The 72089-nt window shown below is 45.2% G+C and overlaps 2 protein-coding genes across 6 annotated transcripts in view; both read right to left on the reverse strand.

Moving 5' to 3' along the window:
• Positions 1-4876: 4876 nt before the first annotated feature.
• LOC135513761 (SEC14-like protein 2) lies at positions 4877-28014 on the reverse strand. Of its 2 annotated transcripts, XM_064936670.1 has the most exons (12): positions 27826-28014; positions 25824-25899; positions 19309-19352; positions 18238-18300; positions 16583-16771; positions 16047-16142; positions 15849-15909; positions 15023-15106; positions 14640-14746; positions 8978-9117; positions 8662-8831; positions 4877-8257 (listed from the first exon to the last, which is right to left on the reverse strand). In XM_064936670.1, the coding sequence occupies exons 1-12, from the start codon at positions 27877-27879 to the stop codon at positions 7914-7916; spliced, it is 1428 nt and encodes a 475-aa protein (XP_064792742.1). In that variant the 5' UTR covers positions 27880-28014; the 3' UTR covers positions 4877-7913. The 2 variants fall into 2 exon arrangements, with proteins under 2 accessions (XP_064792742.1, XP_064792743.1); XM_064936671.1 differs by lacking the exon at positions 25824-25899.
• Positions 28015-52125: 24111 nt separating this feature from the next.
• Positions 52126-72089, reverse strand: part of slc39a14 (solute carrier family 39 member 14) — a 63431-nt gene continuing 43467 nt past the window's right edge. For all 4 annotated transcript variants that reach the window (XM_064936672.1, XM_064936673.1, XM_064936674.1 and 1 more), the window contains 3 exons: positions 62086-62308; positions 60182-60366; positions 52126-56434 (listed from right to left, as the gene is read on the reverse strand). In XM_064936672.1, the coding sequence (XP_064792744.1) occupies positions 56282-56434; positions 60182-60366; positions 62086-62308 (561 nt within the window). In that variant the 3' untranslated portion in view covers positions 52126-56281. The remainder of the gene's footprint in view (positions 56435-60181; positions 60367-62085; positions 62309-72089) is intronic.

Below are 72089 nucleotides of genomic sequence, written 5' to 3' on the forward strand. Positions count from 1 at the left end.
TTGATCAATTCCAAAATGCCAAATTAAAAGTTTTAGCTTCATTCATAAATATTTAAGGGAGTATATTTGTACTTGGTGGGCATGGTCCCTGACAAATAAAATACTAATTAACTACATATTAAATGTTTTAATTGTATCTGTACCTAATAAATGCATAGAAAACTATTTGACAATAAATACAGACACACCTTTGGTAAACTCCAGTACTGTACGTCCAAGTACCTTTTTAGTTAGTATACTGAGATACACATTCATGAAAAGCACATTAACATTTGAAGTACAGACAGTAATACTGGACTTCAAATTAAACCCTCAGGTATGGAGTAATATATATATATAAATAAGAGAGAGAGAGAGAGAGAGAGAGAGAGAGAGAGAGAGAGAGAGAGAGAGAGAGAGAGAGAGAGAGAGAGAGAGAGAGAGAGAGAGAGAGAGAGAGAGAGAGAGGATTAGAGAGAGAGGATTAGAGAGAGAGGATTAGAGTAGCAGTGTCAATGATCGGAACATTTGTTCAACATGATTCAGTCATGTACATTGTTCCCCAATAGATTGATACCTTAGACTTAGTCTGGGTTCCAGTCTCTTTAGCTAACATTCCACGCCAAAGGCAATGACAAGGAGTGTCAAGGAGTCAAATGTTAGCTAAAGAAACTGGTACTCAGGCTAGCTTAACTACTGTCTTTACATTCATTAAACCGTTAAAAATATATGACGTTTCCACTTTTAACTAAAGAAATTAAAGACATATGTTCACATAAATTTAAATATTTACATGTTTTGGAGTGGAGGTACTATTCCCCATACTCATCACTAAAATACACAAGGTAATGAACTATAATCCATTGAACAGTGAGCACAAACCAACATTAAGGCTATAATGGCCAGCTCCAGTCCACGATTTTCACTCTAAGTGCAAAATACTTTGTCAAGGTGCCGACAGAAGACGAATTCAACCGATATATAGTACAGTTTACAGACAGATGACATATACCAGCGTTTGAAGCGTCTCAACTGTCCAGAAGGTCAATTGGTTTTGTTGCAGCACGTTTTTCAATCACACTTGACAATGGACAAGCATACAGCAGGGCATGTCTCTTGTTTTTACATACAGTATTTACTGGGAATGAAGGATCTAGGGTTGCAAAATCCCAATAACTGTTCCAAAATGTCCACGTTTTCCAGAAATCTAGTTGTCAGATTCCCGGAATCAGGAATAAACACAAAATCCGGAATCCTCTAACTAGGATGTCTGGAAAACATGGACATTTTGTTTCACAGAATTTTGGAAACCATATTTTACATACGTGTGCTTTTGAAACTACAGACACTTTTGGCATTTCTTATGAAAATTCTAAAAAGTTGTTTCTTGAATACTTTTCTCATTTTGTCAGGAATCATAAACTGGTATTGGATGTGACCATTTTATTCAACAATACAATAGATTTGACTGTTTTTCCAGAACCTTCTGCAGATGTCATTAGCATCACATCATAAAACATTATATTTTACTTTAAAACTGAATGACAATGGTTTTATTTTATCTGTCTATATGATTTGGTGCTACCACAATCAGAAATATATATTTTAATTAATTAATCCATAAATATGTGCCTTTTGCTGGCTGAGCTTCTATACCGGCACGGAGGCTACCATCGACAATGCAATTTATTGTTGAAATTGTTATATATTTATCATTTACACAATAGTTATATTGGGAACAAGTGCTTTACACTTGACATAGACAGAAGTGTGCTATTTCATGTGTAAATATATTTTTTCTTTAGAATGCTGTGTGTCCACCTGGCACAGCCAGAAGAGGACTTGCCACCCCTCAGAGCCTGGTTCCTCTTTCTAGGGAGGTTTTCCTAGCTTTTCCTTCTACACCTGCATTGCTTGCTGTTTGGGGTTTTAGGCTGGGTTTCTGTACAACACTTTGAGATATCAGCTGATGTAACAAGTTCTTTATAAATACATTTGATTGATTACATTGTGGCTGTAATGACGGGGTAATGATGTATCGCATTAGGATAGTTGTTCAAAATAAGTGGGAGGAAATGGATATTTACACATTTACACAATTGCTATAAAATACAGTATAATATCATGTAGTAAGCAGTAATGAGCTGAGGTATATATTCTATACAGAAGTTACACAAAAACTCACTACTTTGTAATGGTAATAACCTGGAAATTGTCAATACCGACACATTTTGTGTTGGAAATGACAATTTGCTAATTTTTGGGATTGAACTGCCAGGCCATAAGGTTTCTTACTTGACTTAAAACCTTTTGCTTTTAGGGGAGCATAGGGTCATTCACAAACTTCCCCTATGCCGTTCGGAGTGTTCCCCACTGCCCAATCCAGCCCCATTTCCTGCCTTTTATTTGGATTTCATTTAGTTATTGTTGTGCGACTTCCTAGAGTTCTTTGTTTCTGATGGTGTTTGACAAGTATATTGACAGGATGTGTCTTAGGCAATTGTTTATGAAAGTTTGAAGTCTATTGCTTGTTACGTTTGCGTTTCTCCACGTTTCTTCCCCGTAGAACGGATTTGATATTGGAGTTGAAGATGCGCATTTGATTTCTTGTTGAAATTATCTTGGAGGTCCATATTTGCCTTGACATTTAGAAAGCTGTTCTTGACTTCCCTATTCCTGTTTGTATGTCCGTTGCTTCCCCCGTCTTTCCCGATTACACTTCCCGGGTCAGTGAACATACAGTGCCTTGAGAAAGTATTTTGCACGCCCAATTTTTCAGTTTTTGATTTGTCAAAAAAGTTTTAAATATCCAATAAATGTCGTTCCACTTCATGATTGTATCCCACTTGTTGTTGATTCTTCACAAAAAAAATACAGTTTTATATCTTTATGTTTGAGGCCTGAAATGTGGCAAAAGGTCGCAAAGTTCAAGGGGGCCGAATACTTTCGCAAGGCACTGTATGTTACTTCTTCCAGTATCTCTCCTGTCCAGGTTTATGGTGTTGTCTGTGGTTTGGTTGATTACCTTGGGGTTTGATGTGCTCATGTTAAGTCCCAGGGTCGTTGCCAAAGTAGACAGTTTTGTGGTTTTGTTCTGCATCTTTTGCGTAACATATTTTCCAATGATCAAAAGTCAGGGTGTGGGACAACTGCCTTCTCAATGAATAAGAAAAAGGCATCTACAACTAACCCATCTCAATGTATTGTTGGAAAATAAAACCTATAGTGATCCTGATGTTATTTCATGTGAATTTAATAACTTTTTTTTGTGAATGTGGGTTCCTCTCTGTCAAAGAAAATTGAGAAAACTGATTGGAAATCCCTTGGATACATTAAAGGACATTTCCCTTCTCTGGTTCAGTTTGAGCCTCCTGATGTAGTGGGGGTGATGATGTAGTGGGGGTGATGATGTAGTGGGGGTGATGATGTAGTGGGGGTGATGATGTAGTGGAGGTGATGATGTAATGGAGGTGATGATGTAATGGAGGTGATGATGTAATGGAGGTGATGATGTAGTGGGGGTGATGATGTAGTGGGGTGATGATGTAATGGAGGTGATGATGTAGTGGGGGTGATGATGTAGTGGGGGTGATGATGTAGTGGAGGTGATGATGTAGTGGAGGTGATGATGTAGTGGAGGTGATGATGTAGTGGAGGTGATGATGTAGTGGAGGTGATGATGTAATGGAGGTGATGATGTAATGGAGGTGATGATGTAATGGAGGTGATGAAGGCCATTGGTAATTTGAAGATATCAGCATCAATTTGTTTAATGGAGACGGCTGTACATCTATTCCTAATCTATATCAATGACCTTGCTGCTGGGTCTTCTACCGTACTTCTTCCCCTTCTCATTGCTGAGGATACATTTGATTTTATCACACAATCATTTTCCTTCACTAATTAACTAAGCTACTTCAGGCATGGTCATATGTTCTGAATGGTCGAAGATAAACAAATGATCTTTAAATGTAAAAAAAAATAATCTAACTTTATTGTATTCACCAGTAAGAATAAGAAATATTGTTACAAAAAATATTTCAAAAAGAGCCAGAATCTCAATTGGTGGAACAAGTCATATCTACTGTGTTCTAATTAATGAAAGAGTGTCCTGGAAAGATCATATTCAGTTTGTCTGCAGCAAAGTGATGAAATGTGTTGCTATCATCAGAAAGATTAGAGGCTTGGTTCATCAGGCTTGCTTCCTGACTCTATACTATAGCTTAATTTACCCATATCTCATTTACTGTACTATTTGTCTGGGCCAGTACATATGCTTTCTTTCTATACAAATTACTCCTCATACAAAATACATTTGCAAGACTTGCCACTTCCTCTAATTACCTGGCTCCATCTGCGCCTTTGTTTAAGAAACTCAATATCTTGTCTATTTACGACATTAATGTACGCCAATTATGCACTTTCATCTACAAATACTCCTACATCCCAGACAGTTTACCTAAACCCTTCAATGGATTCTTCCAGGTTAATTATGAAATCCATCTATATAACACAAGACACTGCGATAACCTTCACCCTCCACACTGCCGCAGCTCACATGGTCAATTCTCTATCAAATATAGAGGTATCTGGAATTCTTATCTTCACATTGCCAAAACATCATCATCACTCAATAACTTCAAGAGAAGACTGGAGGTCAGCCTGATGAACCAAACTACTCAGTAACCCCCTCCATGAAGACTGGGGGTCAGCCTGATGAACCAAACTACTCAGTAATCTGATCCATGAAGACTGGGGGTCAGCCTGATGAACCAAACTACCCAATAACCCCCTCCATGAAGACTGGGGGTCAGCCTGATGAACCAAACTACCCAATAACCCCCTCCATGAAGACTGGGGGTCAGCATGATGAACCAAACTACTCAGTAATCTGATATCTGTTTTAACTAAACGTTTTTATTTTGGTACTTATGTATTGTAATTAGTTTTTTTTTAGGTGATTTGTATATCAGTCCTTGGGCTGACAACCACACCTGCACACTGCTTCATTGTTATCTGGATGGGTGTTTATCACTTGTCTTCTTTGGTGCAAATAAATTAAGCTAAAATTAAACTAAATGCGAAACTGTGACCCCCAGCAAAAGTGCCTGTAGTTGCAGAATCGCCCATATACAGCAACAAGCTGCTTCAAATTATACAACAACATGGAATGTCATTCTAGTGCAGGGATTCCAACCTAGGGGCACGCCCCCTATAGGGGCCAACGTTTTGTGGGAGGGTGGCACAGGACCTTCCTTGATTTGAGTGGTAAAAAAAACCGCTTTAAGCTAGCAACAAGCGGTAAAATGCCAGAGGAAGACACGACTCTGATGCACATGGGAATTAATATCTTTGGTTTGTCTCTATAACATTCAGAAGCTAAGCTACGACATTCTAATGCCGAGGAGTCATAGAAATTTGACACAATGTGTGACTCTGTTGCTATCAATTGATCTATTCACTTTCTTTAAAAGAGAATATGTATAATTACATTGAGGGTTCATATAAATTACCATAAAACATATTTGGAAACATTTGGGGAACTTGGGTCTAGACTTTATCTTCCTTATCTATTATTCTTATTCATATGTAAATAGCCTATCTGAAAGATGTCATGAGTCTTGTTAAACTACATTGCAGAAATGAGCTTCAAAACAACATTTTCCCAGGTCCCTCAAATAAAAAAAGTCAAGCTGATGGTATATTTAAAATAGATTGAGTTATCTCTGTAAACAGTAATACATGTGAAAATAAACCCCTGTTGTAGTGTATTGATGCTTAACGAGACAATACCTTGTACAGTGGATATTAGCTTTCTCACAGGTCTTGCTTTAACAATACTAAATATCTTTAACTAATATATTTAACTAATATATATATATATTTGTTTTCCCTGAAAATAAAACTTACTGGTATGTCAATGTATGGATTTAAAATGTTCAACAGAAATGTTTGATGACAAAAAGAAAATACACACTCAAAATGGCCTGAGGAGGAGGAGAAGACAGAGGAGAAGGAGGAGGAGGAGGAGGAAGAAGAAGAAGAAGACAGAGGAGGAGAGGGAGAAAGAGGAGGAGGAGGAGAGGGAGAAGAAGACAGAGGAGGAGGAGGGAGAGAGAAGAAGACAGAGGAGGAGGAGGGAGAGAGAAGAAGACAGAGGAGGAGGAGGGAGAGCGAGGTTACTTAGGTTTAGGTTACAATTACTTATGTTTAAAAATAAGTTCAACTGGACACCTTAGCGGGTCAGTGAATGAACTGAGAGAGAAAACATGCAGGGCATTCTACGCCATTAAAAAAACAATTAAAATTGAAATACCAATTAGCTAAAACTAATTGGGTGTCATTGAACCAATTGCAATTTATGGCAGCGAGGTGTGGGATCCACTTGCAAAGATTTTACCCAATGGGACAAACACCTAATTGAAACCCTGCATGCAGAGTTCTGTACCATTATCCTACATTGTCAGAGGAAAACTACAAACAATGTATGCAGGGCAGAACTAGGGGCAGAATCTTGATTATTATTATTATTTGAATTAGAGAGATAGAGAGAGAATGAATCTCTGAAGTCTTTCCTTATTCCTTGAATTTTGAGAAGGTTGTTCAGCACTGCAAAATAATACGCCCTGCTCTGTGGCTATGTGCCCTGTTCAGCACTGCAAAATAATACGCCCTGCTCTGTGGCTATGTGCCCTGTTCAGCACTGCAAAATAATACGCCCTGCTCTGTGGCTATGTGCCCTGTTCAGCACTGCAAAATAATACGCCCTGCTCTGTGGCTATGTGCCCTGTTCAGCACTGCAAAATAATACGCCCTGCTCTGTGGCTATGTGCCCTGTTCAGCACTGCAAAATAATACGCCCCGCTCTGTGGCTATGTGCCCTGTTCAGCACTGCAAAATAATACGCCCTGCTCTGTGGCTATGTGCCCTGTTCAGCACTGCAAAATAATACGCCCTGCTCTGTGGCTATGTGCCCTGTTCAGCACTGCAAAATAATACGCCCTGCTCTGTGGCTTCAGCACTGCAAATATAATATGCCCTGAACAATAACCTGCAATGACATTCATCTATAGTAGATATCCCCGGGCTATGAGATAAAATATCTCTTCCATAAACATACTGTTCAAGTAAGCCAGTTGTTATTGACATTTGTGTTTGAATACATCTACATTCTAGGGACCCTGAGTTGTGGAACTCTTGGTTTCTCTTCAGTGTACGTCCTAGCTCTGTTCCAGGGCGTTACGTGCAGCTTGCTGATGTTGAAGTCTCAGCATCAGCAAGCCACATGTAACCCCCTGAATCAGAGCTACATACATTTGTTTGTTTGAGCAGCATATGGAACGGTCCATGGTCAGATGAAATCCCTCAGTGCGGACCAGTGGGGTCTGTTTCAGTGCTTTCAAGTATTCACTGACCATGGTTGGGGGGTAAGACTCAGGCTTGTGTCCCAAAGTGCACTATACATGGAATAGGGTGGCATTTGGGACACACTATAATCTAGGACAGGCCAGCAACTCATTAATCTTGGTTACTTAGAAGTAAAATTATCTAATATCCTGTTTTACTGCTGGGGGGATTGCCGTTAACAATTCTGATTAATTATGTGCAAAGGAAACGAAGTCTCCTCCTTCCCAAACGGAAACTCTCAGCCAAACCTAATTTCACCAGTGTTTATCATGGCAAAAAACAAATAGATTTAGACTTTGTGGCTGTGGAATCTAGTGGAAACCGTTTATCATCTGCACACAGGCTTGAAAATCACGGCACCAGTTTAAACCCCGCCTTCACCCAATCCTAATTTGTCCAAATATTCAATGATGTAAACCCAAAACGAGGAGCTACTTCTGCTTGTAATCACATAAGTCTATGTGAGCCTTGACAGATTCTCGCCCGTTTCATCTGTCCACAAGAGATTAGCAACTCAGTAACGTCTGTCACGATTGGCTGCTGGCCCCAGATTCCGGCCCACCCCTGTTCTTCAGAGACTGCGATTGGCTGCTAGCCCCCCTTTCTGACCCACTTCTGTTTTTCAGAGACTGCGATTGGCTACTAGCCCCCCTTTCTGACCCACCCCTATTTTTCAGAGACTGTGATTGGCTGCTAGCCCCAGATTCTGACAGACTCCTGTTCTTCAGGGACTGTGATTGGTTGCTGGCCCCAGATTCCATCCCAATCATTTTCTTCAGAGATTGCGATTGGCCAGGGAGCAGGACCTCGACCGTGAAGCTAATGCGTTTGGACTGGAAGATACTGTAGGTGTTGTCAAACCGCAGCACATCTGGAGAAACAAAAGAAAACAACTTAGATGTCTCTCCTCAGTCAGGTCCTTCTACACCTTGACCTATTGCCCTTGTCCTCTTTGGCAATGTTTACACAAGCAGCCCATTTCGGATATTTTGCCAAATTATGGCAAAAAAAGCTGATCTGATTTGTCAGAAGACCAATTAGTGGGAAAAGTTCAGAGTTGGGCTGCCTGTGTAAATGCAGCGTTTGTATCCCTGTATACCAGGCCTGGTTCTCATGTGCCCCTGCAACCTTACCGAGCCGAGCCAAACCAAGCTGTATAGCGTCTGGAACCAAAAAGACCCAAGCTAAGCACAGTATGGTTTGGATCAGCATGTTATTGTGAGGAGGGTTTTGTGTATTTCCTTGTGTCGCCATGTCTGGCTGTCCTGTACTCACAGATCCCAGGCTCGCTGCAGGTGAGAGAGCCGTCCTCAGGCACCAGGTGGGTATTGTATCTCTGGCTGGGAACCACCTCCTGCATCTGCGATGCGTTCTGCCTCTGCCCCATCTTACCCTTCATAAACACCCCGAAGCCGATGTCTGCCCCATCACTGGAAAACTGCCACCTGCACAGGACACAACAGGGAGAAATATTCATGGGTTCATTTTCCTCTGGGCTTACACTATACACAACACACATACAGCAAAAGAAACAGAGTGAGGAACAGCGATGGTGATATAGGGATAGAGATGCTAACAGGTTCCCACTCACCGGAGCACACAGCCAGGGAAGAGTATCTCATACTCCAGTTGCTGTGAGGAGCCTCGGCTGACTGTCAGACACTGTTCATAATCCACCTTGACGGACTGCCTCACGAAGTAGGAAGCAGGTACCGGTCCTGCGTAGTGGATCTGGAGCACAGTGATACAGTGTTAGAGGATGGATCATGTGGGTCGAGCTGATAAAAACACAGGAACAATGTTAGGGGAGTAAACAAGTTTTTATTTTATTTTGAGGGAAGGAAATAAAAGGATATAAAGAAAGAAAGGCGTACTTACTACTATGAACACATTTCTGAGGTTTCATAGTTTCGAAATGAGAGTCCAGAGTATACGCTTCTGAAGTCCATTGTTTATTTTATTTGCATTAAAAACAAGAACAGCAAATTTTATTTGACCACACCGACTGTCCTCATTCTACTGGTTAATCTAGTCTTCCTCTGTAGTAACCCTCAACAGACATGAGAGGGAGCCCTCAGCCCTACCAAACACGAGAGGGAGCCCTCAGCCCTACCAAACACATGAGGAAGCCCTCAGCCTTCAACCAAACACATGAGAGGGAGCCCTCAGCTCTACCAAACACGAGAGGGAGGCCTCAGCTCTACCAAACACATGAGAGGGAGCCCTCAGCCTTCAACCAAACACATGAGAGGTAGCCCTCAGCCCTACCAAACACATGAGAGGAAGCCCTCAGCCGGACCAATCACATGTGAGGGAGCCCTCAGCCCTACCAAACACATGAGAGGGAGCCCTCAGCCCTACCAAACACATGAGAGGGAGCCCTCAGCCCTACCAAACACATGAGAGGGAGCCCTCAGCTGGACCAAACACATGAGAGGGAGCCCTCAGGCGACCAAACACATGAGAGGGAGCCCTCAGCCAGAACAAACACATGAGAGGAAGCCCTCAGCCCTACCAAACACATGTTAGGGAGCCCTCAGCCCTACCAAACACATGAGAGGGAGCCCTCAGCTGGACCAAACACATGAGAGGGAGCCCTCAGCCGGAACAAACACATGAGAGGGAGCCCTCAGGCGACCAAACACATGAGAGGGAGCCCTCAGCCCTACCAAACACATGAGAAAGAGCCCTCAGCTGGACCAAACACATGAGAGGAAGCCCTCAGCCCTACCAAACACATGAGAGGGAGCCCTCAGCCCTACCAAACACACGAGAGGAAGCCCTCAGCTGGACCAAACACATGAGAGGGAGCCCTCAGCCGGAACAAACACATGAGAGGAAGCCCTCAGCCCTACCAAACACATGTTAGGGAGCCCTCAGCCCTACCAAACACATGAGAGGGAGCCCTCAGCCTTCAACCGAACACATGAGAGGGAGCCCTCAGCCCTACCAAACACATGAGAGGGAGCCCTCAGCCTTCAACCGAACACATGAGAGGGAGCCCTCAGCCCTACCGAACACATGAGAGGGAGCCCTCAGCTGGACCAAACACATGAGAGGGAGCCCTCAGCTGGACCAAACACATGAGAGGAAGCCCTCAGCCGGACCAAACACATGAGAGGAAGCCCTCAGCCGGACCAAACACATGAGAGGGAGCCCTCAGCCCTACCAAACACATGAGAGGAAGCCCTCAGCTCTACCAAACAGACGGAAGAGTAAAATATTTTAGTTCCAGCAGTAACTGCAAGCTACCAACAGGGGGCAGTAAGGAGAGTGGTATATTCCATGTGAGTGGGGGGAGAGAAAGATGGAGAATGACGGTTCACTCAGGACCATGAGAAGGTTGCGATTAACATCAGTCCACAGTTAATTCATACAGGATCATTACATGCCTGGGATCACACAGGATCATTACATGCCTGGGATCATACAGGGCCATTACATGCCTGGGATCATACAGGACCATTACATGCCTGGGTTCACACAGGATCATTACATGCCTGGGATCATACAGGATCATTACATGCCTGGGATCACACAGGACCATTACATGCCTGGGATCATACAGGATCATTACATGCCTGGGATCACACAGGGCCATTACATGCCTGGGATCACACAGGGCCATTACATGCCTGGGATCACACAGGGCCATTACATGCCTGGGATCACACAGGATCATTACATGCCTGGGATCACACAGGGCCATTACATGCCTGGGATCACACAGGATCATTACATGCCTGGGATCATACAGGATCATTACATGCCTGGGATCATACAGGACCATTACATGCCTGGGATCATACAGGATCATTACATGCCTGGGATCATACAGGACCATTACATGCCTAGGATCATTACATGCCTGGGATCATACAGGATCATTACATGCCTGGGATCATACAGGACCATTACATGCCTGGGATCATACAGGATCATTACATGCCTGGGATCATACAGGACCATTACATGCCTGGGATCACACAGGACCATTACATGCCTGGGATCATACAGGACCATTACATGCCTGGGATCACACAGGATCATTACATGCCTGGGATCATACAGGACCATTACATGCCTGGGATCACACAGGATCATTACATGCCTGGGATCATACAGGATCATTACATGCCTGGGATCATACAGGACCATTACATGCCTGGGATCATACAGGACCATTACATGCCTGGGTTCACACAGGACCATTACATGCCTGGGTTCACACAGGACCATTACATGCCTGGGATCATACAGGACCATTACATGCCTGGGATCATACAGGATCATTACATGCCTGGGATCACACAGGATCATTACATGCCTAGGATCATTACATGCCTGGGATCATACAGGATCATTACATGCCTGGGATCACACAGGATCATTACATGCCTGGGATCATTACATGCCTGGGATCATACAGGATCATTACATGCCTGGGATCACACAGGATCATTACATGCCTGGGTTCACACAGGACCATTACATGCCTGGGATCATACAGGACCATTACATGCCTGGGATCATACAGGATCATTACATGCCTGGGATCACACAGGATCATTACATGCCTGGGATCACACAGGACCATTACATGCCTGGGATCATACAGGACCATTACATGCCTGGGATCACACAGGATCATTACATGCCTGGGATCATACAGGATCATTACATGCCTGGGATCATACAGGATCATTACATGCCTGGGATCATACAGGATCATTACATGCCTGGGATCATACAGGGCCATTACATGCCTGGGATCATACAGGATCATTACATGCCATGTGGAATGTTCAGAGCTGAGCACTAGTGATACGTGTAACGACGTTCTTCTTTTGTCGAAGGAGAGTTGGACCGAAATGCACCGTGTATGTTACTCATGTTTATTAGTGAAACAAACAAAACGAACTATACATGAATAACATATAAATACAAAACAACAAACGGAACGTGAAACCTATTACAGCCTGACTGGTGACACTAACACAGAGACAGGAACAATCACCCACGAAATGCAAAGCGAAAACCAGGCTACCTAAATACGGTTCCCAATCAGAGACAACGAGAATCACCTGACTCTGATTGAGAACCGCCTCAGGCAGCCAAACCTATAAAACACACACACCCCTAATCAGCTACAATCCCAACTACTACAAACCCCAATACGAAACTACAATACATAATAAACCCATGTCACACCCTGGTCTGACTAACTAATAAACTAAAACACAAAATACTAAGACCAAGGCGTGACAATACGGTTATATCCACAGGGCAAGTGGCTTTAGGAAAGAAAACAAGCTTTACCAATGCGAACTAGATTGAAGGGTTAATTCTATCGATGTATGTTATTATTCTGGTGAGTTTATTTAGTCTTCTAGGGCAACATACAGTATAATGACAGAAGAGAAGCTGCATGTGTCTAATTATAGACAAGTTGAAAATAGCCGAACAAAATGTTGGAAATTATAAACAGTAACATAGGCCTTTCTAAAAAACGGCATTTCAAAAAGTATTTTGGTCATCTCAGACTGTCCAGTGTATTTTCTATATATATATATAATATTATATTTAGGGTCAGGTGAGGGTCTGACATTTTCACTTTATCACATATAGTCATGCGGATGAATTATTAGCAATTGCAGGTGAACAAACTGCTGACCCGCGCACCACTACTGAGCACGGGTGCAGACACTAACAGGCCCAAACGCATGTGGCACTGCCAACGGTAAACGTGTTAACAATGACCTTTCAACTTTGACTGACTGTTTGCATAATCTGCCCTGTACACTGTACTGTACAAACAGACCCCCTAATATAATCTCTCTATACAGTAAATAGGTGATGATGTCTGCACGACCTTCCAGCGCCTCAGTCACAGCAGAAGTTGCAACATTCCACACATAGAATGTAGAACTACTAGGACCTGTGGAAGTCTTGACCCTTGATATGATAATACTTATCAAATATATCTGATGAGACTTTGGTCTGAACTCGGGCCAACAAGGCATTAACCTAGTTCAGACCAAAGTCTCGTCAAACACATTTGAATTGCTTTTGTCATGTCTCTACATGACTCTCTTTGGATTGAGCATTAGTTCTTCACGTTCACAGAGAAGTCAACAAGTAAGAAATGCTCCACCAAGTACCTGACCGAAGCACTACACATAAAGTAGTGGGATCATAGCTAAAAGTATGGGGCTCGATGACTACCAATGATAAAAAGCAAACTAAATTCCTGTTCACATGTTGAAAATGGCTAAATGACTCAAAAATCGAATGGAAGTAGAGAGTTTCAGTCCTTAGAATCTTAGTCTTCCTGAAGATTCCAAAGTCATTCCAAAAATACTCAAAGATTCCAAGAGTTCTATGAGATTTTCCTGGGCCTCCTTTGGAATGACAAAGAGCTGTCCTCCTCTGCTCGTCATCTCCGGTTAGGAAGACATCTCTACCTATATATCTACAGAGACATCAGACATAAGATCAGTTTTTCTGGGTAATGAAATTACCAATTTATCAGTCAGCATGTGTCTACCCAAGCCTGCATCTAGACAACAACTAACAACTGCAGTTAATGGCATGAAGATGACTAAAATGGCCATTGGCGGTGTTGGCTAGCAGTGAGGTCCAAGGTGAAAAGGTAGGACTGAACTGTAGAGCAAGAAGAAGCAGATCAATGACAGCAACATTGTCTAACATAAAATACCCAATCGCCATCAGACTGTATCCTGTGGAAGCAGATCCAAAGGAAAGCGCCTATAACATCTCAGTGACCAGAAGGAATGAAGAGCCTGTCAAGACTGCTTGTGAATCGTTTCTTGATGCTGTACAGTCCACAATCTCAACGGATCACCCAGTTCAATTGTCCGACAGAGACTCCTTATCTAGCCCCACCGCCAGCAGGACGCAGCTTATGATTCACTAGTCCTGCCTACTGCATCTTTACAGGCAGCAAAGCAAAGCTGCTCTCATCTCACAGCCTAGTATCTAGTATGCAGCATCCTACTGCAAAACCACTAAGGCAGGTGTGGAGAAACTACTAAATGCTGAAAATGAAAGTCAGAAATGTAGTCACCATGTACAACAAAAAGCGCCAAAAAAACTACTTACGAGCAGTAATGCGTGCAGAATTTAGCTCTCCGGCCTATCATTCCAGCTGTAGCAACATGAGAATGGGGTCATGAAAACACTGCCCCCCCCCCATGAAAGAAGCATCCCACTTCCTAGTGATGCGAGCTCACCTTGTTCCTACAGCGAGGGTCCCCGTCAGGGTCGGTGAGTTTCCCTCCATACGCGGCAGGAAGCTGCTCTGGGTCTATGTAGTTCAACAACACCTCCTGCCAGTTCGCTGCACAACACACAGGTGAGGAGAGAGAGAGAGACTGATGTTACCATGTTACATTTCAGTCATTTAGCAGAAGCTTATTCAGAGCGGATAACAGTTAGTACATTCATAACCTTCATCTACATGTAGGGTTAAGATGGGTATACATACTGTATGTATTCACAACCTAGTGTGAGACTAACAGAAATGGCATCCATAGAGCTGACAATTCTTTACTCAGCATTCTAGAACAGTACATCTTTATGTGAACATTCCGATGTCAATAAGGAAGTGTCTCACCCCCCAGAATGATGATCTTGTTGCGAGTGATCTCACTCAGGAAGTGCTTGATGAGGTTGTAAGCCACAGGGAAGAGCTTAGGGGCTGAGGAGAGGTGGAGGGGAGAAAGGACCATGTAAACGACATTATGGTGCGATACACTGGTGTCTCATACAGGTTTAAGAGATGTGAGACACAGTTGCGCAGCTTCGCCTCTCCCGAGTCCATACGGGAGTTGCAGCAATGGGACAAGACTTTAACTACCAATTGGATTCCACGAAATTGGGGAGAAAAAGGGGTAAAAAGTACCACAAAATATATACAGTTGAAGTGGGAAGTTTACATGCACTTTGTTTGGAGTCATTAAAACTATTTTTTTCAACCACTCCACACATTTCTTGGCCATAACAAAGCCCTGACCTCAATCCTATAGAAAATTTGGGCAGAACTGAAAAAGCATGTGCGAGCAAGGAGGCCTACACCAGTTACACCAGCTCTGTCAGGAGAAATGGGCCAAAATTCACCCAACTTATTGTGGGAAGCTTGTGGAAGGCTAACCAAAACGTTTGACCCAAGTTAAACAATTTAAAGGCAATGCTACTAATCGACATCAACTGTATATTTTAAATAAAGATATGTGAGACACACTACACAGGTAGGTTTACCACGGTGATACTAAGACATTTCACAATTTTGTTGTAGCCATAAACTTGCACACCCGATTCACATAATCAAGGGTTTGATGATTTGTTGACAAGTTGATTCAGGTGTGCTAGCTGTGGAATAGTTCAAATACCTGGAACGGTAGGGGGTCCCTACCCCCTGTGCTAGTGGTGATGAAACTTACCTTTGATGACAAACAGTCTCTTGAGGCCCTCTGGGTAATTGTCTTCAAACATGGTCAGGATCTGTAGAGGTACAACAACAACACAACGATCACACAGTATCATCACATTCACACTCTGGATTCTACAGAACAGTGTGTGTGTGTGTGTGTGTGTGTGTGTGTGTGTGTGTGTGTGTGTGTGTGTGTGTGTGTGTGTACCTCTCCGTAAGTCTCGATGGCAGGCTTCCATAAATGTTTGAGACCCAGACCATCACAGTCATAGATCATAGTGATGGCTTCAACATGTCTCCCCAACTACAGCAGAGACAGAGGGAGAGACAGAGGGAGAGAGAGGGAGAGTATCAAAGTATCATCTCAGATCTGTAACCCAGAGGTTTTAACAGATGACAAAGATTCTAGACAGGACCACTTCATTAGCGGTATCTAATCTCAGTAAGGTAAGTGCCAGGAGTTTGTAGCTAATCTCAGTAAGGTTTGTGCCAGGAGTTTGTATCTAATCTCAGTAAGCTTAGTGCCAGGAGTTTGTATCTAATCTCAGTAAAGTTAGTGCCAGTATCTAATCTCAGTAAGGTTAGTGCCAGGAGTTTGTATCTAATCTCAGTAAGCTTAGTGCCAGGAGTTTGTATCTAATCTCAGTAAGCTTAGTGCCAGGAGTTTGTATCTAATCTCAGTAAGGTTAGTGCCAGGAGTTTGTCCTGGTCAGGTCATACTGTATGAATAAAACCCTCTCATACCCTCTCAGACTGCAGCTCACACTCCTTCTGCAGAATCTCACAGTCTCTGATCTTAGACTTGATGAAGTCCTGTTTAGACGCTGACAGGAAGAGGCCCTTGGGGTCCATGGGGCCGATGACATCCCACCAGATGGGGCTTCCCTCACGGTCGTACCCACACATCCCACCTGACAGGTACTTCTCTATCACCTGGACACAAATACAATGGTAACGCACTATTAACACCACGGTAACGCACTATTAACACCACGGTAACTCACTATTAACACCACGGTAACGCACTATTAATACCACGGTAACACACTGCAATTGTGATGATAACACTATGAATACCACGGTAACGCACTATTAACGCCACGGTAACACTATGAATACCACGGTAACGCACTATTAATACCATGGTAACACACTGCAATTGCCATGATAACACTATGAATACCATGGTAACGCACTATTAATAAAAATAAAAGAGAGCCGCACACTCTTGGAGCTCAGATGCAAAAATTTAATACCAACGTTTCGACAGCCAAGCTGTCTTCATCAGGGTATAATCACAAACACTGCGGGATGACTCGTTTATATAGTGTCAAAGGACACGGGTGTCTGTAATCATGGCCAGGAGTGGCCTAATATCATTGGTTAATAATCAAATATTAAAATGTCATACAAAGAACAGCATACAAACAAATGGATAGCATATGATCATAGATTAATTTGACTATACAAGTTTACACACAATTACAATGGCAAAATCACAATAATCACAAGAATGGCTTCAGATCAAAGTCTACGTTGAGACCGAAGGGCGCAAGGGTCTTTAAATTAAAGATCCAGGCAGCCTCTCGTTTTAACAATAAATTATCAAGGTCACCCCCTCTCCTAGGGAGGGTGACATGTTCGATGCCAATATAACGCAGTGACGAAATCGAGTGGCCTGCCTCCAAGAAGTGGGCCGCAACTGGATAAGTCAAGTTTTTACACCTAATGGTGCTACGGTGCTCTGAGATACGTATCTCAGAGCACCGTAGCACCATTAGGTGTAAAAACTTGACTTATCCAGTTGCGGCCCACTTCTTGGAGGCAGGCCACTCGATTTCGTCACTGCGTTATATTGGCATCGAACATGTCACCCTCCCTAGGAGAGGGGGTGACCTTGATAATTTATTGTTAAAACGAGAGGCTGCCTGGATCTTTAATTTAAAGACCCTTGCGCCCTTCGGTCTCAACGTAGACTTTGATCTGAAGCCATTCTTGTGATTATTGTGATTTTGCCATTGTAATTGTGTGTAAACTTGTATAGTCAAATTAATCTATGATCATATGCTATCCATTTGTTTGTATGCTGTTCTTTGTATGACATTTTAATATTTGATTATTAACCAATGATATTAGGCCACTCCTGGCCATGATTACAGACACCCGTGTCCTTTGACACTATATAAACGAGTCATCCCGCAGTGTTTGTGATTATACCCTGATGAAGACAGCTTGGCTGTCGAAACGTTGGTATTAAATTTTTGCATCTGAGCTCCAAGAGTGTGCGGCTCTCTTTTATTTTTATTATCAAGTTTCTACTCCGCTAGCCAGCACCTCGTCTTTATAGGTGTGCGTTTCTTTTTCTTCTAGAACGCACTATTAATACAAGAGACCAGTACCTCTGGAGGCTGCCATTCTGTGGTGATTGTGTCTGCGTTCATGTGTTTCCTGAAGTCAAGGTGCTGAAATAAAACATGATAGAACAGTTTTTACATGTAATAGCATGTTCTTTGCACCCTTCCCCCCTGCCTCGCTCTTACACAGGCATGCAAGCACGCACACACGCTCACACAGACAGGAGAACAGTGAGTATAGTGAGTTAAGTGGATCAGTCAGACTGTCAGAGTGACTAATACCTGCATAAATACCCCCTCAGCATGAAAGGGATATCAAATGTCACGTGACATAATGGTACAGTAGGCTTGGCTAAATTGTTTAATGAGATTAATGTTCCGCATTAGACTAAATGCTGTTTTGTGAGCAGCACTTTTCTGTGACACAATCCCTGCTATTTTCCATGGGCTTTCCCCACATTATTTCAGATGGCTTGTGTAAGGCTGGCTGGACAAACCACTGGTCACAATAGGGCTAGTCTAATGGTAGCATTATTTCAGATGGCTTGTGTAAGGCTGGCTGGACAAACCACTGGTCACACTAGGGCTAGTCTAATGGTAGCATTATTTCAGATGGCTTGTGTAAGGCTGGCTGGACAAACCACTGGTCACAATAGGGCTAGTCTAATGGTAGCATTATTTCAGATGGCTTGTGTAAGGCTGGCTGGACAAACCACTGGTCACACTAGGGCTAGTCTAATGGTAGCATTATTTCAGATGGCTTGTGTAAGGCTGGCTGGACAAACCACTGGTCACAATAGGGCTAGTCTAATGGTAGCATTATTTCAGATGGCTTGTGTAAGGCTGGCTGGACAAACCACTGGTCACACTAGGGCTAGTCTAATGGTAGCATTATTTCAGATGGCTTGTGTAAGGCTGGCTGGACAAACCACTGGTCACACTAGGGCTAGTCTAATGGTAGCATTATTTCAGATGGCTTGTGTAAGGCTGGCTGGACAAACCACTGGTCACAATAGGGCTAGTCTAATGGTAGCATTGACAATATACAACAGATAGCCATATCGCTACATGTTTCAATAAGAACAACATAGGAGAGGGGTGGCCTGGGAGGGTTACCTTTCTCAGCATGGCCTCTGATTTGTTGACATTGAAGTTCCTGGCTGAGAGGAGAAAGAGAAGGGGCCAGGGAGAAAGGGGGAGAGAGAAGAGGAGGGGGGGGGAGGATGAATAATAGCTATGGTTGTAGATAACAGCTGATGGTGATTGGGAATGTGTGTGTGTGTGTGTGTGTATATATGTGTGCGGTTATTCAACATGTATTATGTCTATTTGAGAAACACAGAGCATCTTTGTCCTCCACAATTAAAACATTATCAACTGCTGGCAAACAAACAGGAAATGACCCCAAGTCCCCTTTTCGTTCATGAGAAGACGATGAGAGGCACGGGTTGTGTCCAAAATAGCTCCCCTGTCCATATTTAGTGTACTACTTATGGGCCCTGGTCAAAAGAAGTGCACTGAAGAGGGAATAGGGTGCCATTTGAGTGCACTAGAGGGACTAGGGTGCCATTTGAGTGCACTAGAGGGACTAGGGTGCCATTTTAGTTCACTAGAGAGGGAACAGGGTTCTATTTGGACGCACATTGACTCGGTCAGCTATGGCTGTGAAGAATTAGTTTCCATCAGGGTTGGGACTAATTATTTTTTTTTTACCTTTATTTTACTAGGCAAATTCTTATTTTTAATGACGGCCTAGGAACAGTGGGTTAACTGCCTGTTCAGGGGCAGAACGACAGATTTGTACCTTGTCAGCTCAGGGATTTGAACTTTCGGTTACTAGTCCAACGCTCTAACCACTAGGCTACCCTGCCACCCCATGAGGGCATGTGATTTGAATTTTACATTCAGAAATGTACAAACTTTTAAAATAAATAGCTTCTACTTTTCACTTTATTGAGAGGTCATTGAAAACGGACGTCTTTTTTTTCTATTATTTAATTGTGATTTTAGTTTACTTCCTGAATTGACTGCCTTCAATTATAATTGGCTGAAACCCTGGTTTCCATCTCTCTTTATATACCCAGACATTGCATTTATTCCTCACTCTGGGTTTCAGCCAATGAGCAGGGCAGAGCTGGTTGTGTCACCATGACAACAGACTATCGCTAGCCTCCATTAAAGATGGGAATCCGTGCCATTGGCCGCCCCACCACCATTGTTATTGTTTTTGTTGCCAAACTGAGCAGCAGCGTGGGAGGAAAAAAATAGCAGCACAGGTGCTCTTCTATCGCTCGTGTAATGATGTCAGAGCAGGAAAAACTGTTGCTTGTTTGTTTGTTTGCAGTAACTTCTTTGTTGTTGTAAAATTGCAAACAGACGTGGCTGCTTCACCATGAAAAATTCCAGCTTGAAGGCTCCTTTAAGAGATTTAAAGCATCTGGTCGCTTGCCTGAGGCTTCCTTCCACTGTGTGCCAAAACCTTATATCAGACCTCCCACTTACAGTAGCAGCACTGTACAGTACTGACCCAGAAGGGATAGGATGCCAAGCAGCCTATCTAATACTCTAGCTAAGGTGATTAAGTGGCCAGCTGACAGCAGGGGTCAATCAGTGGCTGTTTCCCAAATGGCATGCTACTACCTAGATTGCTATAATATTGTTTAACATGATTTTTTAAATGACTACCTCATCTCTGTACCCCACACATACAATTACCTGTAAAAGGTCCCTCAGTCGAGCAGTGAATTTCAAACACAGATTCAACCACAAAGACCAGGGAGGTTTTCAAATGCCTCGCAAATAAGGGCACCTATTGGTAGATGGGTAAAAAACGTAAAAAAGCAGGCATTGACTAACCCTTTGAGCCGGGTGAAGTTATTATTACACTTTGGATGGTGCATCAACACAGCCAGTCAGTACAAATATACAGGCGTCCTTCCTAACTCAGTTGTCGGAGAGGAAGGAAACCGCTCAGGGATTTCAGACTGTCAGCTTAATTAAATAGTACCCGCAAAACACCAGTCTCAACGTCAACAGTGAAGAGGGGACTCCGGAATGCTGGCCTGCTAGGCAGAGTTGCAAAGAAAAATACATATCTCAGACTGGCCAATAAAAGATTAAGATGGGCAAAAGCACACAGACACCGGACAGAGGGACTCTGCGTGGCGTTTCAATCGGTGACGTCACCTGCTCTGTGACCTTGAAGTAGTGGTTCCCCTTGCTCTGTGACCTTGAAGTAGTGGTTCCCCTTGCTCTGAGACCTTGAAGTAGTGGTTCCCCTTGCTCTGAGACCTTGAAGTAGTGGTTCCCCTTGCTCTGAGACCTTGAAGTAGTGGTTCCCCTTGCTCTGAGACCTTGAAGTAGTGGTTCCCCTTGCTCTGAGACCTTGAAGTAGTGGTTCCCCTTGCTCTGAGACCTTGAAGTAGTGGTTCCCCTTGCTCTGTGACCTTGAAGTAGTGGTTCCCCTTGCTCTGTGACCTTGAAGTAGTGGTTCCCCTTGCCCTGTGACCTTGACGTAGTGGTTCCCCTTGCTCTGTGACCTTGAAGTAGTGGTTCCCCTTGCTCTGCAAGGGCCGCGGCTTTTGTGGAGCGATGGGTAACGATGCTTCGTGGGTAAACTGTTGTTGATGTGTGCAGAGGGTCCCTGGTTCGTGCGAGGGGATGGTCTAAAGTTATACTGTTACATAGGCGCACACAAAGAAATTCAGGAGCACCATATTTCAGGTTATAAATACTGCATCACCCATCTCATGTGTATATACTGTATTCTATACTATGCCACTGTATCTTAGTCCAATGCCTCTCTGACATATGTATGCATTCTTAATGCATTCCTTACTTAGATTTATGTGTATTTTGGGTTATGTTGTGAAACTGTTAGATATTACTGCACGGTTGGAGCTCAGAACACAAGCATTTTGCTACACCTGCTAAACGCGTGTATGGTGACCAATACATTTGATTTGGATTTGAAAGCTAAAATCCTTACATTTTTTTTCGAGCGCACTGGTGGTCTTCCAGGTCACACAACAAAATACTTAGGCTCAATATGTGAGTGAAATGGTTGCACTGTAGAGCCCTGCTGTTGGATTGCAGGACTTTGACTGTGGGAAATCACCTTCCCCGTCAGCATATTGTGCATATTGAATATTCGAATTGCACTTTACAGCCTAACCTATGGACTGTGCAGTCATTAAATGGGATATCGGCCTACTCAGTAACACCCAGAGCACAATTAGCTCTGAATGGTCAATACACAAGGGCTGCATCTAGACAGGCAGCCCAATTCTGATATTTTATTCCCCCACTAATTGGACTTTTGACCAATCATATCAGATATTTTCACGTCAGATCTTTCTCAGAGCTGATCTGATTGATCAAAAGAATTGGGCTGCCTGTCTAAACGCAGCCGTTGTCGTTGACTGGGGGGGGGCTAATGTGGCTCATTTCAAACTGGCTTCAGAGTCCTGCAATAGATTAGCCTGTACATCCAACTTGAATCAAGGCTTGGAGGTAAGGATGACAGCAGTGTTGGAGCCTAAAGGCGATGCTGTATCAATAATAGGCCTAAGTGATATTGTATCTTCATAGCAAACAAACATTTTTATTTAACTAGGCAAGTAAATAAATAACTTGTTTGAGTGGTAAGGGGAAAGTCTCGGAGTGAAGTCAGGAGAGGTGCATCTATGCCACACCAAAAGCGGACACTGATGTGGTGTTTCCAACAGCAAGGCTCAGTGCAACATGGCAATGACTGACATTCTTTAGTAAACATGTCTCCAGCCCCAAATCAAACACTCACAACCTGAAAATATGTTTGTGCATTGTACAATCAATTGGTGAGAGCGAGAGCCTCAAATATCACATTCATCTGTACGTATCCACTGTATACATGAACTGAGGCAAAGTTGTTTCCTGTTTCAGTCACGTCATTGGTCACGTTCCTGTGGGTCAAACAAAAAAAAACCTTGTGATTGCCTCCCACTATGCAGGTCGATGGCGGCGGGATGAAGTCGGCGAAGAGCAACTTTTGAAACTTGGAGTCAAAACTACATTTCCCTTTGGTCACATTATTTTTGTTCCTGCAGTCGACATGTTGGCGCAAGTGAGACAATTTGTGTCCCTCGTAATGCAAAACACTTTGAAAGGCAACTTGTGAAAAGTGATCCGCCCATTGACAGTTGGTACTCAGCAGTCAGAACAGTATGCCTTATTAACTGTGAAGAACTACTACAATAGGGATTTTTGTCAGACAGCAGCTCTAGAGAAGAGACGACTTGGAATGAAACAAAGTCATCAAGTAAAACTACTGTAATAAACACAACTGGAACATTTTATGACAGTAAAGTCACGTGTGTAAATGAAGGTTGTTAAGCGATCAGCAGTAATAGGCCGTCCCTACCATCATAGGACTTTATTCAGTGTTGTTACAGCATTCAACCCACATAATGCATAGCGCAACAACAATAAAAAACCCTCGAAAACAAAATTGAAAACCGTGAATATTTTTGGGGAATAATCAAAGCGAAACCCAACAGACCTCAAGAAGCACTAATCGCTCAGCACTAGTAACTGTAATGAATTACATTTAGATCCACGAGCACACAAAATGGGGGCCGTGGTCGAGTTGCCCATCCCTGGTCTAGACAGACCAGACCATTACCTCTGAGTGATGTTGCTATGCAACGCCAGACTTGTTCAATGTTTGCGTGGAAGAAAAAAAAAGAAGAAAAAAAGAAGAAGGTCAACAACCTCTGGGTTCACCCCGTCTTCCTGTCACATGGGTCACGAATAGTGTACGTGCCCTGAAATCTGTTGGATGAAGTCTACAGTAACACAGCTACATATCTTTATTCTCTAAACAAAATGGCACAGTGATTTCCCATGTCATGGCTCTTCTGCTCCACACAGCAGCAGGCGACTGGTGCAATAATTTGCCTTGGATTCAAATGTCTTTCCACTTTTTTAAAAACACATTCCCATGTACAGCAACAACCTGGGGAAGAGTTCCAGGGGAGAGGAGGGGGGGGGGGGGGGTGGTGGTGAATGAACCAATTATAAGATGGCGATGATTAGGTAGCCATGACGATACAGTATGAGGGCCAAATTGGGAATTTAGCCAGGACACCAAGGTTAACACCCCTACTCTTATGATAAGTGCCATGGGATCTCTCAGCTTTTAAAGGAACCTTTGTGAACCATGATAATTGCCTTCTCTCCTTTGAAACCTGTTTTACAGGTTCAGCCCAGTGTGAGTTCAGCCCAGTCCCATCTAGAACAAGCAGGAGCTACTTCCTGGGGTCCACAAACACAAAACATAACAAGTAACAAAACACTGGTACAGTAACAGACAAGGACAGACACATTTAAAATACTAAAGAAAACAAACAATACTCTCACTCTCTGTGTTACTCCAACCTGTCACTCTCTGTCTTACTCCAACCTGTCACTCTCTGTCTTACTCCAACCTGTCACTCTCTGTCTTACTCCAACCTGTCACTCTCTGTCTTACTCCAACCTGTCACTCTCTGTCTTACTCCAACCTGTCACTCTCTGTCTTACTCCAACCTGTCACTCTCTGTCTTACTCCAACCTGTCACTCTCTGTCTTACTCCAACCTGTCACGCTCTGTCTTACTCCAACCTGTCACGCTCTGTCTTACTCCAACCTGTCACGCTCTGTCTTACTCCAACCTGTCACTCTCTGTCTTACTCCAACCTGTCACTCTCTGTCTTACTCCAACCTGTCACTCTCTGTCTTACTCCAACCTGTCACTCTCTGTCTTACTCCAACCTGTCACTCTCTGTCTTACTCCAACCTGTCACTCTCTGTGTTCCTACAACCTGTCACTCTCTGTGTTCCTACAACCTGTCACTCTCTGTCTTACTCCAACCTGTCTCTCTCTGTGTTCCTACAACCTGTCTCTCTCTGTGTTCCTACAACCTGTCACTCTCTGTGTTCCTACAACCTGTCACTCTCTGTGTTCCTACAACCTGTCACTCTCTGTGTTCCTACAACCTGTCACTCTCTGTGTTCCTACAACCTGTCACTCTCTGTGTTCCTACAACCTGTCACTCTCTGTGTTCCTACAACCTGTCACTCTCTGTGTTCCTACAACCTGTCACTCTCTGTCTTACTCCAACCTGTCACTCGACCAATCAACTCTAGACCACAGACACTAACAATATCCATGTCCAAGCTAAACAACTTGGTTTCTAAATGTTTTCTCTCTTTCTCAAACTCTTCCCCCATAACACCCAACTGAAGGCATTTACTGTAAGCAGGTTTTGTAAGTTCCCTAAAGGTCGCTTTCTATTTGAAAAGCTGTTGGTTACTTCTATGTGTTGAAAAACTATTGAGAAATACACGTTTCAACTGCTGAAATTATTCTGGTCAAACTACAATATCTGCGCCTGCTTTTTCTGCGTGTTCAATGTGACTTCTTCCATAGCGTATCCCAGTAACCCAGCTAGACCTGAGAGTTGGTCCATACACAAGCATGGTCTTATTAACAGCCTTACAGCTCTCCTCGTAGAATATTATAGTAGTCCAACTCCAAGCCCACCACCATGCCGTGATGAAGCAACAGCTGTAGTTAGCCTCAGTCTCCCACCAACTTTAGTTTACCTCACCTCTGAGCCAGCGCAACAGGAAGTGGTCATGATGAGCAGGAAGTAGTGGAAGAACATCCTGAATCCTCTCTCGAAACTGCCCAAGGATGAAACGGGGTGGCAGTGATAGATAGATATATATATATATAGAGAGAGAGAGACCAAAGGTGTGTTAGTGATAGACAAGGGTTTAGTTGTAAACATGAATGAAAGCACATGATATGAAATTAATTGTGGTATGAAAATCACAGACACTTGTCTAAAATCACATGCAATCCACCTCAAAATGTGGAAGTGAATCTATTCTTACACATTAAACAAAGCGCATAGGTCAAAATAAATTCAATAGTGTGACTTCTGAGGGAAATTCCTATTTTCAATCATAAGTTAACAATCACAAAAATAAGTCCACTAGAGAGCACACTCAGACATCACATTTAATATCATAAAATAAGACCGATGAAACCATAATCATACACACTGCCTCAATCTGTGACACTACTGTCACATGTCTGTTGATTCTGGCATATTAATGTGTTATGTAGAGATACGTAGAGAACACAAACAATCAGACAGCTGCTTGTATGTTTGAGCTTGGCGTGATATAAACATAAACACAAGACTATATTAGAAAGTTGACATAAAAGCACAGTAACGACCCAAGACCGGAGAAACTCAATTCCATAAGCTTTAAATAATGTTACATAATATCTTGAGAATTCATTCATGGAATAATAGGCCTTCAGGAGGTTGATGTCAAATCCAGTTAGGTTTAAGTCAGAATTATGAGATAGTAAGTCTGGATCATGGACATCGGATAGTCCTGCAGGTGGACCCCTTCTCAACGGGCAATCTGGGTTTCAAACAATAACAAAGCATTTACCCCGCCACTTTATTTTGGTAAACTGCTGAGGGAATGTCGCATGAGAGATGTAACCGCTCTCAAATAAATAGACACAAGTAATCTAAAATATGGATGCAAGGACTAACTATCCATGATATCAAAATTATAGTTTTAACCATGTTTTGAAGCTATACAGTGTTTGTTTCCAATTACATTGTTTACAAACAGTTGAGTAAACAAGCATAGATTTGGGGTTCTGATGGGGTAGGACCGTTGCTCATGAGGCATTTTTAAGTTACATTCTTCAAGAATCAATGGCTATATAGTAATAATTTAAACGTCGAAAAATGGATGTACCAATCCCAGATTGCCCCTTTAATGGGTAGAATTGTATTCGTTCCGATGTCAACTAGATGTCATCAAACAGGCACCCAACTCGCATCAACAAAACATCTTCAATCCATTAATATGGAACAATATCACCACAAACTCTCTCTATCATTTTCCATCCTCCCCATGATTCAGAATACATCATGTTCATAGTCATGGCATGCTGAGCTCAACAGCTATTCACGGCAGAATACCGAATATCCAATACGAAACTAATTTGACCTCGGTGCTCTCGCCTGCACACCAACGGTAATTTGATATCTGTGAGTATCAGCGCATTTACGAACGCAACCGATGCAGATTAGGGTAGGGGACATAGGCTACTGAATATTGGTGCAGCTATTGCGCTGTTTCTCCTGCATGTTGTTGGAAGACCAAGGCAAAAGTAATATGACGTTTGGGACACACAAGTTATGCTTTTTGATAATCATATATTGACTTAACGTGAGCATTATTCTCCAATAAACAAATTACTTGCATGAACACGTGGTTTTGTTTAGGCATTTTGGTTTGATATTTGCCAGTGTGAAACCAACTTGATCAAATTAAGCTCTCTGAAACGAACTAGGCGTACAGCTCAGAACTATGTGAAAACGCCCTTATAGAGCAACTTCAGGGAGAACGACATGATGCAATAATATTCTATTGGTAGTACAATTAACTGTAGCCATATGTTTTCTAGGTTCCAGGTGTTATCGTCCTCAACAGTATCCGCGATTGTCACTTCGACAAAAACATAAATAATTGCTACACAAAAACAGAAATGTAGCCTACAATAAATATATTTACCTCTTCCAATGCCCCTGCCTGCTTCGGGCTGAGGTCGCCAACCCTGCCGCTCATCACGTCACGTCAAAGCACACACACAAAAAAGCTGTTTTTCTGCCGTCAATGGAAGTTTAAGAACGACACACTGCTGTCCCAGTTGCTGGACTGACTGCAGTCGGTCTGTCACGGTATCGTACTGTATGGTGATGCTCGACGGGGGCGCTGTTCTCTTCTCCATCCCTGTCTGTCAAGTCGTAAATGTGTAAATTCCAGAGGAAACACCCACACCCTGACTTGCCAAGGTAATTAAAGGTTACACATAGGAGAGAAGCCAAACATTTTACGTGACTTAGCAGACGCTCTTCACACAAGGACACATTTGTAGATTTTTCACATAGTCAGCTCGGGATTCGAACCAGCAATGTTTACAGTTACTTACCCTACGCTCTTGACCGCCAGGCTACAACCAACATTTACATTGGGCAAAATAAGAATGAAACATGCCATCACAAATTTAAACTTATCAAAAGCAATTAATATAGATCCCTTTGAAGTTGGTGGCAGAACAATAGTAGAGTTCTTATAGAACGCCAGAAAAAGAAGCCTCTATTTACATATTGCTTATGAGTGCATTTCACACTACTTTGGGATATTAAGGCTCATATGAATGTCCTGCTTAATACAATGTTTGTGTCATCATTGCAAATCAACTGCATTACATTTAAAAAACACTTCTACTTCAACCAGTAAAATGGCTCTAAGGCTATCTTTTGCTACAATCAATCAAATGTCATTATTACATGAGACAATGTCACAAAGTGCTGTACAGAAACCCAGCCTATAACCCCAAACAGCAAGCAATGCAGGTGTAGAAGCACGGTGGCTAGGAAAAACTCCCTAGAAAGCCCAAAACCTAGGAAGAAACCTAGAGAGGAACCAGGCTCTGAGGGGTGGCCAGTCCTCTTCTGGCTGTGCCGGGTGGAGATTATAACAGAACATGGCCAAGATGTTCATAAAGATACCCCTGGACAGGGCCAAACAGGCAGGATATAACCCCACCCACTTTGCCAAGGCACAGCCCCCACACCACGAGAGGGATATCTTCAACCACCAACCTACTACCCTGAGACACGAAGACCTCCCCCATGGCACGAACCCGAGGGGGGCGCCAACCCAGACAGGAAGATCACATCAGTGACTCAACCCACTCAAGTGACGCACCCACCCTAGGGACGGCATGGCAGAGCACCAGTAAGCCAGTGACTCAGCCCCTGTAATAGGGTTAGAGGCAGAGAATCTCAGTGGAGAGAGGGGAACCGGCCACATCAATGAGCGTTACCATTCTAGCTAACAGGCAATCTCAATTAGGCTATTTCACTGAACGTTCTAGCTAACAACTGCAGCACAGAATAGTTATTTTGCAAAGAACACATCCATCCAAATATAATCTTAGCGCTGTTCAAGCAAGAATCAAAACATCATTGTAAGCATATGAGTACCCAAAGAGGTTATTTTGTTAAGTAATATAGGCTATGTTGAATGGGCGCAGACGTTGTTGCTCTCTTACGAGTCTGTGCCTGAGGTCAATGTGTCGCGTACTGGAAATGGGTCTATAGCTTTGCAACAGAAACATCAAACGCAAGACAAGAAGGGTCTGTGTGCTTATAGATAATTAATCTCTCCTTTCATCTAGGCAAGGCCAAACGAGTCAATTAATTGTTGTATAATTTTTCTAGTACCCAAAAACGGAAATTGAATATCGACTCGTTTTCTTGTCTATGGTTGTCAAATTGAGTAACAGAAAACAAGTAACAACAAAATGTATCAAATGTTTATTTTTTCTTTTTGTTCAAACCTGGAAGTACACGCCCCTAATATATTATTCAGGAGAATAGCGGCAGTGTTTACAGTCTGGGTCGAGCTGCAGTATCAGCAGCAGACAAGGTTGCCATGTTCGCGGTTTTTCCGAAAATGTGGCTACTTTGAAAATGTATTGTTCGCGGATTGCACGTTTTTTGGACTACGAAATTGCACCGCGTCTGCAATGGCATTTCTCTTTTATATTATCAATTAATTTCACTGTGCGGCTGTTGACTATCAGGTAGTGAAGCAGGCTGCTGTTGCTGAGTGAGTGAGTGTCGGCGAATAGCTTCGTATACAGTCATTGGAAGGGAGGGGTATGCCAGCTGTGAAACAGAAGAGTCGTTGTCTGTTCTTTTGAGTTTTGATGTTGAGTCTTTGCCCGACAAAATGTTCGGATATATAAGTTCTCCTGTACGAGATTGTGTGCTGAATACATTACGTTGTTACAGGTGTCATGTTTATGTGCATGTGGCAGCAGTGTGTAGGGGGAGGTTCCTAGGTGTGAGAAGTGTGCAGAAGGAAGGGCACGAGACAAAGGAATGTGTAGCATTGGGAAAATGAGTGGTATGTGTTAATTATAGGCGTGCCCATGGAGCTGGGGATCAGACAATATCGTGTGCGAGGGAGGCAGGTTGAGGTTTCCAGGATCAGAGTAGTGCAGAAGTCATATGCTGAGGCAGTGAAGAAAGTAGAGGAAGATGGGTCAAGGGAGAGTGATCTTGAGAGGTGGTGTCAGTAGTAGATCTGTACCAGTACAGAGGGAGGGGTCCTGAGAGGTGCTGTCAGTAGTAGATCTGTACCCGTACAGAGGGAGGGACTGAGAGGTGGTGTCAGTAGTAGATCTGTACCAATACAGAGGGAGGGACTGAGAGGTGGTGTCAGTAGTAGATCTGTACCAGTACAGAGGGAGGGGCTGAGAGGTGGTGTCAGTAGTAGATCTGTACCAGTACAGAGGGAGGGACTGAGAGGTGGTGTCAGTAGTAGATCTGTACCAGTACAGAGGGAGGGACTGAGAGGTGGTGTCAGTAGTAGATCTGTACCAGTACAGAGGGAGGGACTGAGAGGTGGTGTCAGTAGTAGATCTGTACCAGTACAGAGGGAGGGACTGAGAGGTGGTGTCAGTAGTAGATCTGTACCCGTACAGAGGGAGGGGCTGAGAGGTGGTGTCAGTAGTAGATCTGTACCCGTACAGAGGGAGGGGCTGAGAGGTGGTGTCAGTAGTAGATCTGTACCAGTACAGAGGGAGGGACTGAGAGGTGGTGTCAGTAGTAGATCTGTACCAGTACAGAGGGAGGGGCCAACAAGTGATATATGTTTCAGTAAGATTGGAGTTTTTGAAGTTATATGAATGGTTATCAACTAAACTGCAGGGGCAGAACGTAAGTGTCAGAAAATGGAGGTTGTGATGTCTGCGAGTCTTGTCATCAGAAGAGTTACAGGGTGTAGTAAGTGGAGGTGGTCCCATCTTTTCAGGCTGTTGGCCTGAGATACGACTAAATCTATTTAAATAGTGGAGTAGGGTGGTGTTTATTTTTTTGGTGTATTTCATTTTAAATTGTTTGTTTATTAGTATCATTTTTTTTTTTAAAGTGTAATGTTAGATGGTAGGGCATTTGTTTATTTATTTCAAGCAAAGTATAAGGGAGTAATACTCCAGTCTAGTAAGTTGGCGTTAATGCAACATTTATTGAATGCCAAACGCCGTTAAACCTCATCGAAGAAGAGGGGCGTGCTGGACGGGTGTGTGTGTAGTACTGTTGAGCACCCGATTAGACTACAATCACCCCATTAGAAGGTGGAAATCGTCATACCAATCCCACCATTCATATGGTGAATGTGGTACCTCACACTTACTGGTGCATGCACCCTGTGTTAACCATTAATCGGGTGGTTGTATGGGGGGTGATAAGTGCCAGAATTAAGCCTCGTGAAGCTACAAATACCTCTCACCAAGTCACCAAACGTCTTCCTATCGCCATAAAATACCGCCATGAATTAACATGGACTGTCAATGGAGATATTTTTTTCCTATGGTGTCAAATTGCCAACGCGTTCACGTCACGTTCATGTCATGTGACACGTACACTTCATGTGCCGCCCCAGGGTAGCCTAATAATTTTTGTATTGAGATGATATGGCTATTTTAGCTAAATTGACACATTAAATTGATTAGATTACTCTGGCAATGAAAAAAAAAATAGTGGTTGGAGTGTTGGACTAGTAACCGAAAGGTTGCAAGTTCAAATCCCCGAGCTGACAAGGTACGAATCTGTCGTTCTGCCCCTGAACAGGCCCACTGTTCCTAGGCCGTCATTGAAAATAAGAATTTGTTCTTAACTGACTTGCCTAGTTAAATGAAGTTAAAATAAATAAAAAATTAGGCTAGTTGATATCACAGCCAATACAGACAGAAGGCCCTATTCAGAAATAAGAGCCTAGGTCTCTAGCATTCAAAACAACTCAACTCAATCTCTGACTTCAGTGCATTCAAGACAACCGGGAACACAGAAAAAGAAGATCTCAGACTGAGATTTATTTATTTTATAAATAAATTAAAAGCATAGGCTAGCCTTAGAAAAAACACCGGTCCAGATTATACAAAGCGATCTAGGCAACAACAATGATTAAACTCTACGATTATATCCACATAGTCTACTAGCCTATCGAAGGTCTTGCTCTCACACAACATGGTTTCTTGGTAGACCTATTTATGAAAACACTCACTTTTAAATGAAAAGCAAGTGTCACTATCACAGGGAAATATGGTTGTTTAATTAAATACGCCACAATTAGTGGTAGGCTAGCATATTAGTGGTAGGCTATGCCTACAGCAAAATACCAAAAAGATAGGATCGTTATGGGTCTGTCCATAGACCACAAAGTTTAACAGATAAACATTTTTTTTATTATTCAGGAGAATCGCATTGAATCAGGCTATTCAATTTCAGTGCAGTTGCGTTCTTACGCATAACGCACTCGGGGTCCTGTGTGGCTCAGTCGGTAGAGCATGGCGCTTGCAACGCCAAGCGTCGTGGGTTCAATTCCCGCTAGGGCCACCCATATGTAAAAGTAGTGGCCCCAGCCGACTTGTAAGTCGCTTTGGACAAAAGCGTCTGCTAAATGGGATATATTTTTATTTTTATATTTAACCGTAGTCTAAACGGAACTGAAAAACACCCCAGCCTGTTTTGATCACAGATCATGATGAAGCCTGAACATTTCATCTATATTTGTCATTGATTTAGCCCACAATCGCCTACAGATTCGATACACACGAAGGCCTATATTGGATTTGACAAACAATAGATTGACTAGGATTCTTTGACTTTTTCCCCACATATTTGTTCCCAATTAGGCTCCATGTAGTCCTATTGTGATGAATGATATTTACTATAATCTCATTTTTTATGAATTAACAGGCATCGGGGTAAAAACTAAAAATATATTGTTTCGATGCCCCCGTTCACACATTAATGTTACTTACCTTAGATTACAAAGCAAGCTAATTTCCACTCCGTCCATATGCAAATACAAGTGATTCATACACTGGCTTGTCTGGCTGTCATGTTTTCATTTTAACCTGCCCTTTAAATAATAGTATTTCAGTAGTCCTCTATTATGACAAAAACAACGTATAGCTCATTAATACACCATTGTGGTTGAATGTATCTATTGTAGGTCCTAGGATACAACAATGAATAATGTTGAACTAACAAATACCGTCAAAGGATACCTTACAATTTACAACAATGAACACATTGTGAAACAGTTGTGTAAACCAACCTGGCAATATTTAAGATTTAAATATATAAACTTAGTTATTTTTTAGGGTACGGGTGTGTCAATTTACTTTACAAAGATTTCCTGTATTTCCTACATGACAATCATAGCCTAAAATACTGCATTTTGGTGTGTGGAATAGAGAGGAGGTGGGTGCTGTGTGGGTGGGAGGTACTGCCCGTCACTGCCCGTCACTGCCCGTCACTGCCCGTCACTGCCCGTCACTGCCCGTCACTACCCGTCACTGCCCGTCACTGCCCGTCACTACCCGTCACTGCCCGTCACTACCCGTCACTGCCCGTCACTGCCCGTCACTGCCCGTCACTGCCCGTCACTGCCCGTCACTGCCCGTCACTGCCCGTCACTACCCGTCACTGCCCGTCACTGCCCGTCACTGCCCGTCACTACCCGTCACTGCCCGTCACTGCCCGTCACTGCCCGTCACTGCCCGGTTCTCAACAGGCAGCCAGTCAGTCTGAGAAGGGGGACTTAAAAAGGGAGAGTGCAAAGTCCAGGCACTGCTGCTCTCTTTGTTCTGAGTGTTTGCAGTGCTTGTGTTTTTATTTAATATGTGTATCTCACATATTATGTGCCCAGTGTGATGGAGCAAGAACTTTCTTAGCAGATAATGACAACATGACAATAACAGTAGCTGTAGATGATGTAATGAAAAGTTGGAGGGTGCTTGGTGATGAAGAACACCAGGTGGATCCATGTCTGGGTGTTGGGCAGAACCCCTAGGTCCTGGAGAACAGGAGCAGAGTTAAAGAGAACAGGGTAGGAGACAGAGACGTAAACAAGCAAACTTACAGGTTGACATTTACATATCGAATTTGATTGACCAACATCAGTTTCACCATTTATTTATTTTTTCTGCGCCTAAAGTTGGCCTCTTTCCTCTTCTTTTGGCGCTGCATTGTAAGTCAGCGATGTTTTCTCTCTGTAGCTGTCCATGGTCCTGAAATCATATCAGCTGAGAGAGGGAGAGAGAGAGAGGGGAGAGAGAGAGAGAGAGAAAAAGTGAGAGAGCGAGATTAGGATGTAGTCTATTTAAAAAAAAAATACAAAGTAAACAGGTGATAGATAATTGAGTAATCTTTCAAATGAATGCGAGTGTATGATCAACGCTTACCTTCTATTCAGACAAGTTGACTCGCCTGGCCTTCCAGGCAGCAAAAGCATGCACTGCTTCTTGGAGGTTGAATTTTGTCAGACAACTTGTGCTCAATTGATATGGTGGCGAGTCCTTTGAGTCTCTCTTGACTCATAGTAGAGCGCAGGTAGTTTTTGATGAGTTTGAGCTTGGAGAATGTGCTCTCTCCACTGTCACCGGGAGTGGGAGAAGAACTCTCAGGGCAACAAAGGCATTGGGATACAAGGAGGCCATTTGGTGTCTGGATACGTACGCGAGTGCGTTGAGTGCTTTTGCCTCACAGTCCAGTCTCTTGCTCAAGACTTTGAGCTCATTACACAGATCTTTTGCCTCGATGTCCCTAGAATCCCCATATGTAAGGGCCCTCTCCAGTGTTGCGCAGTCCCTGGTAAGTGCTGCAGTGTCCATGTCCTTGATGGTGGGGATGTTGTACAGGATGCTGAAAACACTGCCGTGCTCTTCAAGCTGCGTAAAGCGCTCGTTGACGGACTGGATAGCAGAATCAGGAATCTGATGAAAGAAATCTACTTTGAATTTCTGCTAAGGGTCAGTCGCAGGCTCATCCTCTCCCTCGTAGCCAAACAAAACAAAACAGAGTCCTTTTCTTCCTGGGACGGAGCGTGGTCTGCCCTGGGAAACAGGGCTCAATACCCATCTCCTCTGCCAACTCTTCTGCGCTTGCTAAAGCGCCAGCGAAAGTTGCATCGGAGCGGTAGTCTTGGCGGAATACCCTGGTTGAGAAAGGTTCAAACTAACTGCCTGCAAACTCTTACTGGTGATGTTCACTTCTAAAAAGATGTCATAGCAAAAGACTACTGCGCACATGAAGCCCAAAGTTGTTAATCTTGGCAGCAATGCTGTTTGCCCCCAACCTTGTTTTAGCACCACAGCTGCCTGTGAGCTTGGTGTCGGTAGGGATCGACAACAGGGCATCATAAATCTCCCCGAGTTGGTAACGCACAGGTTTCACAGCCTCCACCCGGCTCTCCCATCTCGTGGTGATGAGGGGTTTCACAGCCTCCCCCTGGCTCTCCCATCTCGTGGTGATGAGGGGTTTCACAGCCTCCACCCGGCTCTCCCATCTCGTGGTGATGAGGGGTTTCACAGCCTCCACCCGGCTCTCCCATCTCGTGGTGATGAGGGGTTTCACAGCCTCCACCCGGCTCTCCCATCTCGTGGTGATGAGGGGTTTCACAGCCTCCACCCGGCTCTCCTATCTCGTGGTGATGAGGGGTTTCACTGTGAGTCCATCTTTTACGTGCTCTTTCAGCAAGGCCCCAGCGGTGTCTAGATCCGGATAAAAATGTATAAATCTCTTGGATGGTGTTAAAAAAAAAACTCAGCCGCCTCGAAGCAACACGATGCTGCTTCAGAGAGAACCAGGTTCAGCCCTGCTTGGCACAAAAAAGGCCCTCGGATTGATATCCTACACTCTCTTTTGAACTCTGCTGTGCCTCCCACGCATATTCACCCCGTTGTCATTTTAGGCGTCCAGTTGAGGCCTTGGATTGATCATATTGCAATGAGATGGGCACAGACCTTTTCAGTGTGGTGGCAAATTAGTTGAACAGGAGAAGAGGATGTGGTTGCTTGTGGAGGGAGAGCAGTGGGGGTGGTGGGTAGAACATCTGCAGTGAAGCTGATTGGTTGCTCTGACTCATCACTTCTTGACTAAAAGATAGATTTAGAAATTAGTTCGACATTGACATAGTTCAACAGCTGAAAAGCCTTCATTAACATACTCCCAGAGATAGCAAGACATTCATTATTCACTGAATGAAGTGACCGACCCATCTCCATTTACAATGTCATTCATCAATGAAATAACTTATAGTATAGCACATTCAATGACATCATTATTGTAGACTATAGACCACTCCTGTATCTGCCTTATACAATACCGTAATCATTGAATGAAGTAGCGTACCCATCCACATTTACATCTATCAATTAGATAAATAATACTAGCACATAGTTACATTATTTTTTTTTTATTTACCTTTATTTAACTAGGCAAGTCAGTTAAGAACAACTTCTTATTTTCAATGACGGCCTAGGAAAAGTGGGTTAACTGCCTGTTCAGGGGCAGAATGACAGATTTTGTACCTTGTCAGCTCAGGGATTTGAACTTGCAACCTTTCGGTTACTAGTCCAATGCTCTAACCACTAGGCTACACTGCCACCACTAGGCTACTCCTGTATCCACACTATATCAGGATAGCGTTATGATTGCATTGGCCTTGTCAGGCATGAATTTAGGTCTTCGATCAAAGTCGTATGTTGTACTACGTTTCCCTTCAGTAAAAAGTACTTATGCATCCCCCATTCAATTCAGTTCGAGTGTAAAATGTGTAGGCCTAGCGACAGTGGAAAAATAAACCCATAGCTCCAGCACACAATGGCAAGTAGGAGTAGTGTATGTCAAATATGCATACGTATATCCTATAGCATCACATATTCATATTTTAATTTACAATTTAATCCATGAAATAAACAATACTAACATAAAATGACGTTATTATTATACACTATCCCACTCCCCTATCGACACAGTAAACAATATTGCCTACGGATTTGCCTTTTCAACACAGTAGGCCTAAATATTTCCTAACGATATCATCTAGCCTGCTTACTCCTCAATCAGATCAAGGACATCTTGGTAATTATTTTCATCGTCTCGAAGGAAACTATCTGGGGCATTAACTCACGTCTGCTTCTTGTAAAAATTAAAAATAAAATGACCGTCTGTGTCACCGCCGAGCTCTCACCTGTATGATCGGTCACTGCTATCCGGATTCCTTGGGACATCCCTACCCTGAACCCTAAACCCTAAACCCTAAATTATAACACTTAACCATTTTACATGCATACTTGATAGAGGTAGGGACATCCCAAGGGATCCCGAATAGCACGGACCCGCTTGGAAGGCATTTGAACTCCATTCGACTGAACGCCACAACTCTTATTGGCTGTCTGATGTAGGCTACTGGGCACTGGTAACAACACAGTCTGTGATTGGCTAACATTTACATTTAAGTCATTTAGCAGACGCTCTTATCCAGAGCGACTTACAAATTGGTGAATTCACCTTCTGACATCCAGTGGAACAGCCACTTTACAATAGTGCATCTAAATCATTTAAGGGGGGTGAGAAGGATTACTTATCCTATCCTAGGTATTCCTTGAAGAGGTGGGGTTTCAGGTGTCTCCGGAAGGTGGTGATTGACTCCGCTGTCCTGGCGTCGTGAGGGAGTTTGTTCCACCATTGGGGGGCCAGAGCAGCGAACAGTTTTGACTGGGCTGAGCGGGAACTGTACTTCCTCAGTGGTAGGGAGGCGAGCAGGCCAGAGGTGGATGAACGCAGTGCCCTTGTTTGGGTGTAGGGCCTGATCAGAGCCTGGAGGTACTGCGGTGCCGTTCCCCTCACAGCTCCGTAGGCAAGCACCATGGTCTTGTAGCGGATGCGAGCTTCAACTGGAAGCCAGTGGAGAGAGCGGAGGAGCGAGGTGACGTGAGAGAACTTGGGAAGGTTGAACACCAGACGGGCTGCGGCGTTCTGGATGAGTTGTAGGGGTTTAATGGCACAGGCAGGGAGCCCAGCCAACAGCGAGTTGCAGTAATCCAGATGGGAGATGACAAGTGCCTGGATTAGGACCTGCGCCGCTTCCTGTGTGAGGCAGGGTCGTACTCTGCGGATGTTGTAGAGCATGAACCTACAGGAACGGGCCACCGCCATGATGTTGGTTGAGAACGACAGGGTGTTGTCCAGGATCACGCCAAGGTTCTTAGCGCTCTGGGAGGAGGACACAATGGAGTTGTCAACCGTGATGGCGAGATCATGGAACGGGCAGTCCTTCCCCGGGAGGAAGAGCAGCTCCGTCTTGCCGAGGTTCAGCTTGAGGTGGTGATCCGTCATCCACACTGATATGTCTGCCAGACATGCAGAGATGCGATTCGCCACCTGGTCATCAGAAGGGGGAAAGGAGAAGATTAATTGTGTGTCGTCTGCATAGCAATGATAGGAGAGACCATGTGAGGTTATGACAGAGCCAAGTGACTTGGTGTATAGCGAGAATAGGAGAGGGCCTAGAACAGAGCCCTGGGGGACACCAGTGGTGAGAGCGCGTGGCGAGGAGACAGATTCTCGCCACGCCACCTGGTAGGAGCGACCTGTCAGGTAGGACGCAATCCAAGCGTGGGCCGCACCGGAGATGCCCAACTCGGAGAGGGTGGAGAGGAGGATCTGATGGTTCACAGTATCGAAGGCAGCCGATAGGTCTAGAAGGATGAGAGCAGAGGAGAGAGAGTTAGCTTTAGCAGTGCGGAGCGCCTCCGTGATACAGAGAAGAGCAGTCTCAGTTGAATGACTAGTCTTGAAACCTGACTGATTTGGATCAAGAAGGTCATTCTGAGAGAGATAGCGGGAGAGCTGGCCAAGGACGGCACGTTCAAGAGTTTTGGAGAGAAAAGAAAGAAGGGATACTGGTCTGTAGTTGTTGACATCGGAGGGATCGAGTGTAGGTTTTTTCAGAAGGGGTGCAACTCTCGCTCTCTTGAAGACGGAAGGGACGTAGCCAGCGGTCAGGGATGAGTTGATGAGCGAGGTGAGGTAAGGGAGAAGGTCTCCGAAAATGGTCTGGAGAAGAGAGGAGGGGATAGGGTCAAGCGGGCAGGTTGTTGGGCGGCCGGCCGTCACAAGAAGCGAGATTTCATCTGGAGAGAGAGGGGAGAAAGAGGTCAGAGCACAGGGTAGGGCAGTGTGAGCAGAACCAGCGGTGTCGTTTGACTTAGCAAACGAGGATCGGATGTCGTCGACCTTCTTTTCAAAATGGTTGACGAAGTCATCTGCAGAGAGGGAGGAGGGGGGGGAGGGGGAGGAGGATTCAGGAGGGAGGAGAAGGTGGCAAAGAGCTTCCTAGGGTTAACAACATTTAGATCTGTATACAGTGAGATAAGATAACATACCATGAGGTGTTGAGGGAAAGACAGATTACCTATAGATTGGACATCATCTTTTCTAGGCCATTAGCGATAACAGGAAATAAGGCGTTGGTGTGACGTCATTGTAGTTACACGCAGGCGTCACGCAGACGTTAGTATCGTGTCATGTCAGTCAGACGTTCAATGGTAGGCGACAGCCACACGGTAGTACGGTTGCCTAGGCTTAATTTTGGCACTTATCACCCCTCATATGGTTGAGACAGAGAGCTTTTGCTGCTGCAGGCAGCTCAGCTGAGTCATGTCAGTGAGAGAGCAGCACGCGCTCACATCATGAAGTCATGTGAGGTTCAACAACGAACAGAAGCACTAGCTAAAGTACACTAACCCCAGTCCATACAAATGTGCGCAACCACGACATTCAAACGAGCCTGCAAAGAAAACTAATGGGACTGTAGCGACTGTGTTGACATCAAAATCTGGGGTGTGAACTAGGTTTCTATTCAAGCGTTGATTGACATGGTAATGGCTCTATACAATTGGAGAAAAGTTGAAAAAACGGACCCCTCCGACGCTGTACGTTACACCGTGACGTGTCATGGTGTAACGTACAGCACGCATAAAGTAACTAATCCTGTGTTACAGCCTCTCTCCACCAGGTGGAGCACTTCTCTCACCGTTTAAAAACAAGAAAGGGACAGGGTAAGGGGGATACCTAGTCATTTTCTGCGTCATCACTGCAAGCTGTCATGACTCTCAAAAGCCGCTTGTTTACTTCTGAAGATCACTTTAGCCCCGCCCTAAAAAACAGATTTGAATTCAACACAAACCTTCAAATAGGAATGTAATGACACATTGTATACTCTTTATTGTGTTTTATTTACATTTTAGAGGCGATAAGGTGATAAGTTGGACAGATCAGGTGAAAAAAGCCGTTTCCCCACACGACATCTCTCCTTCTCACTAGCACACAATAGGTTTAGCTTCCCCACACGACATCTCTCCTTCTCACTAGCACACAATAGGTTTAGCTTCCCCACCCGCCATATTTAAAAAGACCCTGACGGAGCTCATTGCCTTCTTGAATCATGCAGAGATGGGCATCATGAAGGTCTCATCATTGATTTTGTTGGAAAGGGGAAAAATTGTGCTTTACATTGGTATTGATATTACATTTTTTGGGGTGCTAAAATAAGGTCAATTGTACGGACCAGCGCGATGTACAAAAGTGAGTGAGTTTACGTTAGCTACATACTTCCCCCTCAAAATGATTCTTTGCATCCTGACCACCCCCAGTCTTAACAATTATTACAGGCAGCACAGCAAGGCAGAGAAATTGAGAAATAGTTATCCAACAGCGTCAGAGAGAGGATGGAACAATGTGCTTTCTCTCTGGGTATGTAGCTTGCTAGCTAACATTGGCCAGAAAGTTGAAGTCAGAGGAGAGAGAGAGCAACGTGCAGAGGTGAGGACAGATCAATGAACCGATTTGACAGGCTAGTTTACTGGCCATCAGGCTGTTAAACAGCCATCACTAGCACAGAGAGGCTGCTGTCTACATACAGACTTGATATCATTGGCCACTTTAATACATGGATCACTAGTCACTTTAATAATGCCACTTTAATCATGTTTACACATCTTGCATTACTCACCTCATATGTATACTGTATTTTATACCAACCATTGTATCTTGCCTATGCTGCTCTGTCATAGCTCATCCATATATTTATATGTATATATTCTTATTCCATTCCTTTACTTAGATTTGTGTGTATTAGGTAGTTGTTGTGGAATTGTTAGATTACTTGTTAGATATTACTGCACTGTTGGAACTAGAAGCACAAGCATTTCGCTACACTCACAATAACATCTGCTAACCATGTGTATGTGACCAATGACATCTGCTAACCATGTGTATGTGACCAATAACATCTGCTAACCATGTGTCTGTGACCAATAACATCTGCTAACCATGTGTATGTGACCAATAACATCTGCTAACCATGTGTATGTGACCAATAACATCTGCTAACCATGTGTCTGTGACCAATAACATCTGCTAACCATGTGTATGTGACCAATAACATCTGCTAACCGTGTGTATGTGACCAATGACATCTGCTAACCGTGTGTATGTGACCAATGACATCTGCTAACCATGTGTATGTGACCAATAACATCTGATAACCATGTGTCTGTGACCAATAACATCTGCTAACTGTGTGTATGTGACCAATAACATCTGCTAACCATGTGTATGTGACCAATAACATCTGCTAACAGTGTGTATGTGACCAATGACATCTGCTAACCGTGTGTATGTGACCAATAACATCTGCTAACCGTGTGTATGTGACCAATAACATCTGCTAACCATGTGTATGTGACCAATAACATCTGCTAACCATGTGTATGTGACCAATAACATCTGCTAACCATGTGTATGTGACCAATAACATCTGCTAACCATGTGTATGTGACCAATGACATCTGCTAACCGTGTGTATGTGACCAATACCATCTGCTAACCGTGTGTATGTGACCAATGACATCTGCTAACCGTGTGTGTGACCAATAACATCTGCTAACCATGTGTCTGTGACCAATAACATCTGCTAACCATGTGTCTGTGACCAATAACATCTGCTAACCGTGTGTATGTGACCAATAACATCTGCTAACCATGTGTATGTGACCAATAACATCTGCTAACCGTGTGTCTGTGACCAATAACATCTGCTAACCATGTGTATGTGACCAATACCATCTGCTAACCATGTGTATGAGACCAATAAAAATGGATTTGATTTAGACACGATTCTACTGTCAGAATGCCAGGTAAATTGACAAAATATTACAAAGACTGGTAAAGAGAATGGGGTATAAAAGGAAGGGATTAAGAGCATCCCAGGAGATGACAGAAAAACGTACTGTTAAGGTATTGCAAATCAGAAATGCGAGCTCACCACGCCGATCTTATTTCTCATGCACAAACTCCAGCATTGCAACTGTAGATCGCCTGGGATGTGTTGTTGATGACATTGCAAAGAAAGGAATCAATATCCACAGAACAACATGCACAGCGCTCGCGAAGGGCCTGCAGTGCATGAATAACTAATGAAAGGACACTGGGAATGATGTCACAACCAAGAAGCAGCTGTGTGTGGTGATAAGATATCACAGTAAGAAACTCTCTCAAATCACAAGAAAAAAACACAAGAAAAAAAGCAGGGTGAGTAACTTTTTATTTTTTTTTTTATTTTTACAAGCGTTATTTTAGAGTCTACAGACAGACACTTCCTGGAGTCGTCTGTAAAGTGTCATTCCTCCCGTTTCTCTAACACATCCCTCATTAGATCTCTGTCTGTGCCACGACGTGTACATTTCTCTGATAGAACGTGAAGAATTGTTATTCACGATTGACAGTGATGATGCCATAGACATACCTAATTTCAAAATAGCCTAACTTGGTGTTTGAGGGTATAAACAAAACGAACTATGGGTGCGTTCGTAAATTCACTCTGGCTGTCTACTCCGAATTTCCGAGCACTCGTCTGTGTGTTCCAGTGTGCAGAATAACGGATGAATTTACAAACGCTCAACACCCGTTGAATATGGCCGGTGTCAGTAGACGTCGGCAAAAATGCTCCACGGTTCTGACTAGAGGGAGTACAGCTGATCGGAAGTTACTTTTCCGTAAAAGGATTAGGAGAATTTACCCAGCAGGTTAGGATAGTTAATGTAACAGGTTAGGAGAATTTACACAGCAGGTTAGGATAGTTAATGTAACAGGTTAGGAGAATTTACACAGCAGGTTAGGATAGTTAACATGGCAGGTTAGGAGAATTTACCCAGCAGGTTAGGATAGTTAATGTAACAGGTTAGGAGAATTTACACAGCAGGTTAGGATAGTTAACATGGCAGGTTAGGAGAATTTACCCAGCAGGTTAGGATAGTTAATGTAACAGGTTAGGAGAATTTACCCAGCAGGTTAGGATAGTTAATGTAACAGGTTAGGAGAATTTACACAGCAGGTTAGGATAGTTAACGTGGCAGGTTAGGAGAATTTACCCAGCAGGTTAGGATAGTTAATGTAACAGGTTAGGAGAATTTACACAGCAGGTTAGGATAGTTAATGTAACAGGTTAGGAGAATTTACCCAGCAGGTTGGGATAGTTAACGTAACAGGTTAGGAGAATTTACCCAGCAGGTTAGGATAGTTAACGTGGCAGGTTAGGAGAATTTACACAGCAGGTTAGGATAGTTAATGTAACAGGTTAGGAGAATTTACACAGCAGGTTAGGATAGTTAACGTGGCAGGTTAGGAGAATTTACCCAGCAGGTTGGGATAGTTAACGTGGCAGGTTAGGAGAATTTACCCAGCAGGTTAGGAGAATTTACCCAGCAGGTTAGGATAGTTAACGTGGCAGGTTAAGAGACTTGGGTTAAGGTTAGGAAAGGTTAGGGTTAGCTAAAATGCTGTGATCAAGGTAGGTGTGTTTTATCTGTTTTAATTAACAACATAGTGAACTATTCGTTGACTGTGATCAAGGTAGGTGTGTTTTATCTGTTTTAATTAACAACACAGTGAACTATTGATTTCATTCATTTGACATTCTATTGTTTTATAAATCTATTTTATTAATCTTATGTTTCTTAGGACAAGACCTAAACAAATTAATAATGGATTTATTTTTGATGGTGTATATTCAATGGATTTATTCAAATAAACCTCACCCACATCTGCACACCACTACCACCATTCCTCATCGGCATGCGCGCGGAAGGTACAAAAGGCTATACAGGCAATAATGTGGTAAAAATCTTTCTGTTTCTAAATGGGTCATTTATAACTTATATAAACATTGCACATATAAAAAAAATTGTGTGGTAAAATACCATAAATCCTGTGTGAAAGTAGTATTGTTGTACAATGATGTTACTGTGTTCTCTGCCGCCCTCCACCCCCTCTCTCACTGGCTGGTATGTTACGTGTATATGTGATAGGGTGTGTCTGTGTACATGTCAAGACCTGAGGAAGAGAGAACATTCTAGAAGGGCATTCTAATGTTCTTTGAGTCTGTCCTGGAATTCCATGCGTTTCTTTACAGAGAAATGTTAAGTCAAAGACATTTGAATGCATGTGAAACCTCGCTAACAGTCTTTAGAAAATACATTTAAAGGGATGTTTATCCTTTACGGTACAACGCATGGTTAACAATGTGTTGCGAACTGGCTGTGTCCATCAAAACACATCTACACACTGGACAGAATAATCTCAAGAATTAATTTACGTTTTTATAGCTGGGGGCTAATTTGATCCAGACTATCGGGTACAATTTCCAAGTTCGTATTCATTTTAAATTAATAGGACTAAGATCGGGGAGCACATGAAAGAAAATTTCACCCAGTCAGTCACTCAGTAAACAAAGTGTGTTTGTCCTTCAGTCAGTCAGTTAACAATGTTTGTTTGTCCTTCTTGAAGGGCCCAGGGTACACTACGTGGTGAAATAACATATTAAGTATAGTATAACTGTAATATATGGGGAGGGGCCCAGGGTACACCACGTGGTGAAATAACATATTAAGTATAGTATAACTGTAATATATGGGGAGGGGCCCAGGGTACACCACGTGGTGAAATAACATATTAAGTATAGTATAACAATAGTTTATGGGGAAGGAGCCCAGGGTACACCACGTGGTGAAATAACATATTAAGTACAGTATAACTGTAATATATGGGGGAGGGGCCCAGGGTACACCACGTGGTGAAATAACATATTAAGTACAGTATAACTGTAATATATGGGGAGGGGCCCAGGGTATACCACGTGGTGAAATAACATATTAAGTATAGTATAACTGTAATATATGGGGAGGGGCCAGGGTACACCACGTGGTGAAATAACATATTAAGTACAGTATAACTGTAATATATGGGGAAGGGCCCAGGGTACACCACGTGGTGAAATAACATATTAAGTACAGTATAACTGTAATATATGGGGAGGGGCCCAGGGTACACCACGTGGTGAAATAACATATTAAGTACAGTATAACTGTAATATATGGGGAGGGGCCCAGGGTACACCACGTGGTGAAATAACATATTAATAGGGGTCAGAAGTGGAAGAGTATTTTCTTGTTTCTGCCTTCTACTGTCACTATGGATGTACGCATCACCAGGAACCCTGTGTCACCTTTTCCTATTGGACACCTGTCTTCCTGTTTCCCCCATCACTAGGGGAGCACTTCAGCACTGTGACACCTCTTCCCACAGAATATCTGTCTCTTCCATCACTAGGGGAGCACTTCAGCACTGTGACACCTCTTCCCACAGAATATATGTCTCTTCCATCACTAGGGGAGCGCTTCAGCACTGTGACACCTCTTCCCACAGAATATCTGTCTCTTCCATCACTAGGGGAGCACTTCAGCACTGTGACACCTCTTCCCACAGAATATATGTCTCTTCCATCACTAGGGGAGCGCTTCAGCACTGTGACACCTCTTCCCACAGAATATCTGTCTCTTCCATCACTAGGGGAGCACTTCAGCACTGTGACACCTCTTCACACAGAATATCTGTCTCTTCCATCACTAGGGGAGCGCTTCAGCACTGTGACACCTCTTCACACAGAATATCTGTCTCTTCCATCACTAGGGGAGCACTTCAGCACTGTGACACCTCTTCACACAGAATATCTGTCTCTTCCATCACTAGGGGAACATTACAGCACTGTGACACTTTTCCTACAGAACAGCTGCAGACACGCAGGGCTGAGCTTCACAGAAGAGCAGAGAGCAGAGAGCGAGAGAGCAGAGAGCCAGAGAGAGCAGAGAGCGAGAGAGCAGAGAGCGAGAGAGCAGAGAGCGAGAGAGAGATGAACTTACACCGGGGTGGCTCAGAAACCGTCTGCCTCTTATCTCTTAAGATTCTCTCTTTCCTTTCTCCAGTAAGTGAGAAGTTGTCACAATGTCTCGGTGTTGCCTTAATCTTTGTCACCCTCCTTCCATTTTTATACGACTACCTGATGATAAACAACATGGCGCCGACAGACACGGTCTCCCTGTTTCTAGCTCTTAGCCAATGTCACAGTATGAGCCGCTGTTGCTCCTAGACGTTTCCACTTCACAACGACAGCACTTACAGTTGACCGGGGAAACTCTAGCTGGGCAGAAATTTGACTTGAACTGACTTGTTGGAAAGGTGGCATCCTATGACGGTGCCACGTTGAAAGTCACTGAGCTCTTCAGTAAGGCCATTCTACTGCCAATGTTTCCCGACGGAGATTGCATGGCTATGTGCTCGATTTTACACAGTGGCTAATTTAAAGGGGTGTCCACATTTATTTATATATAATATAGTGTACATGACACAGGCCATCCTGCAGGGATACACAACACACAGATGCACTGAGTGCACAAAACATTAAGAACACCTGCTCTTTCCATGACATAATAATCAGTACATAATAATCAGATAACACATGGGACTTATGTAGCGCTTTTTGAAGACCATAAAGTCGCTTTACATTTGAAAAAACTATCAAAAAACAGGAGTCAAAATATCAGCCTAAACAAAACATGAATAAAAGACGGGTGGGTTGAAACAAGGGAAGAAAGACTGATGTATCAGTATATGGGGAGGGTTGGGATTAGGATACGAACCCGGTTCAGGGTAAAGGCTTGGGTTCGGTGCTGCTCAGTATGGTGATGAGAGGAGTGTCTGTAGTGTATTTCTTTGCTTGTGTGTGTGTGTGTGTGTGTGTGGGGGGGGGGGTTATGACTTGTCAAAGAGGCGGGGTTTTAGGAGGGACTGAAAGCTAGTGATGGACTCACGGGTGGCTGGAGGGAGGGAGATCCAGTACCTAGGAGCAACCCTGGAGAAGGTGTTAAATGTTAAATCCTCTTCAATCACTGTAGATGAAGGGGGAGGAGCCAGGTTAAAGATGAAGGGGGAGGAGCCAGGTTAAAGATGAAGAGGGAGGAGCCAGGTTAAAGATGAAGGGGGAGGAGCCAGGTTAAAGATGAAGGGGGAGGAGCCAGGTTAAAGATGAAGTGGAAGGAGCCAGGTTAAAGATGAAGAGGGAGGGGCCAGGTTAAAGATGAAGGGGGAGGGGCCAGGTTAAAGATGAAGGGGGAGGAGACAGGTTAAAGATGAAGGGGGAGGAGACAGGTTAAAGATGAAGGGGGAGGAGCCAGGTTAAAGATGAAGGGGGAGGAGCCAGGTTAAAGATGAAGAGGGAGGAGACAGGTTAAAGATGAAGGGGGAGGAGACAGGTTAAAGATGAAGGGGGAGGAGACAGGTTAAAGATGAAGGGGGGGGTCAGGTTAAAGATGAACGGGAGGAGACAGGTTAAAGATGAAGGGGGAGGAGCCAGGTTAAATATGAAGGGGGAGGAGCCAGGTTAAAGAAGGATTTTTAAGCTTTGAAGCATGGATGGTGTATGTGTGCCATTCAGAGGGTGAATGGGAAAGACAGAATATGTAAGTGCCTTTGAACAGGATATGGTAGTAGGTGCCAGGCACACCGGTTTGAGTGTGTCAAGAACTGCAACGCTGCTGGGTTCTTCATGCTCAACAGTTTCCTGTGTGTATAAAAAATGGTCCACCAACCAAATGAGAAACCAATACTTCAGAGTAGCAGCCTCTCACTAATGAGAAACCAATACCTCAGAGTAGCAGCCTCTCACTAACGAGAAACCAATACCTCAGAGTAGCAGCCTCTCACTAATGAGAAACCAATACTTCACAGTAGCAGCCTCTCACTAACGAGAAACCAATACTTCAGAGTAGCAGCCTCTCACTAACGAGAAACCAATACCTCAGAGTAGCAGCCTCTCACTAACGAGAAACCAATACTTCACAGTAGCAGCCTCTCACTAACGAGAAACCAATACTTCACAGTAGCAGCCTCTCACTAACGAGAAACCAATACTTCAGAGTAGCAGCCTCTCACTAACGAGAAACCAATACTTCAGAGTAGCAGCCTCTCACTAACGAGAAACCAATACTTCAGAGTAGCAGCCTCTCACTAACGAGAAACCAATACCTCAGAGTAGCAGCCTCTCACTAATGAGAAACCAATACTTCACAGTAGCAGCCTCTCACTAACGAGAAACCAATACTTCACAGTAGCAGCCTCTCACTAACGAGAAACCAATACTTCAGAGTAGCAGCCTCTCACTAATGAGAAACCAATACCTCAGAGTAGCAGCCTCTCACTAACGAGAAACCAATACTTCAGAGTAGCAGCCTCTCACTAATGAGAAACCAATACCTCAGAGTAGCAGCCTCTCACTAACGAGAAACCAATACTTCAGAGTAGCAGCCTCTCACTAATGACAAACCAATACCTCAGAGTAGCAGCCTCTCACTAATGAGAAACCAATACCTCAGAGTAGCAGCCTCTCACTAATGAGAAACCAATACCTCACAGTAGCAGCCTCTCACTAACGAGAAACCAATACTTCAGAGTAGCAGCCTCTCACTAATGAGAAACCAATACTTCAGAGTAGCAGCCTCTCACTAATGAGAAACCAATACTTCAGAGTAGCAGCCTCTCACTAATGAGAAACCAATACCTCAGAGTAGCAGCCTCTCACTAACGAGAAGCCAATCAGACACCAGGCAGTTGGTTTGTGATGTGACAACCACAGCTATGGACATAACATAAAGTACCTGAGGGAATAGTCTTACCAGGAAGGACTGGTTGCGCTCCTTTCCCAGGAGGCAAATAACGTTAGCCAACTTCTGTCACCTTTTGCTCATCAAGCAGTATCATGGCACACACCATTGCTTCTCTCAAGTTCAAGTTGATTATTCTAATATAGTGATGGATAGCTAGCTGTATTAGCTAAGTGGATGAGACACACATTGAACTAGTTAGTTAGCCTGCAGATTAAGTTAGCGGATTCCCAGTTTGGCTAACAGCTGAGTAAATAAAACACGTGGATGATGAAGCTAGCTAGCTACAATCATTAGGGGTTAGAGTAGTAGTGGCTAACTAACTAGCTTGTAAGATCGGCAACGGTGTCTGTAGCTGGCATAAATACTGTCGTTTACATGACAGGTTGTGCATTACATTTACATTACATTTAAGTCATTTAGCAGACGCTCTTATCCAGAGCGACTTACAAATTGGTGAATTCACCTTCTGACATCCAGTGGAACAGCCACTTTACAATAGTGCATCTAAATCATTTAAGGGGGGGGGGGGGTGAGAAGGATTGCATAATCTAGGAAGTGGATACGCCAAATCAATGTGGCACTGGCAAAGGAAGACCTAGCTAGTTAGCAATCTAGTTAGCGACAGATAGTTAGCTAGTTAACTATACAGAACAAAAATATGTAAAGTGTTGTTCCCATATTGCATGAGCTGAAATAAAAGATCCCAGAAATGTCCCATACAAACAAAAATCTTATTTCTCTCAGAGTTTGTCCACACATTTGTTTACATCCATGTTAGTGAGTAGTTCTCATTTGCCAAAATAATCCATCCACCTGACAGGTGTGGCATATCAAGAAGCTGATTTAAACAGCATGATCACTAAACAGGTGCACCTTCAAATCAAATCAAATTGTATTGGTCACATACACATGGTTAGCAGATTTTAATGCAAGTGTAATTTTGCACGGCCAATTTTTCCGTTTTTGATTTGTTAAAAAAGTTTGAAATATCCAATAAATGTCGTTTCACTTCATGATTGTGTCCCACTTGTTGTTGATTCTTCACAAAAAATACAGTTTTATATCTTTATGTTTGAAGCCTGAAATGTGGCAAAAGGTCGCTAAGTTCAAGGGGGCCGAATACTTTCGCAAGGCACTGTATAAAGTGGCATAGTTTAAAGTGGCTAGGTGCTGGGGACAATAAAAGGCCACTCAAAAAATTGCAATTTTGTCACAACACAATGCCATGCCGTCTACATTTTTAATTGAGTGTGCAATTGGCATGCTGGCTGCAGGAATGTCCCCCAAAGCTGTTGCCCGAGAATTGAATGTTCATTGTTCTACCATAAGCCACCTCTAACGTAATTTTAGAGAATTTGGCAGTACTTGCAGCTGTCCTCACAACAGCAGACCGTGTGTAACCACGCCAGCCCAGGACCTCCACATCCGGCTTCTTCCCCTGCGGGATCATCTGAGACCGGACACCCGGACAGCTGATGAAACTGTGGGTTTGCACAACTGAAGAATTTCTGCACAAACTGTCAGGAACCATCTCAGGGAAGCTCATCTGCATGCTCGTCGTTCTCACCAGGGTCTTGACCTGACTGCAGTTCGGCGTTGTAACCGACTTCCTTCCTGGCACGCTGGAGAAGTGCGCTCTTCATAGATGAATCCCGGTTTCAACTGTACCGGGAAGATGTGGGCGAGCGTTTTGCTCATGTCCACGTTGTGAACAGAGTGCCCCATGGTGGCAGTGGGGTTATGGTATGAGCAGGCATAAGTCACGGATAACAAACACAATTGCATTTTATCAACAGCAATTAGAACGCACAGAGATACTGTGACGAGATCCTGAGGCCCGTTGTCGCTCGACTCGTGCCATTCATCTGCCGCCATCATCTCATGTTTCAGCATGATAATGCACGGCCCCATGTCACAAGGATATGTATACAATTCCTGGAAGCTTAAAATGTGCTAGTTCTTCCATGGCCTGCATACTCACCAGACATGTCAACACCCACTAAGCATGTTTGGGATGCTCTGGATCGACGTGTACAACAGCGTGTTCCAGTTCCCGCCAATATCCAGCAACTTCACACAGCCATTGAAGAGGAGTGGGACAACATTCCACAGGTCAAAATCAACAACCTGATCAACACTATGTGAAAGAGATGTGTCACACTGCATGAGGCAAATGGTGGTCACACCAGATACTGACTGGGTTTGATCCACAACCCTACCTCTTTTCTTTAAAAAGTATCTGTGACCAACAGATGCATATCTGTATTCCCAGTCATGTGAAATCCATATTAGAGCCTTATGAATTTATTTCAAATTGACTGAATTCCTTTTGAACTTTAACTCAGTAAAATCTTTGAAATTGTTACATTCCTATTTTTGTTCAGTGAAGCTACACATAGTGAGCTGGCTAATCATTCAGCTCAAAAAGAGTTGGTTTGTACTTACTTGCAAGCTTAGCTACAAAGCATTGGTTAACCCCATTAAATCATGTCATTGTCCATAAGCACAATGATAAACTCACCTCTTTTGTAATCTATGGCCATTATGAACTGTGCCACTGTTCGGTGCTAGCCGGAAGAGCCCAAGCATGTTTACATCACACGTACGCAGCTCCATGTTCTGGTTGAAGTGAATTACGTTGAAGCGTTTATAAACACCCATTATTACAAAACCTCTTAGTGCCTATAGTACTTCAGAAATCATTCATAAGCAAATAGGTTTTATGAAAGGGTGGCAAAAAAAAGCCACATTTGGAAAAGCACAAGCTTTAAAACGTTAATTTCTAAGTTATGTTTAGAATATATGTATTAGTTCTAAAAAAAATGACTTTATGAAGTACTTTTAACGTTATACCTTGTATATTGTGTAACAAAGTAATGAGACACGAGTTAATTTAGGAAAATTGTTTATATAAAAAAAATACATGTTCCCAGCTCCCACAACACACTGCAAAAAGTACAACACTTCCTTGACACCACTATTCACAGGAGTCTGACATCTTGACGTCACCAATAAATAACTTCTTTAAAAAGTCCAAAGTCAGTTTGAATCAGAGTTGGGGTCAATTCCATTTGAATTCAGGAAGTACACCGAAATTCCAAATCAAATTCTCAATTAACAACATTCGGAATTGGAATTTGGTTTACTTTCTGAATTGACACCAACCCGGGTTAGTCACACAATTAAGTGTTTCAGACAGCAAAATCCTGCATGGAGGTATGGACTTGTCGAAATGGAGACTAAAGACGTAGAGGTGGAAATGTGTGTTGACTGTGTATGTACTCTGATTTCATACGTGTTGTATTGATGTATCCATATGACTAACAAATCTGTTTTACATGTGCAAAAATGTAAAATGATCGCTAAGAAGAAAATGAATAAATACAACAAAAATAGTGCAGCATTGTCTAGTTTCACATGGCTTGTATTTCTAAAAACAAAAGAAGTGTGTAATGTGCATAAACTTAAAATGTAAAATGCATTTCAAAACATTATGGCTTAAACAATAACGCCGATTATCCATACAACTAACCGTTTCAAAACGTTCCAATACATTACGGTTGCCATTGTACAATTCATGAGATGGTTTATTTCATATTGATTAACTCAGAAAAGGGAAAGAGCAATTGTTCACCTAATCTTTAGGATTTTTATCTGTTCTATGCCAATAAAAACAAGATAAATTGTAGACCGACATTGAAGTCAATGCATAGCAACAATAGTACAGCTCTTGAGCAAATATTCAATGAAGGAGGGGAAATATTCTCCACTGCTTTATGCTGATTCATTTCAGAGGCAGTGTCTCCCTCTAGGGGTCACTTATAATATTACACACACTTGCATCTGCTTAATGGTACAATTCATTCTCTCCAAATCATAAACAACCTTAAATTCTGTGGAGACTGAGGAAGCCTACTCGTCCTGCATCATCATGGTCTTACAGTTTTGTTGACCTCATGTCACAGCACATTTTTGTTACTACCACACCGGTCCCTGGTGGCAAAGCTATAACAACTGTTAACTTATAACTTGTCTTCGTATCAACTGTTATATAACCCTATAGCACTGTCATGACCACAGCACTAATATAATATGCATTATATTATAATACGTACTTCATAACTCACTGATCTAATCAACCATTGACATTGTAGAAGCTGAATATTCATTACAGGCGAAAACATGGCAAGCCTTACAGATTCAACCATGTGGTTTGGGCATTGCTGCATGAATGACACCCTCACATCACTGAAGGAGTGAGATGGTTTCTATAGGTTGTTGGATAAGGACAAAAACATCTTAAAAATTGAGTAGTTCACTATTTTACAACTTTATGTTAAGATGGTTCCTCACCCTGAAAGTAGTCTATGGCGCAGAGTGCACCCTGACACTGTTTTCTCCGACACATTGATGCGGCTGGCTTCCTCGTTAAATGGGCATTGTTGTCAAGAAGCAGGGCGGCTTGGTTGTGTTTCGGAGAACGCACGGCTCTTGACCGCCTCTCCCAACACAACCTGCACTGCTTCTTGACACAATGCGAGGAAGCCAGCCGCATTAATGTGTCAAGGTGCACTGTGCCCGGCCCGCCACAGGGGTCGCTAGTGCGCGACGGGACAAGGACGCCCCAGCACCATGGGTCTCCCTGACGCGGCCGGCTGCGACAGAGCCTGGCCTCGAACCCAGAATCTCTAGTGGCACAGCGATGCAGTGTCTTGCGCCACTCGGGAGGCCCAATAATTTGTTCTTAACTGACTTGCCTAGTGAAATAAAAAATTTGGTTTTCATTAAACAGCCATTACCAACTTTGGCCACCGCTAGCTAAACATCTATGGAAGTGATTGGGGCTGTGAGCATGTTTTTTTCTTTTTAAAGGCCAAATCACTTTAAAGTTACAACAAACAAAATATAGAATTGATTTTGGGCGATTTGGACATTTTACTTTTTAAAAGCTGCCCATCACTTCCATAGATTTTTAGCTAGCGATGGGGCAAAAGCTGAAGTTTGTTGTGGCTGTTTAAAGAAAACTGAACCATGGATTACAGTTTCTCCTGGCCCATTGACTATGTTCAGGGTGAGGAACCATCTCAACATTATCTTGTAAAATAGTGAACTCCTCCTTTAAGTGTGACTAGGATTCTGGGTACGGTCTTTGATTCCAAACATTCATTCATTACATACAAATAATACAACAATAGGCGTTATCTCAAAATGACAACGGTATGGATAAGGAATGGAGGATTGCATTTATAGAGATTAGAGTCTTGGAAAAAGCAGGTCAACGACATATGAAGGTCACAGATGGTTAGCTAGATGGGGAAACTGATTGGGAGAAATAGACTGTGGCTTCGGGTGCCACCATAGTCCGTCCATCCATCAAACATAGGCTTTGTCCAAAATGGCACTCTATTCCCGACAGAAAACCTTATTTTCGGAAGTGTACTATAATAGGGAGCTATTTGCTGAGGTCTTAGTAGAGAACAATGTCAACCGAGGAAACCAGGACAGAAAGCTACAAATCAGAAGGTTCTTGTTCTTCACGCTTGTCACACTCTGGAGGAAACACAAGTCCCAATGGAGTCCATCATAAACGGTCTGTCTGTCCACATTTTGTTGTTACAATTCACAAGTGTTGCATTTGTCTGGTTCCTCCTGAAGTAAAACATAACAGACACATCAGTCCTGTGTTGGGGAAAGGTTTTCTTCTTCACCACGTCGGCCTGCTCAACTTTCCAGTTGATCTGTGTGTCATATATATATATATATGGAACACTTTCTTTTTGGTATGTATTGAAAAAAGGGTTTGCACTCTGACAATGAAAAAAAGGTCCAAGGATGTCTACAATACAACTGCTATTACCTGATTGTGCTGCGCAGGCCACCGTAGTTTGGCCCCTGGGCACTCAGAGGCATATGGGTAACATAAATACACTATTTCCAAGTCACTGGACCCTGGGGTGTAATCATTACGCTGATTCTGTTGCAAAATGTTTTGCAACAGAAACCAAACAACCGTTTCTATTGGACAAATTCTGGTAGGTTCCTTACCATTTCGTTCCATTTGCTCTGTTTGCTACTGTTTGGTTCTCAAACGGTTTCCGTAATGAATACACCCCTGGTTGCTCAAAATGTCCAACTCGACGCTCATCATGCATGTCCAAACTAACCAATGACAGAATGATCTCCATGACAACAGCAAGAGTCTTTGTAGAGCCGGAATGGTCTCTCAGTAGTCTGGGGAACAAGGAAGTGTTTGATTAAATAACTTTATTTTATACCTAGTTATGGTTTATATATGAACTGTGTTTGTATAAATGGTTTGTAGATATTGCATGTCTGTTGGTCATCAGCATAGGAGATAATATGGTGATCCTACCCCCTGCCTATGACCCGTTCCTGTCCCTGCAGGTGGCATAGAACAGAGGGGAAAGGGATCTCTAGGCTAGTCACCTAGCTGGCAAGGGGGGGCTGGTCAGAGAAGGCCCAAGAGAGATGAGGGAGGGTGGTACCCCTGCCAGTGTACTAGGGGGGTCAGAGAAGGCCCAAGAGAGATAGATGGAGGGTGGTACCCCTGTCAGTGTACTAGGGGGGTCAGAGAAGGCCCAAGAGAGATGAGGGAGGGTGGTACCCCTGTCAGTGTACTAGGGGGGTCAGAGAATGCCCAAGAGAGATTAGGGAGGGTGGTACCCCTGTCACTGTACTAGGGGGGTCAGAGAAGGCCCAAGAGAGATGAGGGAGGCCTGTTCCCCTGCCAGTATACTAGGGGGGTCAGAGAAGGCCCAAGAGAGATGAGGGAGGCCTGTTCCCCTGCCAGTGTACTAGTAGCTACTGCATTTGGGAACTGCTTAAGTCTTATAGGGTACGTTCCTGCCGCACTAGTACCGAAGCCCCGGGTCCTGAGGGAGAATCGGGGGCCAAATGGGGCCTGAGAGGGAGCCTGGGGAGGGAGGGGCGGGCATTTCCATTCAGCTCCAAAAGGAATCATTACAGTTGAAAGCGGTTGGATCTGGTTAAAACCGACAGGGTGTAGTTGTGTGAATAATAATGCTAGTCTATAGTGATGGCTCCAGAGTAGGTGGTCAGTAGCAGCATGATGGCAAAGCCGGTTAGGAGGCCCGCGTTCTGGATGATGAAGGTCACAAGGAAGCTGCTTCCCCCCGCCTCCTCCTCCTCACGACTCACCTCGTTCATCTCCGGGAACTACGGATAGAAGGGGGGGGGGGCAGGTCAGTAACTTATTGCCCACACACAGAGTTATCCTTAGACATAACACTGGATGGGCAAACAGTATGTTGTGCTCCATATCTATTATCAGTGGTCACACAAACAGAACCCCCCACTCCACCCGACCAACACCGACCGTGTCCACCCCCCACTCCACCGGACCATCACCGACCGTGTCCACCCCCCACTCCACCGGACCATCACCGACCGTGTCCACCCCCCACTCCACCGGACCATCACCGACCGTGTCCACCCCCCACTCCACCGGACCATCACCGACCGTGTCCTCCACCCCCCCGCCCACCCCACCGGACCATCACCGACCGTGTCCACCACCCACTCCACCGGACCATCACCGACCGTGTCCACCCCCCCCCCCCCACCGGACCATCACCGACCGTGTCCCCCCCCCCCCCACCGGACCATCACCGACCGTGTCCACCCCCCCACCCCACCGGACCATCACCGACCGTGTCCACCACCCACTCCACCCACCGGACCATCACCGACCGTGTCCACCCCCCCCCCCACCGGACCATCACCGACCGTGTCCTCCACCCCCCCCACCCCACCGGACCATCACCGACCGTGTCCACCCCCCACTCCACCGGACCATCACCGACCGTGTCCACCCCCACTCCACCGGACCATCACCGACCGTGTCCACCCCCCCCACCCCACTCCACCGGACCATCACCGACCGTGTCCACCCCCCCCCGGACCATCACCGACCGTGTCCTCCACCCCCCCACCCCACCGGACCATCACCGACCGTGTCCACCACCCACTCCACCGGACCATCACCGACCGTGTCCACCCCCCCCCACTGGACCATCACCGACCGTGCCCCCCCCCCCCCCCCGGACCATCACCGACCGTGTCCACCCCCCCGGACCATCACCGACCGTGTCCCCCCCCCCCCCCCACCGGACCATCACCGACCGTGTCCACCCCCCCCCCCACCGGACCATCACCGACCGTGTCCACCACCCACCCACCCACCGGACCATCACCGACCGTGTCCACCCCCCCCCACCGGACCATCACCGACCGTGTCCTCCACCCCCCACCCCACCGGACCATCACCGACCGTGTCCACCCCCCCTCCACCGGACCATCACCGACCGTGTCCACCCCCACTCCACCGGACCATCACCGACCGTGTCCACCCCCCCACCCCACTCCACCACCATCACCGACCGTGTCCACCCCCCACCGGACCATCACCGACCGTGTCCACCCCCCACCCACCGGACCATCACCGACCGTGTCCACCACCCACCGACTCCACCGGACCATCACCGACCGTGTCCACCCCCCCCCCACCGGACCATCACCGACCGTGTCCCCCCCCCACCCCACCGGACCATCACCGACCGTGTCCACCCCCCCCACCCCACCGGACCATCACCGACCGTGTCCCCCCCACCGGACCATCACCGACCGTGTCCACCCCCCCCCACCGGACCATCACCGACCGTGTCCACCCCCCCCACCCACCGGACCATCACCGACCGTGTCCACCCCCCCCCACCGGACCATCACCGACCGTGTCCACCCCCCCCCACCCCACCGGACCATCACCGACCGTGTCCACCCCCCACCCCACCGGACCATCACCGACCGTGTCCACCCCCACCCACCCACCGGACCATCACCGACCGTGTCCACCCCCCACCCCACTCCACCGGACCATCACCGACCGTGTCCACCCCCCCCCCACCCCACCGGACCATCACCGACCGTGTCCACCCCCCCACTCCACCGGACCATCACCGGTATGTTGTGCTCCCCCCCCTATCTACCATCAGTGGTCACACAAACAGAACCCCCACTCCACCCGACCAACACCGACCGTGTCCACCCCCCCACCGGACCATCCACCGGACCATCACCGACCGTGTCCACCACCCCCCACTCCACCGGTCCACCCCCACTCCATCACCGACCGTGTCCACCACCCACTCCACCGTGACCATCACCCCGTGTCCACCCCCCCCCCCCACCCCACCGACCATCACCGACCGTGTCCACCCCCCCCACCGGACCATCACCGACCGTGTCCTCCACCCCCCCCCACCCCACCGGACCATCACCGACCGTGTCCACCCCCACTCCACCGGACCATCACCGACCGTGTCCACCCCCCCCCACCGGACCATCACCGACCGTGTCCCCCCCCCCCACCATCACCGACCGTGTCCACCCCCCCACCCCACCGGACCATCACCGACCGTGTCCACCACCCACTCCACCGGACCATCACCGACCGTGTCCACCCCCCCACCGGACCATCACCGACCGTGTCGTCCCCCCCCCACCGGACCATCACCGACCGTGTCCACCCCCCACCCCACCGGACCATCACCGACCGTGTCCACCACCCACTCCACCCACCGGACCATCACCGACCGTGTCCACCCCCCCCCCCCCCCGGACCATCACCGACCGTGTCCTCCACCCCCCCACCCCACCGGACCATCACCGACCGTGTCCACCCCCACTCCACCGGACCATCACCGACTGTGTCCACCCCCCCCCCCACCGGACCATCACCGACCGTGTCCCCCCCACCATCACCGACCGTGTCCACCCCCCACCCCACCGGACCATCACCGACCGTGTCCACCACCCACTCCACCGGACCATCACCGACCGTGTCCACCCCCCCACCATCACCGACCGTGTCCACCCCCCCACCCGACCAACACCGACCGTGTCCACCCCCACTCCACCGGACCATCACCGACCGTGTCCACCCCCCCCCACCGGCCCCTCACCGACCGTGTCCACCCCCCCCACCGGCCCCTCACCGACCGTGTCCACCCCCCACTCCACCCGACCAACACCGACCGTGTCCACCCCCACTCCACCGGACCATCACCGACCGTGTCCACCCCCCACCATCACCGACCGTGTCCACCCCCCCCCCACTCCACCCGACCAACACCGACCGTGTCCACCCCCACTCCACCGGACCATCACCGACCGTGTCCACCCCCCCACTCCACCCGACCAACACCGACCGTGTCCACCCCCCCCCACTCCACCCGACCAACACCGACCGTGTCCACCCCCCCACCGGACCATCACCGACCGTGTCCCCCCCCCGGACCATCACCGACCGTGTCCACCCCCCCACCCCACCGGACCATCACCGACCGTGTCCACCCCCCTCCCCCACCGACCATGTCCACCCCCCCCCGGACCATCACCGACCGTGTCCACCCCCACTCCACCGGACCATCACCGACCGTGTCCACCCCCCCCACCGGACCATCACCGACCGTGTCCTCCACCCCCCCCCCCACCGGAACATCACCGACCGTGTCCACCCCCCCCCCCACCCCACCGGACCATCACCGACCGTGTCCACCACCCACTCCACCGGACCATCACCGACCGTGTCCACCCCCCCCCCACCGGACCATAACCGACCATGTCCACCCCCCCCCCCACCGACCATGTCCACCCCCCCACCCCACCGGACCATCACCGACCGTGTCCACCCCCACTCCACCGGACCATCACCGACCGTGTCCAACCCCCCCACCGGACCATCACCGACCGTGTCCTCCACCCCCCCCCTACCGGACCATCACCGACCGTGTCCTCCACCCCCCCCCCACCCCACCGGACCATCACCGACCGTGTCCTCCACCCCCCCACCCCACCGGACCATCACCGACCGTGTCCACCCCCTACGCCCATCCCCTCTCTCACCATGTCTGCCAGGGCGATGTAGAGGAACATGCCCCCTGCCAGGGCAAAGATCCATTGAGGTGAGAAGCTGTTTCCTGCCAGGATGCCAAAACCCATGCCCAGGTAGCAGCAGCAGGCAGACAGGAAGTTAAAGAACAGAGCCTGCTGGATGCTCATCCCAGCATTCAACAAGATCACAAAGTCTCCTGGAGGGAGAGAAGGAGATGGTGAGAGAGAAGAGGACAATATCAGCACAGCCAGACATATACTGCTTGGATAGGTGTTAGAGTGCTGGATTCACATAAGCCTACTTATACAGTGCACTTGGGAAAGTATTCAGACCCCTTGACTTTTTCCACATTTGTTACAGCCTTATTCTAAAATGGATTCAATTGTTTTTTTCCCCTTCATCAATCTACACACAATACCCCATAATAACAAAGCAAAAATAGGTGTAGACATTTTTGCTAATGTATTAAAACTGAAATATCACATTTACATAAGTTATTCAGACCCTTTACTCAGCACTTTGTTGAAGTGGCTTTGGCAGCGATTACAACCTCGAGTCTTCTTGGGTTTGACGCTACAAGCTTGGCACACCTGTATTTGGGGAGTTTCTCCCATTCTTCTCTGCAGATCCTCTCAAGCTCTGTCAGGTTGGATGGGGAGCGTCGCTGCACAGCTATTTTCAGGTCTCTGCTGAGACTTGTCCCGAAGCCACTCCTGTGTTGTCTTGGCTGTGTGATTAGGGTCGTTGTCCTGTTGGAAGACAAACCTTTGCCCCAGTCTGAGGTCCTTAGTGCTCTGGAGCAGGTTTTCATCAAGGACCTCTTTGTATATTGCTCCATTCGTCTTTCCCTTGATCCTGACTAGTCTCCCAGTCCCTGCAGCTGAAAAGCATCTCCACAGCATGCCGCTGCCTCCACCACGCTTCACCGTAAGGATGGTGCCAGATTTTCTCCAGATATGACGCTTGGCATTAAGGCAAAAAGAGTTAAACCTTGGTTTCATCAGACCAGAGAAACTTGTTTCTCACTGTCAGAGTCCTTTAGGTGCCTTTTGGCAAACTCTAAGCAAGCGGTCATGTGCCTCTTACTGAGGAGTGGCTTTTGTCTGGCCCCTCTACCATAAAGGCCTGATTGGTGGAGTGCTGCAGAGATGTTTGTCCTTCTGGAAGGTTCTTCCATCTCCACAGAGGAACTCTGGAGCTCTGTCAGAGTGACCATTGGGATCTTGGTCACCTCCCTGACCAAGGCCCTTCTCCCCCGAATGCTCAGTTTGGCATGGCGGCCAGAGGCTTGCTGGTTCCAAACTTCTTCTATTTAACAACGATGGAGGCCACTGTGTTCTTGGGGACCTTCAATGCTGCAGAATTTGTTTTTGTTGTACCCTTCCCCAGATCTGTGCCTCGACACAATCCTGTCTCGGAGCTCATTCCTTCGATCTCATGGCTTGGTTTTTGCTCTGACATGCACTGTCAACTGTGGGACCTTATATAGACAGGTGTGTGCCTTTCCAAATCATGTCCAATCAATTTAATTTACCGCAGGTGGACTCCAATCAACTTGTAGAAACATCTCAAGTATGATCAAAGGAAACAGGATGGACCTAAGTTCAATTTCAACTCTCATAGCAAAGGGTCTAAAAACCAGTTTTCGCTTTGTCATTATGGGGTACTGTGATGTCATTATGGGGCGTTGTGATGTCATTACGGGGTACTGTGCGTAGATTGATAAGTTAAAAAAAAAAGTATTTTATTCCATTTTAGAATAAGACTGTAACGTTACAAAATGTGGCAAAAGTCAAGGGGTCTGAATACTTTCCGAATGCACTGTAAGCCCAAATATTATAAATCATTACATTTACTTTCGAGAGGTCTTTTGTTTTTGGGGTGCTGGACCCATTCATTAGACTGTAACACTCACCCAGTTCATGGGGAAACTCCTCACAGAGTATAGCCACGGAGGTGCTGATGCCCTGGAAGGTCGAGGCAGTGAAGGAGGCTCCGATGGCCAGGCCGTCGATGAAGTTATGGAGCCCGTCGCTCAACGTGATCATCCAGGCCAGAGTGCCGATGTCAGAGTATGCTGTACCCTTCAGCCAATAGCAGCCTCCTCTGCTGTTCCCTCCACCCAGGCTCTGAGAGTCCTGTTGGAGAGGAGGAGAGGTGTGAGGGAGAGTGTATGACTCACCGGTGGGTTCGGTGCGGGCGTGTGAGTGAGTATGTGTGTTTTAGAGCTGGGACAATTACCAACGTTCCCCTGCTCTTACCGACAATCCCCTGCTCTTACCGACAATCCCCTGCTCTTACCGACAATCCCCTGCTCTTACCGACAATCCCCTGCTCTTACCGACAATCCCCTGCTCTTACCGACAATCCCCTGCTCTTACCGACAATCCCATGCTCTTACTGACAATGCCCTGATCTTACCGAAGCATTTTGCTTTGGTCGGTAATTTCCTCAGCTTTTGCTACACAACGTTCCGGCAGATTGTTTTGTTGTAAAACCATTATTTGGCCAACAGTAATCTCCTATCCATGATGTTGATTCCTGCAGATTGTTCTGTTCTAAAACCATTATTTGGCCAACAGTAATCTCCTGTCTATGATGTTGATTCCTGCAGATTGTTCTGTTCTAAAACCATTATTTGGCCAACAGTAATCTCCTGTCTATGATGTTGATTCCTGCAGATTGTTCTGTTCTAAAACCATTATTTGGCCAACAGTAATCTCCTGTCCATGATGTTGATTCCTGAAGATTGTTTTGTTGTAAAACCATTATTTGGCCAACAGTAATCTCCTATCCATGATGTTGATTCCTGCAGATTGTTTTGTTGTAAAACCATTATTTGGCCAACAGTAATCTCCTATCCATGATGTTGATTCCTGCAGATTGTTTTGTTGTAAAACCATTATTTGGCCAACAGTAATCTCCTATCCATGATGTTGATTCCTGCAGATTGTTCTGTTCTAAAACCATTATTTGGCCAACAGTAATCTCCTGTCTATGATGTTGATTCCTGCAGATTGTTCTGTTCTAAAACCATTATTTGGCCAACAGTAATCTCCTGTCTATGATGTTGATTCCTGCAGATTGTTCTGTTCTAAAACCATTATTTGGCCAACAGTAATCTCCTGTCTATGATGTTGATTCCTGCAGATTGTTCTGTTCTAAAACCATTCTTTGGCCAACAGTAATCTCCTGTCTATGATGTTGATTCCTGCAGATTGTTCTGTTCTAAAACCATTATTTGGCCAACAGTAATCTCCTGTCTATGATGTTGATTCCTGCAGATTGTTTTGTTGTAAAACCATTATTTGGCCAACAGTAATCTCCTGTCCATGATGTTGATTCCTGCAGATTGTTTTGTTCTAAAACCATTATTTGGCCAACAGTAATCTCCTGTCCATGATGTTGATTCCTGCAGATTGTTTTGTTGTAAAACCATTATTTGGCCAACAGTAATCTCCTGTCTATGATGTTGATTCCTGCAGATTGTTCTGTTCTAAAACCATTATTTGGCCAACAGTAATCTCCTGTCCATGATGTTGATTCCTGCAGATTGTTTTGTTGTAAAACCATTATTTGGCCAACAGTAATCTCCTGTCTATGATGTTGATTCCTGCAGATTGTTCTGTTCTAAAACCATTATTTGGCCAACAGTAATCTCCTGTCTATGATGTTGATTCCTGCAGATTGTTCTGTTCTAAAACCATTATTTGGCCAACAGTAATCTCCTGTCTATGATGTTGATTCCTGCAGATTGTTCTGTTCTAAAACCATTATTTGGCCAACAGTAATCTCCTGTCTATGATGTTGATTCCTGCAGATTGTTCTGTTCTAAAACCATTATTTGGCCAACAGTAATCTCCTGTCTATGATGTTGATTCCTGCAGATTGTTCTGTTCTAAAACCATTATTTGGCCAACAGTAATCTCCTGTCTATGATGTTGATTCCTGCAGATTGTTCTGTTCTAAAACCATTATTTGGCCAACAGTAATCTCCTATCCATGATGTTGATTCCTGCAGATTGTTCTGTTCTAAAACCATTATTTGGCCAACAGTAATCTCCTGTCTATGATGTTGATTCCTGCAGATTGTTCTGTTCTAAAACCATTATTTGGCCAACAGTAATCTCCTATCCATGATGTTGATTCCTGTATGAAAGTATCAGCTTGTCCCTGTTTCTCTGTCGGATGCTCAATGAGCCACTTTCACTCCCTCTCGCCACTGTGCGCACAGAGGAGAAAGAGGTGCATTTTGATAAGCAAAGCATATAACTGTTGCTGAAAAACTTAATTTCAAAAGCAACTACTGTTGTTCTAGTTACAGAGTCACAGCTTTCTAGGAGTATATAACTTCTCTCTCACCTCTCAACATTGAGCTCATAGCACCACTAGCCGAGCGGAGGGCACCAACTACTGTTGTTCCAGTTACAGAGAGTCACAGCTTTCTAGGAGTATATAACTTCTCTCTCACCTCTCAACATTGAGCTCAGGGCACCACTAGCCGAGTGGAGGGCACCAACTACTGTTGTTCTAGTTACAGAGAGGAGACTCACAGCTTTCTAGGAGTATATAACTTCTCAACATTGAGCTCATAGCACCACTAGCCGAGGGGAGGGCACCAACTACAGTGAACAGGGCTACATCAAGTAGCCGAGGCCTGGTACTGGAACGTTGAGTAGGATGTTACATTTACTGATACATTCATCAATTAGCCTATATGGCTATCGAGCAACAATATCATTTTCAGAGTTATCAATCTAGTGTTTTGAGTTCACTCTTCCTCAGGTGGTGAATTAAATAGCCTATAGGCCAACGCCCAACGATGTCAGCAAATTCATCTCGGAAGCACTCAAAAATAAATCCAGTCATTCGGGATCCTATTTCAACAGGTTGCACATCAACATATGCATTCCCTGGATACCTTATATCAAATAGTTTATCCTATGATGGAAAAAAATGTAAACTCTCTCAGTTGTCTTACTTTGCACTGGAGACAAATCCCTGCTGCTAATGGAAAGTAGGTCTAACTGTAATCATTGTATTTATCATTATCAAAGCAAAAGTTACACATTTATTGCGATATGACTTTTTGTACATATCGACCAGCTCTCGTGTGTTTGTCCTCTCACCAGTGGTGTCAGTGCAGGAGTGAATGTGTGTGTGTGTGTGTGTGTCCCTCTCTCTCACCGGTAGGGTCAGTGCAGGAGTTAATGTGTGTGTGTGTGTGTCCCTCTCTCTCACCGGTAGGGTCAGTGCAGGAGTGAATGTGTGTGTGTGTGTGTGTCCCTCTCTCTCACCGGTAGGGTCAGTGCAGGAGTTAATGTGTGTGTGTGTGTCCCTCTCTCTCACCAGTAGGGTCAGTGCAGGAGTGAATGTGTGTGTGTGTGTGTGTGTCCCTCTCTCACCGGTAGGGTCAGTGCAGGAGTGAATGTGTGTGTGTGTGTCCCTCTCTCTCACCGGTAGGGTCAGTGCAGGAGGGAATGTGTGTGTGTCCCTCTCTCTCACCGGTAGGGTCAGTGCAGGAGTGAATGTGTGTGTGTGTGTGTGTCCCTCTCTCTCACCGGTAGGGTCAGTGCAGGAGTGAATGTGTGTGTGTCCCTCTCTCTCACCGGTAGGGTCAGTGCAGGAGTTAATGTGTGTGTGTGTGTCCCTCTCTCTCACCGGTAGGGTCAGTGCAGGAGTTAATGTGTGTGTGTGTGTCCCTCTCTCACCGGTAGGGTCAGTGCAGGAGTGAATGTGTGTGTGTGTGTCCCTCTCTCTCACCGGTAGGGTCAGTGCAGGAGTGAATGTGTGTGTGTGTGTGTCCCTCTCTCTCACCGGTAGGGTCAGTGCAGGAGTGAATGTGTGTGTGTGTGTCCCTCTCTCACCGGTAGGGTCAGTGCAGGAGTGAATGTGTGTGTGTGTGTGTGTCCCTCTCTCACCGGTAGGGTCAGTGCAGGAGTGAATGTGTGTGTGTGTCCCTCTCTCTCACCGGTAGGGTCAGTGCAGGAGTTAATGTGTGTGTGTGTGTCCGTCTCTCTCACCGGTAGGGTCAGTGCAGGAGTGAATGTGTGTGTGTGTGTGTGTCCCTCTCTCACCGGTAGGGTCAGTGCAGGAGTTAATGTGTGTGTGTGTGTGTCCGTCTCTCTCACCGGTAGGGTCAGTGCAGGAGTGAATGTGTGTGTGTGTGTGTGTCCCTCTCTCTCACCGGTAGGGTCAGTGCAGGAGTTAATGTGTGTGTGTGTGTCCGTCTCTCTCACCGGTAGGGTCAGTGCAGGAGTGAATGTGTGTGTGTGTCCCTCTCTCTCACCAGTGGTGTCAGTGCAGGAGTGAATGTGTGTGTGTGTCCCTCTCTCTCACCGGTAGGGTCAGTGCAGGAGTGAATGTGTGTGTGTGTGTGTGTCCCACTCGCTCACCGGTAGGGTCAGTGCAGGAGTGAATGTGTGTGTGTGTGTCCCACTCGCTCACCGGTAGGGTCAGTGCAGGAGTGAATGTGTGTGTGTGTGTCCCACTCACTCACCGGTAGGGTCAGTGCAGGAGTGAATGTGTGTCCCACTCACTCACCAGTGGTGTCAGTGCAGGAGTGAATGTGTGTGTGTGTGTCCCACTCACTCACCGGTAGGGTCAGTGCAGGAGTGAATGTGTGTGTGTGTGTCCCACTCACTCACCGGTAGGGTCAGTGCAGGAGTGAATGTGTGTGTGTGTGTCCCACTCACTCACCGGTAGGGTCAGTGCAGGAGTGAATGTGTGTGTGTGTGTCCCACTCACTCACCAGTGGTGTCAGTGCAGGAGTGAATGTGTGTGTGTGTGTCCCACTCACTCACCGGTAGGGTCAGTGCAGGAGTGAATGTGTGTGTGTCCCTCTCTCACCGGTAGGGTCAGTACCGGGTGTGTCCTCCACCCACTCCTCCCTCTCTGTGAAAACTTGTAAAGAAGGTTGATGACATCCGCTCCTCATTCACTCAGCCTACTGAGTCCACTGGTCCCACTCACATAGAACGACCCTACTGAGTCCACTGGTCCCACTCACATAGAATGACCATACTGAGTCCACTGGTCCCACTCAGACAGAACTACCATACTGAGTCCACTGGTCCCACTCACATAGAACGACCCTACTGAGTCCACTGGTCCCACTCACATAGAACGACCCTACTGAGTCCACTTGTCCCACTCACATAGAATGACCATACTGAGTCCACTGGTCCCACTCAGACAGAACTACCATACTGAGTCCACTGGTCCCACTCACATAGAACAACCCTATTGAGTCCACTGGTCCCACTCACATAGAACTATGAAATCCTACGACTAGCGAGGTCAGGCCGCCGACAACCTGCCACTCGACCCCATCCCCTCATCCCTTCTCCAGACCATCTCTAGAGACCGTCTCCCATTCCTCACTTCCCTCATCCCTGACCTCGGACTTCAAAATGGCCCGAGTCGCTCCCCTCCACAAGAAAGCAACACTTTGACTCCTCAGACGTACAAACACTAGAGACCTGTATCTTGTCTTGCTTTTCTTTCCATAATACTTGTGCTCTCTCAGAACAACTCTCGTGCTAAATGTCTCAGAATAATCTTCTTGACCCCTAACCAGTCAGTCTTCAAGACGAGTCACTCAACCCGAGACTGCTCCGACGCTCAGTTCTGCCACCTCTGGTCTCTTGGTCCTCCCACCCCTACAGGAGGGCAGCTCCCACTCAGCCCAGGTCCTCTCTAATGGTGGAAACAGCTTCCCCCTGAAGCTGGGATGGCAGAGTCCCTGCCCGTAGTCTGCAACCGTACCTCTTCAAATAGCATCTTAAATAGTCCCATAGCATGTCCCCTCAACCGCCCCTTCTCACCCCGACCACCCCAAAAAAGCCTTTCATGAAATAACACACATTGACGACACCCCCCTCCCCATTACATTTACATTTAAGTCATTTGGCAGACGCTCTTATCCAGAGCGACTTACAAATTGGTGAATTCACCTTATGACATCCAGTGGAACAGCCACTTTACAATAGTGCATCTAAATCATTTAAGGGGGGGGGGGGTGAGAAGGATTACTTATCCTATCCTAGGTATTCCTTGAAGAGGTGGGGTTTCAGGTGTCTCCGGAAGGTGGTGATTGACTCCGCTGTCCTGGCGTCGTGAGGGAGTTTGTTCCACCATTGGGGGGCCAGAGCAGCGAACAGTTTTGACTGGGCTGAGCGGGAACTGTACTTCCTCAGTGGTAGGGAGGCGAGCAGGCCAGAGGTGGATGAACGCAGTGCCCTTGTTTGGGTGTAGGGCCTGATCAGAGCCTGGAGGTACTGCGGTGTCGTTCCCCTCACAGCTCCGTAGGCAAGCCCACTAGCACGGACTTTGCTGATAGCTACTTTGAGGAAAAATGTACTTACTATGACTGATAAGTTGTGGGGAAAGTACAAAATGTTCCTACTTGAGTAAAGATACCTTAATAGAAAATAACTCAAGTCATCCAGTAAAATAGTACTTGAGTAAAAGTATTTTGGTTTTAAATATACTTACGTATCAAAAGTCAAAGTAGAAAAACATTACAAAATTCCTGCCATAAAACATATATGGACAGACAGGGGCACTCTGCAACACTCAATGTACGACTAAGCATTTTGTCACGCCCTGGTCTAAGTATTTTGTGTTTGTCTTCATTTATTTGGTCAGGCCAGGGTGTGGCATGGATGTTTGTATGTGGTGTGTTTGTATTGGGATTGTAGCTTAGTGGGGTGTTCTAGATAAGTCTATGGCTGTCTGAAGTGGTTCTCAATCAGAGGCAGGTGTTTATCGTTGTCTCTGATTGGGAACCATATTTAGGCAGCCATATTCTTTGAGTGTTTCGTGGGTGATTGTCCGTTATGTATTAGTTTGCACGAGTATTAGGCTGTTTCGGTTTTCGTTACGTTTATTGTTTTTGTAGTGTTTGTATTTGGATTCGTGTTGCTTCAGTTTATTAAACATGGATCGCAATCTACACGCCGCATTTTGGTCAGACTCTCCTTCACACCTAGAAAACCGTAACACATTTGTGTTTGTGAGTCCGCCAGATCAGAGGCAGTAGGGATGACCAGGGGTGTTGATAAGTGTGTGCATTAGGCAATTTTCCTGTCCAGCTAAGCACTCAAAATGTAACCAGTACTTTTGGGTGTCAGGGAAAAGGTATTGAGTAAAAAGTACATAATTTTCTTTAGAAATGTAGTGAGGTAAAAGTTGAGACTGGTGTTTCGGGGGTACTATTTAATGAAGCTGCCAGTTGAGGACTTTTGAGGCGTCTGTCTATCAAACTAGACACACTAATGTACTTGTCCTCTTGTTCAGTTGTGCACCGGGGCCTCCCACTCCTCTTTCTATTCTGGTTAGAGACCGTTTGCGCTGTTCTGTGAAGGGAGTAGTACACAGCGTTGTACGAGATCTTCAGTTTCTTGGCAATTTCTCGAATGGAATAGCCTTCATTTCTCAGAACAAGAATAGACTGATGAGTTTCTGAAGAAAGGTCTTTGTTTCTAGCCATTTTGAGCCTGTAATCGAACCCACAAATGCTGATGCTCCAGATACTCAACTAGTCTAAAGGACAGTTTTATTGCTTCTTTAATCAGAACACCAGTTTTCAGCTGTGTTAACATAATTGCAAAAGGGTTTTCTAATGATCAATTAGCCTTTTAAAATTAAAAACTTGGATTAGCTAACAACGTGTCATTGGAACACAGGAGTGATGGTTGCTGATAATGGGCCTCTGTAAGCCATTTAGATATTCCATTAAAAATCTGGCGTTTTCAGCTATAATACTAATTTACAACATTATCTACATTGTATTTCAGATCAATTTCATGTTATTTTAATGGACAAAAAAAATGTGCTTTTCTTTCAAAAACAAGGACATTTCTATGTGACCCCAAACCTTTGAACGGTAGTGTATATACAGTACCAGTCCAAAATTTGGATTTGTGTAGACATCAAAACAATTAAATAACATATGGAATCATCTAGTAACCCAAAAAGTGTTACACAAATCAAAACATATTTTATATTTGAGGTTCTTCAAAGTAGCCACCCTTTGCCTAGATGACAGCTTTGCACACTCTTGGCATTCTCTCAACCAGCTTCATGAGGTAGTCACCTGGAATGCATTTCAATTAACAGGTGTGCCTTGTTAAAAGGTTAATTTGTGGAATTTCTTTCCTTCTTAATGCGTTTGAGCCAATCAGTTGTGTTGTGACAAGGTAGGGGTGGTATACAGAAGATAGCCCTATTTGGTAAAATAACAAGTTCATATTATGGAAGGAACAGCTCAAATAAACAAAGAGAAATGACACTCCATTACATTAAGACATGAAGATCAGTCAATCCGGAAAAAGTGCAGTAGCAAAAACCATCAAGAGCTATGATGAAACTGGCTCTCATGAGGACCGCCACAGGAAAGGAAGACCCAGAGTTACCTCTGCTGTGCTATGATGAAACTGGCTCTCATGAGGACCGCCACAGGAAAGGAAGACCCAGAGTAACCTCTGCTGTGGTATGATGAAACTGGCTCTCATGAGGACCGCCACAGGAAAGGAAGACCCAGAGTAACCTCTGCTGTGGTATGATGAAACTGGCTCTCATGAGGACCGCCACAGGAAAGGAAGACCCAGAGTTACCTCTGCTGTGGTATGATGAAACTGGCTCTCATGAGGACCGCCACAGGAAAGGAAGACCCAGAGTTACCTTTGCTGTGGTATGATGAAACTGGCTCTCATGAGGACCACCGCAGGAAAGGAAGACCCAGAGTTACCTCTGCTGTGGTATGATGAAACTGGCTCTCATGAGGACCGCCACAGGAAAGGAAGACCCAGAGTTACCTCTGCTGTGGTATGATGAAACTGGCTCTCATGAGGACCGCCACAGGAAAGGAAGACCCAGAGTTACCTCTGCTGTGGTATGATGAAACTGGCTCTCACGAGGACCGCCACAGGAAAGGAAGACCCAGAGTTACCTCTGCTGTGGTATGATGAAACTGGCTCTCACGAGGACCGCCACAGGAAAGGAAGACCCAGAGTAACCTCTGCTGTGGTATGATGAAACTGTCTCTCATGAGGACCGCCACAGGAAAGGAAGACCCAGAGTTACCCTCAGATTGCAGCCCAAATAAATGCTTCAGCGTTCCAAGTAACAGACACATCTCAACATCAACTGTTCAGAGGAGACTGTGTGAATCGGGCTTCATGGTCGAATTACTGAAAAGAAACCACTACTAAAAGGACGGCAATAAGGAGACTTGATTGGGCCAAGAAACACGAGCAACGAACATTAGACCGGTGGAAATCTGTCCTTTGGTCCGAGTAGTCCAAATGTGAGATTTTTGGTTCCAACTCCCGTGTCTTTGTGAGACGCAGAGTAGGTGAACGGATGATTTCTGCATGTGTAGTTCCCACCGTGAAGCATGGAGGAGGTGGTGTGATGGTGCTTTGCTGGTGACACTGATTTATTTAGAATTCAAGGCACACTTAACCAACATGGCTACCACAGCATTCTGCAGCGATATGTTATCCTATCTGGTTTGTGCTTAGTGGGACTATCATTTGTTTTTCAACAGAACAATAACCCAAAACACACCTCCAGGCTGTGTAAGGGCTATTTGACCAAGAATGAGAGTGATGGAGTGCTGCATCAGATGACCTGGCCCCACAATCACCCGACCTCAACCCAATTGAGATCGTTTTGGGATGAGTTGGACCGCAGAGTGAAGGAAAAGCAGCCAACAACTGCTCAGCATATGTGGGAACTCCTTCAAGACTGTTGGAAAAGCATTCCTCATGAAGCTGGTTGAGAAAATGCCAAGAGAGTGCAAAGCTGTCATCAAGGCAAAGGGTGGCTACTTTGAAGAATCTAAAACATAAAATGTTGATTTTTTTTAATCACTTTTTTGGTAAGTACATTATTCTCTATTATTATTTCATA

This window comes from Oncorhynchus masou, chromosome 25 (genome assembly GCF_036934945.1).
Source record: "Oncorhynchus masou masou isolate Uvic2021 chromosome 25, UVic_Omas_1.1, whole genome shotgun sequence".
Classification (NCBI taxonomy): domain Eukaryota; kingdom Metazoa; phylum Chordata; class Actinopteri; order Salmoniformes; family Salmonidae; genus Oncorhynchus; species Oncorhynchus masou.

Excerpts from the sequence above, each read along its gene's own strand:
- LOC135513761 (XM_064936670.1), bottom strand. The coding sequence starts at position 27,879 with ATGAGCGGCAGGGTTGGCGACCTCAGCCCGAAGCAGGCAGGGGCATTG. Across the intron at positions 19,353-25,823 it reads CCTGTTGCGCTGGCTCAGAG|CCAGGAACTTCAATGTCAAC; the intron begins GTGAGGTAAACT and ends TTCTCCTCTCAG. Across the intron at positions 15,910-16,046 it reads CCATCGAGACTTACGGAGAG|ATCCTGACCATGTTTGAAGA; the intron begins GTACACACACAC and ends GTACCTCTACAG.